Source organism: Setaria viridis, chromosome 5 (assembly GCF_005286985.2).
Source record: "Setaria viridis chromosome 5, Setaria_viridis_v4.0, whole genome shotgun sequence".
Classification (NCBI taxonomy): domain Eukaryota; kingdom Viridiplantae; phylum Streptophyta; class Magnoliopsida; order Poales; family Poaceae; genus Setaria; species Setaria viridis.
This window is the reverse complement of record NC_048267.2, coordinates 41,444,369-41,501,678: the sequence shown is the minus strand read 5'-3', so window position 1 is coordinate 41,501,678 and position 57,310 is coordinate 41,444,369. Positions and strand designations below refer to the sequence as shown.

The 57,310-nt window shown below is 48.5% G+C and overlaps 10 protein-coding genes across 15 annotated transcripts; 7 read left to right on the top strand and 3 right to left on the bottom strand.

Annotated features, from left to right (window-relative positions):
- Window positions 1–2,321: 2,321 nt before the first annotated feature.
- Window positions 2,322–6,651, top strand: LOC117858963 (uricase-2). Its single transcript, XM_034742124.2, has 8 exons — window positions 2,322–2,640; window positions 2,736–2,828; window positions 2,921–2,996; window positions 4,283–4,392; window positions 4,999–5,090; window positions 5,470–5,643; window positions 5,746–5,836; window positions 6,292–6,651. The coding sequence occupies exons 1-8, from the start codon at window positions 2,440–2,442 to the stop codon at window positions 6,373–6,375; spliced, it is 921 nt and encodes a 306-aa protein (XP_034598015.1). The 5' UTR covers window positions 2,322–2,439; the 3' UTR covers window positions 6,376–6,651.
- Window positions 6,652–20,011: 13,360 nt separating this feature from the next.
- LOC117856845 (serine/threonine-protein kinase Nek5) lies at window positions 20,012–26,162 on the top strand. 2 transcript variants are annotated; one of them, XM_034739272.2, is made up of 15 exons: window positions 20,012–20,254; window positions 20,594–20,843; window positions 20,931–20,997; window positions 21,092–21,157; window positions 21,241–21,287; window positions 21,371–21,416; window positions 21,505–21,585; window positions 21,664–21,706; window positions 21,808–21,857; window positions 22,047–22,128; window positions 22,209–22,258; window positions 23,355–23,428; window positions 23,632–23,683; window positions 23,780–24,397; window positions 24,480–26,162. In XM_034739272.2, exons 2-15 carry the CDS (start codon window positions 20,746–20,748, stop codon window positions 25,896–25,898), a joined length of 2,793 nt encoding a protein of 930 aa, XP_034595163.1. In that variant the 5' UTR covers window positions 20,012–20,254; window positions 20,594–20,745; the 3' UTR covers window positions 25,899–26,162. The 2 variants fall into 2 exon arrangements, with proteins under 2 accessions (XP_034595163.1, XP_034595164.1); XM_034739273.2 differs by lacking the exon at window positions 20,012–20,254 and adding an exon at window positions 20,274–20,460.
- Window positions 26,163–26,307: 145 nt separating this feature from the next.
- Window positions 26,308–28,854, top strand: LOC117856846 (NDR1/HIN1-like protein 10). The gene has a single exon (XM_034739274.2). It carries the CDS (start codon window positions 27,922–27,924, stop codon window positions 28,645–28,647), a length of 726 nt encoding a protein of 241 aa, XP_034595165.1. The 5' UTR covers window positions 26,308–27,921; the 3' UTR covers window positions 28,648–28,854.
- Window positions 26,578–27,042, top strand: LOC140222913 (NDR1/HIN1-like protein 3). Its single transcript, XM_072294033.1, has one exon. It carries the CDS (start codon window positions 26,578–26,580, stop codon window positions 27,040–27,042), a length of 465 nt encoding a protein of 154 aa, XP_072150134.1.
- A 963-nt stretch (window positions 28,855–29,817) lies between the features above and the next one.
- LOC117856547 (NDR1/HIN1-like protein 10) lies at window positions 29,818–30,507 on the top strand. The gene has a single exon (XM_034738888.1). The coding sequence runs from the start codon at window positions 29,818–29,820 to the stop codon at window positions 30,505–30,507; it is 690 nt and encodes a 229-aa protein (XP_034594779.1).
- Window positions 30,508–31,804: 1,297 nt separating this feature from the next.
- LOC117858866 (NDR1/HIN1-like protein 3) lies at window positions 31,805–33,090 on the top strand. The gene has a single exon (XM_072293833.1). It carries the CDS (start codon window positions 31,990–31,992, stop codon window positions 32,686–32,688), a length of 699 nt encoding a protein of 232 aa, XP_072149934.1. The 5' UTR covers window positions 31,805–31,989; the 3' UTR covers window positions 32,689–33,090.
- A 434-nt stretch (window positions 33,091–33,524) lies between these two features.
- Window positions 33,525–38,330, bottom strand: LOC117857963 (uncharacterized). Of its 5 annotated transcripts, none has more exons than XM_034740906.2 (10): window positions 38,164–38,329; window positions 37,930–38,056; window positions 37,153–37,343; window positions 36,520–36,715; window positions 35,888–36,058; window positions 35,687–35,803; window positions 35,167–35,364; window positions 34,696–34,755; window positions 34,513–34,611; window positions 33,525–33,909 (listed from the first exon to the last, which is right to left on the bottom strand). In XM_034740906.2, exons 3-10 carry the CDS (start codon window positions 37,293–37,295, stop codon window positions 33,751–33,753), a joined length of 1,143 nt encoding a protein of 380 aa, XP_034596797.1. In that variant the 5' UTR covers window positions 37,296–37,343; window positions 37,930–38,056; window positions 38,164–38,329; the 3' UTR covers window positions 33,525–33,750. The 5 variants fall into 5 exon arrangements, with proteins under 5 accessions (XP_034596797.1, XP_034596794.1, XP_034596796.1 ...); XM_034740903.2 differs by lacking the exon at window positions 37,930–38,056 and adding an exon at window positions 37,455–37,769; XM_034740905.2 differs by lacking the exon at window positions 37,930–38,056 and adding an exon at window positions 37,688–37,769.
- Window positions 38,331–39,914: 1,584 nt separating this feature from the next.
- LOC117858348 (uncharacterized) lies at window positions 39,915–41,362 on the bottom strand. Its single transcript, XM_034741404.2, has one exon. The coding sequence runs from the start codon at window positions 40,684–40,686 to the stop codon at window positions 40,165–40,167; it is 522 nt and encodes a 173-aa protein (XP_034597295.1). The 5' UTR covers window positions 40,687–41,362; the 3' UTR covers window positions 39,915–40,164.
- A 4,234-nt stretch (window positions 41,363–45,596) lies between these two features.
- On the top strand, window positions 45,597–46,990 carry LOC117855363 (transcription repressor OFP8). The gene has a single exon (XM_034737698.2). The coding sequence runs from the start codon at window positions 45,932–45,934 to the stop codon at window positions 46,619–46,621; it is 690 nt and encodes a 229-aa protein (XP_034593589.1). The 5' UTR covers window positions 45,597–45,931; the 3' UTR covers window positions 46,622–46,990.
- A 7,932-nt stretch (window positions 46,991–54,922) lies between these two features.
- On the bottom strand, window positions 54,923–56,418 carry LOC117855668 (transcription repressor OFP15). Its single transcript, XM_034738048.2, has one exon. The coding sequence runs from the start codon at window positions 55,873–55,875 to the stop codon at window positions 55,138–55,140; it is 738 nt and encodes a 245-aa protein (XP_034593939.1). The 5' UTR covers window positions 55,876–56,418; the 3' UTR covers window positions 54,923–55,137.
- Window positions 56,419–57,310: the final 892 nt, after the last annotated feature.

Genomic DNA, 57,310 nt, shown 5'->3' with positions numbered 1-57,310 from the left:
TTGTTTGTGGTCTACTTTGTCGGTCTGCATGTCTGCGTTTCCGTGCATAAACATTAGCTACCTGTGAGGTCAAATGTTCCTTTTTTTTTTCATTGACGTTCTTGTCAAGAGAAGGACATAATGATACGTACGGAGAAATTGGCTGGTTTAGTTTGGCAAAGATTTCATTCAGGACGAGGGCGTCGGCAGTGTCATGTAGCTGCCGGCGAGACTGGGCCCGGGCGTGAGGAAGCACGGCAGGACTACACAGAGAAAGAGAAGATCTCGACAGTGAGGAGGACTACAGGAGAACGAACGCCGCCCTGACCTCAAGTTCAGAGTTCTGGATTGGATTGAAGATAGTTGTCTGAATCGATACCAAAGACACGCAGCCACGCAGGGCCCACTTGTCATACACACAGAAAGCACACCTACTACTTCTTGTGTTCAGTAAGCGCTGGCGTATTCCCTGTAGCCGCATTCTCAGCATCTTCATGACCATCACCAGTGGTGACATGGAGAACTGGCCCAAACCTTTCTTGCCAGCTCTCATGCGCGTGCGTGTCGATTGACGGGCAATGCTGTTCTCGAAGCTCAAACAGCAGTAGCCAGCAGCCATGTGCTTCCGATTCAGACACTCGGTGGAGTAATTTTAAATATATAGATCCTTCTACGCCCTTCATTCTAAAATATAGATTATTTTGATTTTTTCAAGATACATTGATTTCGTTATACACCTAAATATATGATTATATGATTATGTCTAGATATATAACAAAGTTTATGTATCTATAAAAGTTAAAACAATCTACATTTTGGAGAGGAACGAGTAGTTGAGATGCTATTTTCTGCACCTGTGTTGTCAAAATCCTACTAAGCTTGTAGAAATGTACAATCATGCATGTGTCGTCGAAGTTCTTTTAAAACCAATGCGACAACTGGCAAGATTTTAAGAAGCCCAGAGAATTTACCGAGAAGCGATCAGTATCGACAAGAATGGGAAAAAGAAAACACTTGCGTCGTCATCAGCATTCTCCTTCCAAATTCTGGGTGGGTTTCTACCTCGGTTTTCAAGCGGCAAGAGTTTGGAATTTTATAGCCGCTGCTCACATCAGCATGGGTGATGGTCGATAATCACTAGATGATTCAGCAGTCAGCATGCGTTGGCCTCTAGTGCTATTCATGGGTAAATTAACCTGTCAGCATTCTACTGCCTGTTCGAACCTCGAAGCAGCACTCGTCAGCATTCTAACGCGTTGGACACAAGCAAGCACAAACAGTGGGATGTCACTGGAAACTGCGGGCAGGGGGATCGAAAACTGTGTGCGATAGTGCGAGCAGTGGGTTTTCTGCTGGGTATAGGAGTTATCCGGGTATAGGACACGATCACACAGTTCGGCGCTGTGATCGTTATCCAGTGTTCGTGATTCAGCCTTGAGCCCTTGACGCAGCAGCGCCTTGCCAGGGACAAAAGACAAAAGGGGTGGTCTGATTGGTTACCGGATGGGCGCAGCCTGGCTCGGACGCCAGGTGCAAGCTCCAGCTGGCCTGGCTCGCCGGCTGCAGCAGCCTTTTGTTTGCTTTGCTCCTGTGTTCAGCTAGGTCGGTCGGAGATCACGTTTGGTTGCCTGTTCTGCGCTGAGTCAATTTACTTTCCCTCTCACAGCAAGCTCTTCCACGAGCTCATCCAAACTGTCAAATATGAAATATCGCGCCTAAAATGGTTGAGTGTCCTTAAAATTCTAGATTTTATCTGAACACGGAGCAGAGCAGAACTTAAGGTGTTTGATACAAGGTACTAAATTTTAGCAATATCATGCAATGTCATATCGGATGTTAATTAGGAGAATTAAACATGAGCTAATTATAAAACTAATTGCACGGATGGAGTCTAATTCGTGAGAAGAATCTATTAAGGCTAATTAATTCATCATTAGCAAATGGTTACTGTAGCACCACATTATTAAATCATGGACTAATTAGTTTTAATAGATTCGTCTCGCGAATTAGACTCCATCTGTGCAATTAATTTTATAATTAAACTATATTTAATAGTATCAAATATCGACAGGTGCTAGCGTTTTTGAAATAGACAGCGTGTGCGTCCGCAGCTGCCACAATGCCACACCGGTAAGCCGGAGTTGCCCGACCGACGTGTGGCCCATATCTGTCATCGAGTCAACTACCCATCCAGATTTCTCTCCGAGGCTCCGAGCCTGCGGATACACACGACTCCAGAGCAAGCGAGCAGAGCACGAGCGTCCGTGGAGTACGTCACTTTCCACCGCCGCAGCTGGTTCCCACCACACACGCCTACAAAAAGGCACCCCCGTACCGCACGGCTTCCACCACTCCGGCACAACGCACGAGTACAGGACACCACCAGCGCCAGCGATCGCATCGCATCGCACCGCACCCGCACGCCCTCGCGGCATAGCAGATCAGATCCCCGCGGCGGCCATGGCCGGGAACTTCGAGCTCCAGGGCCGGCACGGCAAGTCCCGCGTCCGCGTCTCCCGCGTCTGGCGCCGCCCCGCCGCGGCGGGGGGCGACATCATCGTCGAGTGGAACGTCGCCGTCAGCGTCGTCTCCGACTGCCTCCCCTCCTACACCTCCAGCGACAACTCCGCCATCGTTGCCACCGATTCCATCAAGAACACCGTGCGTTCCCCCGACTCGTTCTTTACTTCCTTCTCTCTCGCGCCGCCGCCGAATCGGCTCTGCCGGCTCGTTTGCTGATGATTTCGTTCCGCCAGGTGTATGTCAAGGCGAAGGAGTGCACGGAAGTGGTGTCCATGGAGGAATTCGCCGTGATTCTTGGAAGGCATTTCACCTCGCTGTACCCTCAGGTATAGAATCTCGGAACCTGTTGTATCCGGATTTGCTGCTGAAGGGGGGAATTTTACGGGTCTTCTAATTTCGTGCTGTCGTGTTCGGGCAGGTCTCGGAGGCTACGGTGACCATCGTGGAGCGCCCATGGGAGCGTGTGGTTGTCGACGGAAAGCCTCATTCGCATGGTGAGCAAGATTCTCGGGGTTATCCCTACTGTTTGACTGAGGAAGAGCGGCGAACTTTTGGATAATGAATAGTATGGTGTTTTTCCGATAGTAGGATACTTAGGACCTGCCCAAATTGCAGTTTTGGCTACAAATTCAATTTCAAGCAATTGCTGTAGAACACGATTGATCGTGACAAAACAAGCAAATATGGCCAACCTCTTAGGAATCTTCCTTGGCTCCCATCACAGTTTGATTGACAACCCTATCGATTAGGAAGAGCCGTGAACATTTGGATAATGAATTGTATGGCGTTTTTCCAATAGTAGGATGGATACTTAGGACCTGCCCAACTTGCATTTTTGGTTACAAATTCAATTTCACGCAATTGCTGTACAACACGATCATGACGGAACAAGCAAATATGTCCAACCTTCTAGAAATCTTCCTTGGCTCCCCATCCTCATGCCTCTTGTTGAAATCTTCAATTGCCATTTGGCATCTTTGGGTGTGAGTCACCGATCACTTCCGTCTTCTGTAATAACTCTTGTTGCAAGGACCAGCCTAGTACTGGCCCCATGTGCAAGTGAGATGAATTGCAGCAGTGGAGTCAACGGTCAGTAGGCAATTTATGCTGAAAATGCAGTCTCTCTTTTCCATAACTTCCATCTATGTGTCACTCTCACTATCAACAACTTTGTAGTTTTTTCTGATTGTGACGCCCCGTCTTAATCCCTGAAATATGTTGGAATCTCAAAGGAGCAGAACTTAACACACTGGCTCACATCTTAGGGTGCTCTAGATTTTTCTAGTAGATATCTGAAAGAACTAATGTTGAATGGGCGCTAATCACACACATAAATTGCAAAGTTTGTTCCATCTCCAATTCTTTTAGACAATTTTCTTTGTTAATAATACCGATCATTAATACTAACTATGAGAGCATTTAGATTTTTGAAGTAATTTTCAGTTTCCAAATGTGTTCCAAATTAGGTAAAACTGACCTGTTACTATTAGCCTGTGGTCCATACCAGGAATCCAGGATCCCACCTATACCTGGATTCTTCCCAAGCTGTATCCATTAGTATATGTGCAAGGGGTAAAATGTGATGCAGACAGTTCTGTTTCATCTACTCCAAGAATCAATTATTTTACTATATAGTTGAATGACATTTATTGTCCTATCTAACATCTCATATTTATTTAACTTTCAAATGTCGAATTTCATATAAGGTTTGAGAGAACACTTATGCATGAATCTTTCCATAGTTACCTGATAATGCTACATTATGCACCACTGTTTATAGGGTTCAAAGTTGGTGTTGAGAAGCACAGCACAGAAGTCATTGTGAAAAAATCTGGAAGCTTGCTTATAAATTCCGGAATCCAAGGGTACTCTCTGCTAAAGACAACTCAGGTATCTCTTCAAATTCTTTTTTTGTGGTACTAGGGCCATCATTCACATATAAATCTACACCATATTTATCTTCAGCTCCTCTTTTCTGGTTGAGCTTGACTAGCCAGTGTGGTACTGCATCCTAGCCTGCTTAAGTTATGAATTGTGTTTTGAACTTGTGATATAGATTTGATAACAGATGGTGTTCCCATAGGCGCTAGGCGCTAGTCAAGCAGGTAGCACCTAATTGGCATTAGGTGGGCCTAGGGGAGAATAAATTGGTTTGGCAGGATGTTGTCGCATAGAGGAACATGCATTAGTGCAATTCACTCTCAAACTGGATTTATACAAGAACAAATATGCTACGTCTTACGCTTCCCTGATAATAGTTTCTTCATGTTCTGCTTTCCCTTGTGGCTTTTGTTGGTTGAGTTGTGAAAGAGTCCTACAGAAGATGGAGGTTGTAAGCTATGTGATGATTGCAGGGATTTAATACATTTCTCATGGGCTGGCACTTCGATGGCTTGAGTTTCACTAGATAAAAGTCTTAGATGAACTAGAGTTCTTCTCCAGTATCGAGAACTATGTTGCAAGCGTTATATGCTAAAATTGACTATCTTTTCTCAGTCTGGTTTTGAAGGGTTTGTGACGGATCGCTATAGACTTCTTCCTGATACAAGAGAAAGGATAGTAGCAACAGAAGTAACTGCTTGGTGGAGGTGACTCTCTTCCTGTCTACTGAGAAATTCTATTGCCAACTGTATCAAATATGAATAGATATACTGTTGGTTTACTTAACCTTCATTAATAATAGTGAATATTCAAAAACAAAAAATAGTCAGTTTCTCGGACCATCTTTAAATTTATAAATTGTTGGATCTACATACAGTTGACAAACAATGCTCTTCGGATGTCCTGGTCAAGCAATTATTGTAGTTCAGATTGTTGCCATTACCTTCTACTTTCGGAAATTCAAGCTGATAGGATCTCATGATACAATTCATAACTTTCTGCTTTGTAAAATAGCAAGAATGAGGCAGGGCCTATCCAGTTATATGTTATGGTGTTCTCCGTTCACCTTTTATTTTCTGTATCCAGGTATCCTTTTGAACATGTTTCGCAGCTCCCGTCAAAGCCGTTCTGCTTTACGCAAAGATACCAGGATGTAAAGAAAGTTCTGTCTGATACGTTCTTTGGCCCCCCTGATGTTGGTGTGTATAGTCCTTCTGTACAGAATACACTATACCTCATGGCCAAAGAAGTTCTTACGAGGTATATAACTCAAATTTTGATATCTCCTGTTTTCAGCCCCGTAAAATATGCACACAATTTTCTTTTGATGGGTGACACTGAATATTCATGCGTATTTCAAAGGTTCCCAGACATATCATCAATTCAGCTTAGAATGCCGAATCTTCACTTTCTGCCTGTCAACTTGGGGAGCAAAGAAAATCCATTGGTGAAGGTAAGACATCATTGTTTCCTCCCTGCCTATTGAATTACTCTCCAGAATAAAATGCGTCATCTCAGCTGTAGTTCACATAAATTCTTGCGCTCTATTTCTATTGGTTAGTGTTGGAACCCATCTAAACCCAATTTGGGGCTAAACAGAGGGGGAAAACGAGATTCAGCACTGAAAATGACGCTTCAGTTCGATTAAGAAAACAACCATTTCCAACAATAATATTAATAATATTTTTTGTTACCAAATAGGATTTTTTTTCCTAATAACTTTTTGCTGCTGCAGTCCATATAACCATTGTTAGATTCTTGCGTCAAATTAATACCTTGCCGCCATAATACCACGAGCCAAAATAGTTCAATTTTTTAATGGTACATGTTTCGGCAAGCTGTTTATGTTGGGCATTCTTCAATTTCATATCTGCTTAAACTGAAATATATATCTGTTTATTTTTACAGTTTGCTGATGATGTGTACTTGCCGACGGATGAACCGCACGGAACTATTGAAGCAACTTTGAGCCGTCCCATGTCAAAACTGTAACAATCTAGTGGTCAGGCTGGTGCGAAACTCCTGTTGCGTTTACCCAGCATTCCCAGGCCAAAATAAACAAGAACCTGTAAGGGGGGGTGGGGGGGGGGGGGGGTGACTATCATAACCCTTATGCAAAAGGGGTAATAAGTGAATAATCTTGTGTTGCATGTCAGCTGTAGACGTCCAGCTCGTGAAGTCCTTACCGTTGTAAATTTGTACATTATTTCTTACTTTCTTTGTATGAAATCTGTTTAACATCTTCAAAAAGCTTTGCCCTTTTTTTTCTTTTCCTTCTTTTAGATGATCATTTTTGTTTTCCTATTCATTCCTAAAATTATAAGTGCTCCCTCCATTCTTAAGATCCATCGAAATTAAATGCACTAACAAGATACATGGGCCATATGTACATTGGGTTCTTGAGCATTGGGCCTTTTTTTTTTCCTTTTGTGAAACCACTTCTTCACGGTCTCGAAGGGAGACAAGTAGGAAAGAATTCAGAATTTCAGACCGACTAGGTCGAGATCGACTGACCTTGCCCATTCGTTCTCTCACACCGTCACATCACACGGTTGGTCGCTTTGGTGGTCGTGTTGGGCTCGAAATGGAAACCATCTGCCTGCGACCTGCGGAGCGCAGCCGCCCGCCGCACATTCTGCGACCTGCTGCGTGACCGAGAGCACGTGTCCACAAGGACGCAGAACGTGGCCGCGCGGCGTGCGGTTTCCTCACATGCCGCAGCGCTAACAAAATGGGCAGCCGATACGCGCCCAACGGCCCAAGTGCGCCGAGAGCCTCCACTTGATCACTCCTCCGTTTCCTACTCAAACACCAGATTCCCAGACTCCCAGAGCCGTGGACCACAGAGCCCGCGCGCGCACGTTCCCTGCCGCTCCTCGAGTCCACGCCAATAATCGGTGGCGGCTCCTGATGAACTGGCCCCGATCATGAGCGCGACGAGACGGCAGCGGGCACCGGACGGGCGCTGGCCGCTAGCCGCTAGCCGCTAGCTGCTTCGTCGTCTCGCGGCATCAATGCCTCGCTCGCTTCTCCCCGTCCGCCATCCGCTTCACTCCCAGGAGGAAGGCCGGCCAATTTGACAATTTCCTCGACGAGAACTCACGATATCATCTGCAGTGTGCGGAGTATCAGACGACAAATGGGACAAGACAAGGCGCTGTTGCTGCAGATCCAGCGGGCAGGGGGCGTCCATCCTGGCGCCGGCCGTGGCACATGGCGCCCACGCGACGCGCAGCCTGGCGCCCATGAATTTCTGCTAGCTGCGCCGTATGTTGGCTCCAAGTTGGCACGCTAGATGCTGGCAGCACTCGTCTCGGCCTCTCGGGGCAGCACATGAGGCAGGTGCTCCTCTGCGGCTCTGCCCAGCTCAGCTAGGTAGCTGGAGTTCTGGACCAACAAGGTTTGACCAGGCGCCCATGCCTTCCCCCCTGCCTAGTACTTGTGCTCCACGCGACACCATCCTGTATGGCTGTATTCCCGTGCCAGCGTGCCTCCTCACTCCACCTTGCTAAACTTTAATTGCTAAAGTTTAGTAACTTTTAACTGCTAAACTACCAAACACCTTTGCTAAAACTTGCTAAAGTTTAGCACTTTAGCAAGTTTTTTGTTGCTAAAACTTACTAAAAGGTGGGCTGGACAACTATACCTCTTGTTTATTGCTTGTCTTCCCCCTCCTGCGCACCTTCAATAAGGGTAGATAGGTCTTTTTACAGCTCATTAAATGCCTTTTAGCAAAACTATCCAAACAGCTTTTGCTAAAGTTTAGCAACTAAAATTTCGCAAATTTTAGTTGCTAAACTTTAGCAAGAGTTGCCAAACAGGACCTAGGTCTTGCCTGTGCCACTAGTGGCCAACTTGATCCATGCACTTGGCACACACAACCAGTACTCCAAGAGGGCACGAACTCAAAGGAAGCTACGGGCTTGTTTGGTTTCTCCTGCTTATGCATAAGCAACTTAAAAATAAGCAAATAAGTTGCTTATGAACCAATCAGTCTTGCTTATAGAGTTGCTTATGGGGTTGCTTCTTATAAGCAAATAAGCAACACAGGAGCTGCTTATTTTGCTTATGAGGTGCTCTTTACCCCCCTACCCTCATTTACTCCCCTTTCTCTCTCCCCCCGTCCACACTCTCTCCCCAGATCCGCGCGCTGCTCCCACACCGGACCGCCGCTCATGCCCCGCGGCTGCCGCCGGCCTCGGCGCGCCGCTCCCGCCCGCCTCCGCGCCGCCCGGCCTTCGCCCCACCCGCCGCCGCCGGCCTCCGCCCGCCTCCACGCCGCCCGCTACCGCTGCATCGCCCGCCTCTGCTGCCGCCCGCCCGCCTCCCCGCCTCCGTGCCGCCCGCCCGCCTCCCGGCCTTCGCGCCACCCGCTGCCGCTGTGCCGCCCACCTCCGCTGCCGCCCCGCCACCCGCTCGCCTCCCGGCCTTCGCGCCACCCGCCGTCGCCAGCCTCCGCGCTGCCCGCTGCCGCGCCGCCGCCCGCTGGCGCTGCGCCGCCTGCCCGCCCGCCTCCCCGCCTCCGCGCCGCCCGCCCGCCTCCGCGCCATCCGCCGCCGGGATCGGGTAGCGCATGAAGAAGAAGAAGGGTGGGGAGGCAAATTGGAAGGTATCAACACAAGGGGCAAATATGACAATGTCCATCTCATAAGCAAGGGTATCCAAACAGCTTAGACTAAAAATAAGCAACTCCAAATAAGCAACTTTAAGTTGCTTATAATAAGCAACTCAAACCAAACAGGCCCTATATGAGCTGCCGCTTCTGAGTTAACAGTTTTCAACAAAGCGACAACAAATGCATTTCCCACGTACTCCGTAGGTATGTATTCTGCACGTGGGGATTTCTGGACCCGAGGTTTCACTATAGGTTTTTTTTTGGCTTTCCTTATCAACTTAGGTCTTTGGGTCAACTAACGGATGCTTGCTGATATGGCTATATTGATGACTATGATGACAGATAGCAATCAATGGAGGCTCTGAGATTTGCCAATTACTTTATGCTTGATTACAATTGAGCCGCCGGACTCATATATATAGGGCCGGCCAAACAACTAATAGACTCCAAACCGAATACTAACAGACTCCAAACCGAATACTAACAGACTCCAAACCAATCTAAGATATACTTATCCAACTATAATTTAACTACTAACTCTTGCTATGGCCGGACTCTTCTTTTTGCGATGGAATTTTTGGCCAAAGAAGTTGTCCATGACATTTTCGCCATCCTAGGAAAACAACTTGTCCTCAAGCTGGAACGTCAGATATCGCTCCTTGAAGTCCCCGGTAATTCCCATGTAGTTTCAGCTGGGTCGCGGCCAACCCATTGGACAAGAAGGTCCCAAGAGTTACGCAGAGGACGAGCACGAACAACCGCCAAAGGAGTAGGCAAAGCACGACCATGGGCAATTGTTGGTAAAGGAACAACATCCACAGGAGGCTCCCCATGGTGTTTCTTGAGGAAGGCGACATGGAAACTATCATGAATCCAAGCCCAGCCACTGAACCAATCTGTTCCAGCACCTAAAATGGACCATAATATCATGGTGCTAATTTCTGGTTTGACCCAGTAGTGATTCCAACAGCAGAAGGTTGATGAAGGCGAAGCCACACCCAATCACCCACAGCTAATTCAATAGCCGAATGATCCTTGTCATATGTAGCTTTCATGCGATCCTAAGCTTGAAGGAGGCGTTCCTTGATTTCAGCTAAGAATTCATCCCGCTGCTACAACTGTTTGTCCAGTGAAACCACCCGAGCCAAGCGTGGCTCATAGGACAGAAGTGAAGGGGGATCGCGTCCATATACCACGCGAAACGGGGTAGTCTGCAAGGAGGTCTGATAGGATGTATTATAGCAGTACTCCACCCAAGGCAACCACCGAAGCCAATTACAGGGACGGTCGCTAGCCAAACAACGCAAATAGACCCCAAGAATCCGACTAGTAACTTCAGATTGTCCATCTGTCTGAGAGCGGCAGGCAGAACTGAGGTGAAGTTTCACACCAGCAAGGGAAAAGAGCTCGGTCCATAAGGAGTTGGTAAACACAGGATCACGATCACTCACAATAGAGCATGGCAGCCCATGTAGACGGATAATTGCATCAAAGAAAGCCTGAGCCACAGGCAAAGCCGTGTAAGGATGCCCCAAAGGAATAAAATGCGCCATTTTGGAGGAACAGTCGACAACTGTGAGAACCACAGACTTGCCTCCTACCCAAGGAAAACCTTCCACAAAGTCTATTGCAATGTCACTCCAGACGAAAGAGGGAACTTCAAGGGGTTGTAGCAAATCGGCATGGTGGAGGTGCTCCGTTTTGTTGCACTGACAGTGGCAGACAAGCTTTGAAGCACTCGGTGTGTAGAATGACGCCCGTAATCGCTGTAAGGTCTTCTGAACTCCCTCATGTTCGGTGCCATGTGCTGTTTCCAAAATCCGTGGCCATAGACTAGACGAAGAAGGCACAAAGACACAGCCATGGTTCATAACAAAGCCGTCCACCACTGTCCGGGTAGCACCAGTAGTACCCTCATTGATTTCTTTGCGCTTGGCGATGATCTCCGGCAAGGTGTTAACTTCCGTCTTGAAATCATTGAAGAGTTCGAAATCAGGCCGTGACATGGTCAGAGCCTGTAGTGTCTCACCGCTTGAACAAGCTTGATGAGTTCCCACTCATTGGCAGCTAATTTTTGATGTTGTGGCGCCACTATTCTGCTAAAGAATGCAACTAGACCAGCGTTTTGGTGGAACTCTTGTGCAAAATCTGGCAACTACAGCACAGGGGCGGTAGTGAGGGCAGACTTAAGGGCATTGAATGCATCAGTAGCGTCCTGAGACCAGCAGAAAGCGTCCTTCTTCATCAAGGCAGTAAGATTTCTAGCGATGACGCCATAATTTGCAATGAACTTCCAGCAATAGCTCATGAGGCCAAGGAAACCGCGTAGCACCCGAAGAGTCTTAGGCGTCGGCCATGCTTGCATTGCCTCTATCTTGGATGAATCTATGGCCACTCCTTCCGCACCAATGACATGGCCCAAGTAGGCCACACTGCCTTCAGCGAAAACACACTTGGATTTCTTGAGGAAAAGAGCATTAGCGCACAGAACATCTAGAACAGCCCGAACATGATGGAGATGCTCAGCCCAAGTCTTGCTATAGATGAGAATATCATAAAAAAATGAGAACAGAGTGACAAAGGAAAGGACGCAGAACCTCGTTCATCAGGGATTGGAATGTAGATGGAGCATTTGTGAGGCCAAACGGCATTACCACAAATTCAAAGTGGCCGTGATGTGTACGGAACGCCATCTTGGCAATGTCATCTGCGTGCATACGCACCTGATGGTAACCACTCCGTAGGTCAAGCTTGGTAAAGAATCGGGTGCCCTTGAGCTCATCCAACAGTTCATCCACCACTGGAATTGGAAATATGTTGCGCGCTGTCTTGGCATTGAGAGCTCTATAATCGACACAAAACCTCCAATATCCATCCTTCTTGCGGACCAGCAACACCGGGAAAGAGAAGGGCGACGTACTAGCATGGATAACACCCAAGCGAAGCATCTCAGTGCATTGACGTTCAATTTCACAGCTGAGGATAACGATATGGGCGAACCACCACCGATGCTATCTTAGGGAGCAAGTGAATACGGTGGTCACAGAAGCGTTGGTGCGGCAGGGCGACTGGTTCCTCAAATATGTCGCTGAATTCAGCTAACAATAGCGAAAGGAGGTCACGAGCGGCCAAGGCACACAAGGTGAGTGCAGATGTGGCGTCAATACTGTACCATTTGACACGATGATCAGTGTGCCAGAAAGACATTGATTTGGCATTGAAATCCTACAATATTGGCCCAAGTGTGCGCAACCATTGGTAGCCCGAACAAACTCATAACCTTGCAATGGAATTATGTAGATGTCCACCGCGAAGAGATCATTGCCGATCCTGATTGGTGTAGCAGGGCAGACTCCAGATGTTGGAACGCGCTCGCCCCCACGGTCATGCCTGGCCGTGGTGATAGGATCAATCCCAGGCAGTCCACTGTCGCTGTGGCCATGAAGCAATGTGTGGATCCTGAATCCACCAGAGCAGACATGGTGGCATTAGCAATTGTAGTAGCCACTGGATGGTACCACCGGATTTGATGCCTGTCATGGCAAGTAGAGAGATCTACGGGTCGTCTTCACCATCTTCTACTGTTGTCTCCTCATCGATTTCCAAGAAATAGATGCCCTTCATTGAGCACTCCTTATGATGGCCAGGGGTAAACTTTTCTAGGCAATTGAAGCATCTCCCCTCCACTTGACGCTGCGCCATCTCCTCAGGCGACAGGCGCATGAACCGAGCGCCACGGGGCAACGCTTAGACAGGTGCGCCCGATGTCGCTGTTAATGCGTTGGTACTTAAGGACGTGGCAGGTGGTGTCCTAGGCGATGACGACGTGCAGCGTTCCACCGCGCTAGATGGGGTGCGGGCCGGGACCAAGGCGCGGGAGCTCTCGTTGTCAATGGCGAGCTGTCGCTCGTACGCACGTGCTAGGGCCATGGCGTCCTCAAACGACTCCAGCTTTTGCAACTCCACATCAGTGCGCATGGGATTGCCGAGCCCTGTCGTGAATATGTCAATCTGCCACGGTTTCGTGAGTTCGACGCATCTGGCGAGTAACTGATCCTGATATTCATCCACTGAACCCGTGTGCCGGAGGTGAGTCAATTCGCCGAGAGGGGTGCTACGGACTGGAGGCCCAAAATGCCTGTTGACGCCCTCAATAAATTTGTCCCATGTCGGAACACCGCCGCTGTTGTTCTCGAGCCGGTAATACCACTGCTGCGCAGCCCCCTCCATGTAGAAGGACGCTGTCCAGACTTTTTGATCCTCTGGAGTGCCCTGGGAGCGGAAGAATTGCTCCACCTTATGCAGCCAACCCAGCGGATCTCCAGCGCCGTCATACTTGGGAAATTTGAGCTTGTGGACAGCGACAGGACGCTCGGAATCGGAGCCGGATGATCCGTTGGAGGAGAAAGCGCCTTTGCGCTCTAGAACCTACGTCTGGATATTGTTGATGAAGGACTGCAGGCGACCCTGTTCCTGATGGATGGAGGTCACCTCTGTGTCGATCTTCTTCCTGATGTCGTTCATCTTGGCGATCATCCCGTCGATTGCCTCCTGAAACTTGTCCTCGGTGATGAAGTTTTTGTCGCCCATGGCGGCGGGGAAGCGATGGGTTTAGCTGCGTGCAGTGGAAATTGGGGCGAGGTGGAGCGGTGATTGGTGGTAGGCAGGAACCGAGGATTGTGTCGTCTGATACTAGAGATGATATGGCTATATTGATGACTATGATGGCAGATAGCAGATTGGTTCTCAGCCTCACACGGGAGGCTCTGAGATTTGCCAACTACTTTCTGCTTGATTACAATTGAGCCGCCGGACATATATATATGGCCGGCCAAATAACTAACAGACTCAAAACCGAATACTAACAAACTCCAAACCAATCTAAGTATACTTATCCAACTAGAATTTAACTATTAAGTCTTGCCGTGGCTGGACTCTTCCTTTTGCGATGGAATTTCTAGCCAAAGAAGTTGTCCATGACACATGCTTAGTAGTCAGATGGAAAACTATGCTGTCACTTGGGAGTTTTGCAAGGGCGTAGCTAGGAATTCATTTTTTTTTTCATTGTTAGGGAGGCTAACAGTGCTAATTTTTTTAAAAATCATCAAATTCAAAAAATTTAAGGCAAAATTGCAGGTCATAGAGGGTCCGCCACTGGAGTTTTGTTCCTCTCCACTCTCCTGCATTCGATTTTACTGCATCCCGATCTTTATCCTCATGCCTTTGAGTGTCTTCTCTAACTCCAGCAGGGTTAAGATTTGGGGGGGTTAGAGTTTTGAGTTCATGTTGGAAGTTCATTAGAGGGAAGGCGGCGGCAATGGTTGGTGGGTACAGCGGCTATAGGAAGCAGCTGATTGGGGTGCCGGAGGTAGCTCGATCTGGGTGGGGTCGGGACATGGACGATAATGGGTGACAGATGAGGTACTACTGTGGGCGAGGTAGAGTCTTATCGGAACACCCTATTAGCCAAAAGTTGGATTAGAACTCAAGATAATGATGCTACATGGAGGAGGGGGAGTTGATCCTGATGGACCATCTAAATAGGTCGCCACTCGCTTTTGCAAAGAATTTAGTGATTATTGCTTTATCGGTTCTTTTTCTTTTTAGTAGTTAGGACGTATATTGTCAGCTCCTAGTTCATACCTTTGCAAACTTTTATAATACCTGGCGTGGTTCACGGCGAAAACTCCATATTCGTGGCCGTATATATATGTGCCTATATATACTTCTTTTATGACGAACGACATAATATTCCTATGTTGTGCAACTCCCCCGGCGGTTGCACCATCCTTCTCCAACCTCGTGTTTTTTAAGGAAAAAAAAGGTGGGTTAAGCATTTCATAAACACCAAAATAGCAACCTACAAAAGATTGCGCATCTCCTTTAGTTCGGCCAAGAATAAAAAGGAAGTGGGAAAGAGAACACTTCAGCATCTTGCTTTTTCTGTTGACGCCAATGGTGCACCTAACCTCTCCACAGCGCTTGTTCGATCGTGCGAGTATTCAATTCTATAGTACCAAACCGATTCTCGCAAAAACAAAAAAGAAGCAAGTAATAAGAATCAATGATGATGCGGGAAAGCTAAAAGCTTAGTGTTAGTTTTTTCTGTTGGTACTAGAGTAGTCTCTTACGTCCACCAGGTAATCTTGTACGATAAGCGATGGATCCATGGCCAGATCAGAGGTTCCTCCTGAATCCTAAATTCCTGATCACTGCAAATCTGCAATGGCATGCATGCAGCATGATGGATGGCATGGATCGAGTACAAACTATGATCATATCATAGGCCTAAGTACAGCACGCGTTGCGATTGAATATACAGCTTTTGGGTTTGCATTGGGGCAAAAAGGAACGCAACTAAACTCATGGTGTCCGGAGGGCGCCGGCCGGCCGGCCGGCCTTTGGATGGCCACCAGGCCATGATCGACGATGACCCTGAGGAGAGTTCAAACTCCGCTGGATTCTTCATGTAACTGTCCTCTTCGTTGATCGATCCTTGCCGAAACTTGGCACAATAAGGTCAGAGGGTTTTCACAAGAGTTTCGTGACCATTAAGTAACATGCCACATCAACAATTTTTCTGACGTGGCAAGGCCATTATGAAGAGAGGGAGTTTCATTATATGTGAGAGGAATTTCATCACCATGAAACCCAGCTGACATAGTTATCAAGTTTTCAGCCTTGGTAACTGTATCATGAAACTGTGCACTGAGACTAAGGGTCTGGAAAGGGCACTTTTAGCAACCTTTTAGCACTTGAGCTCCCAAACAGGGGTGCTAAAAGGTGTGTGCTAAAGTTTAGCACTCATGTTTTCTTTAGCACACCTAAGGGGTGCTAAAAGGTGCTAATGGGTGCTAAAAGTGGTCCCAAGCTCACTTTTTCCCCTGCTGCCCCTCCCGCATCCCCCTCTCTCCCTCAACCACAACGCGTGTCTCCCGCATCGCATCCGCCCCTCCCGCCGCCATCTCCTCCCGCCGGTCCTCCCCTCCCGCAGGTTCTCCCCTCCCCGCCGCCGTCCTCCTCCGCCAGGCCCCGCCGCCTCCGTCGGCCACGCCTCCTCCACCCGGCCCTCCGCCGCCGCAGCCACGGGCGGCCGCGAGGTGACCCGACCCGCACCGCCGGTGCCAGCCGTAGGTGGCCGCGTGCCGGGGAGACCCGCATCGCCACCACCTCACGGGCAGCCGCCAGCCCGGGATCCGACCGACGCCGCCGCGGTCAACCGCCTGCCAGGGAGCCGTAACCGGCGGCAGCACCGCGGAGAACCCCATCCTGGCGGCGCTGTTCAAGGAGATGGTCCGCGCGATGCTGAGCATCGGCGGCGGCGCGGCGCCAATGGGGCTGGAGCCGCCGCTGGCTATCACGGGCCTGCCGATGGAAGGGGAGAAGTGGCGGCAGCAGCGGATCCGGGAACTAGAGGTGTACCTCCGATGCGGGCGTCGGGGATGGAGCTCACCGCCGCGGGGGCCAGGCGGAGCCCAGCCATGCCTCCTCCGTCGGGGCGCAAGGGAGGAGCGGGGAGGGAGGCGGCGGCGGCGGTGGCGGGAAGGAGAAGGTGAGGAGGTGGCGGCAGGTGGAGCGCGCGGGTGGCGAGCGGGGGAAAGGGAGCACGGGGAGGAGCGCGGCGAGGCGGGGCAGACCAGCTCGTGGTGGAGGGGGCAGTGCGCCAACAAGGGAAGAGGGAAAAGGAGGGGCACTTGGGTCATCTCCCACCAAAGGTGATAAACTTTAGCGCCAAACAGCCCCAAGTGCTAGAGTTTAGCACTCCATTTGAGAGAGCTAAAGTTTAGCACTGTGTATCCAAACAGGGTCTAACCTAATCATGCGCGAAACTGTTTGGTTAGTTGCAGCTTATATATTGTCCGTGGTACGTTCCTCACCTAGTTGGCTTTAGTGTGGGCGCCGGTAGTTAGTTACGTAGTCGAGGGCTTGATGCTACGACGTAGCAGATGGAGGCTTGTCTCGCTACAGATTAGCTAGCTAGGTTAGTGCCATTATTCCTAATCAACCATGCATGGTTCACATCATGAGATTAAAGTTGTGGCTTTCGGAGTCTTCAGATCAGCAATCGATCGGAGTAGTACACGGCAGCGTTTTTGCATATGCCTTGACAAGTGTAGCTAATTAACCCTTTATTCTCAATTTGATGAACGACAAGTGAAAGTAAACAAGCCAGGAGAGATCAAATCTGCGAATGCACAATTTAATTTTCACTAACATGGACGACATGCGTCTCTGCAGCACCGTACGAGAATCTCCTTACGATATGCTTGCTTGCTGGTAATTGGTATCGAACTTAATCCCATCGACAGACTGTCAGAGTTGGACCGTATGACTCTTTATGATACACCCTGCAGATCAGCGCTGCATCTGGGCCCCTCGGGCAATTACGAGGTCGGATACTGTCTCACTGCGTGAAGGAACTGATCCTCCTGTCTCACGTGTGAGCGTGCGTGTGCCGCTGCTCAGTCAGCTGACTCAGGATGCCCCGTGCTAAATTTTAGCACCTGTTACATTGGATGTTTGATAGTAGTATTAAACATAGTCTAATTACAAAACTAATTGCACAGATGGAGTCTAATTCGCGAGACGAATCTATTAAGCCTAATTAGTCCATGATTTGACAGTGTGGTGCTACAGTAACCATTTGCTAATAATAGATTAATTAGCCTTAATAGATTCGTCTCGCGAATTAGACTCCATCTGTGCAATTAGTTTTGTAGTTAGCTCATATTTAATTTTTCTAATTAGCATCCGAACATTCGATACATCTTTCTCAAGTATAGCACCTCGTATCAAACACCTCCTCAAAAGCTCACACCGAAAAAGATGGCGAGACAGTTCTCCTGACCTTGGCACAGCACAGTTCTGGCATCTTGATCGCCATCACTTCGCTGCAGTGTTCAGTTCACCGGAGCCCTACTGGATCTTTGCATCCTGTGCTCAAGAACAGTGTCAAGAAAGACTCATGGCACACGCTCGCACAGTGTTCCTCCTGCACTTTCTGCAAGGTGCGTTTTTCTCAAGCTGATCCTGCTCTGCAGCGTCAGTCAGTTTGTGGCTCCGGTGAGTGGTCACCGTTGAGGAGGGCGGACAGCAGTTGCCATCAAGAGGAACGGTCCCTCTCTATCTAACCATTTAATCAATTCCTCTGAAAAAGATGGCGAGACCTAAAAAAAGCAGGATTATTTCAAGGCTTTGGTGCTGCAATTTAATAAACCAACCGTGCCTTGTGAAAGGCAGGCAGTACACAAAAGCTGAGCAGCAGATGATAATCTAGACTTCACGCTAATTTTCTTCTCTTATTTTTTCAGACAGGACAGGGTGTAAGTGTGAGCTCAAGTTCTTGGTTTGAGATGCTGCGTGTGGTTGCTGCGCCTTGCTCGGCAGCCATCACATTGCGTGGTCGGGCTGCCGCTGCAAATGGACAGCTCATGATTGGCGCGCGTGTTTAATTTGTCGCTGGACAGCTCAAGAAGACGGGTAGTTGTTCGGTTAATCGACATGGAGAGAAATAGCAGAGCCTGTGACTGGATTATCGTCAGATTTTCTTAACGGAACGGTTAACTGTGTAACGGTCAGAGTCACAGTCAGTGCCTATCTTGTAGACCTCACTTGAGCTGAATCCCTCTAATGAAGACATGAGGATCTGGCTTTGCCGACAAACTAGAAACTAGTACCACTAGCTCTTTTCACGGGCATCTGATTTGACTTCCTCCAACCAAAAATTCAGGATCGCGTGTAACTGCTGCGTGCTGTCGGTAAAGCAGCCAGAACTCGGTGTAGGCAAAGTATTTACGCTGGTATCATTTCGATGCGTATTCATGAAAGTTTTTCAAAAGCCAACACCATAACAATAGAAAAATGCGCATTCGTGCTTATCCCCTGGAATTGAAGGGCGTTAGGAAAAGAGGGCGGACCCCAATGCGAGCATTCGTCGTTGGCACCAAGGGGCGTTGATCCATCACCTCACCAACTTACAACCTTTACCAATATTAGGCTTTCTTTTTGTTGCATTAGAATAAGATTAGCCCCACTGATTTTCATTAGCACTAAAGTACTGTACCTCATCTTGGCTCGCTGGGGGTTGAACCGCTCCAGTAGTACCAAAAAGTTGAGATTTGGTTTACTGGCTCACTGCTGCAGTGCTGCTACTTAACTTCACGAGGGGTTGAAACCAGTAGCCCCACGAGGCCATGAGGCAAATAAAATCATAAGTAATCTCTCCATCCCAAATTACTATTGATTTTAACTTTTCTAGTATATAGTTTTTCTACGTATCTAGACATAGCATATGTATAGATGCATAGAAAAATCTAGGGGTAGATCTAGGGCCCGGGCTGCAGTCCGGGACGAGCCCATATAGCCCTTTTAACATATGTGGTGTTTAGTTAAAAAATTATGATCTCAATTAGAGAAAAGTAGGCTCAGAGGTGTGAAGCCCGGGACGCAGCCCCGTTCTGAATTCGCTCCTGAAAAAAATCTATGTATCAAGTCAAAACGAATAGTAATTTGCGATGGAGGAGTACGAAGCAACTATTACCACAAAACAACAATAAATAAATAACGTGGGAAAACAAAATATGCTTGGCTCAACGTAGCACGCAAGACGAAGGAGACTACCCGGAAGGCACACGGGGCATCGCGACGGGGACGTCCCATCTACTATATAAACAGCACGCTAAAATTTATTCAGATTCCATGCTGCATGCTCGTGGGTTACCGGATCACAAGATCGAATAAATGAATTCACGCCGAATTCGCGCGGCAGCAGCAACTGTTTCTTCTCCAAGAGAACAAAATTCCCTCCCATTCCCATCAGGCATCGAATCCGGATCAGTGAGCACCACTGGCCCTCCCTCTCCTAATTATTAATCGCGAGACGCGAAATGATCGCTCCGCACATCGCTGTCAAGCAGTACTAGCGATTAGTGACCTCACCATCATTAACCCCAGCGGTCATGGCGGAAGGGAAGGCGTATATAAGCGCCTCCTCCCTCTCCATATGCGGGTTTTTAAATAACCAACCAACAGCAAACGAGACGCCAGATCAATAAGCCACACCAAATCCCCAGTGCAGCCGCGGAGGCCGCGGCGCCGCACCAACGGAGCGCAGCGGCTGCTCGGGCGCGGAGACCGGAGGCGCGCGGCCCCACACCGTCGCCGGCGGCGGGCGACGGGGAGGCTGGAGCGGGGGAGCCCACGGCCGTGGAGCGGCGGCCGGAGGCCAATGTCGGTGGAGAGAGAGGCCCGCCAGCGGTAAGGTCCCTGTCCCCGAGCGGTGGCGGTTGGTGGGAACTGTGCGCGGTACAGCTGATGAACTTCTAGCTTTCCTGTGAGGGATGGGTACGCTTTTTCCCGTTCGTGCGTGGTACGGTGGCTGAACTCCAGCCATGGGTTTTTGTGGCCGAATGTTTCCGATGGATTTCTTCGTTTCGATTGTCTTATGCGGCTGGGTTTAGTAGGTGTGTTTAGGATTATGGTTGCTGGTTGGATTGGAATTTAGATGGAACAGGAATAGGTTCGGTTCAAATTTGAATTGCGGAGCCTGCACTGAAGCTGCTTGATTCACGCCTGTTTCGATAATGTTTTTGGCAGAAATCGCCGAGGGTACGGGGCTGATTGGAGGTGTGACGCGTAGGGGAGATGCCACGTGCCAGAGATTCTGATATTAGAGACTGAAGTTCTGCAAGTCCGTGTTTCTGCTCTTAAGCGTTAGCAGTCGTGTTACTGTTGAGGGGTTGGGAGCCATGGAATCACGGATGGATCAGTACGAGGTTATGGAGCAGATTGGCCGTGGCGCCTTTGGTGCTGCTATCCTCGTCAACCACAAGACAGAGAAGAAGAAGTATGATGCAAGTTGCTTCAATTCAGTTACAGATTCTGTTTCCCCATGAATTTGCCTAGTTGACAGCTGCTTGTATTGCAACTGCAGGTATGTGTTGAAGAAAATTCGCCTTGCTAGGCAGACAGAGCGATGCCGCAAGTCTGCCCATCAAGAGGTAAGCCAAAAGGGATAATACCTGTGCCTTTATATTTGTTTGTCATCAATTCGCACCGTCTTCAGTGAACTGATAGGGGAAATGTGAACTGTAGATGGCTCTTATCGCTCGCTTGCAACATCCTTACATTGTTGAGTTCAAGGAGGCATGGGTTGAGAAGGTTTGTTGTCTAGGAACATGCACCCATGTTTATTTTTCGTTTGGTTTCATCTTATTTTAGCTCAACATGTGAGTTTTTGATAGGGCTGCTATGTTTGCATAGTGACGGGATACTGTGAAGGTGGCGATATGTGAGTGTTGCATTCTGGTTTAAGCTAGCTTTTCTACTGGGAATTTGGTGACTCTTTTATCTCACTATGTTCCTCTTTGACAGGGCTGAATTGATGAAGAAAGCAAATGGGACATACTTCCCAGAGGAGGTTGTTATGATTTTTTTAGTCCCCTTTTTTTAATGCATCAAGAACATTATTCTTGAAATTTGTGCTAACTGTTGTGAATATCGTACAGAAACTGCTGAAATGGTTCGCTCAATTGGCATTAGCTGTTGACTACTTACATTCAAACTTTGTTTTACATCGAGATCTCAAGGTAAGCAACGAATAATAGTGATGCTATCAGTTTATCAACAGATTTTGATGTTGTACAACCTCTTTTTTTTCCTTGCAGTGCTCAAACATATTTCTCACCAAAGAACAAGACATTCGCCTTGGTTAGCTTCCCATGCCAATTCAAATATTGTAACTGTGCTTCACCATATATATTGTGTAATGCTTTATTTCTGTGATTTTAATATCTCTATTTTACTTGCAGGAGATTTTGGCCTGGCAAAGACTTTAAAGGCAGATGATTTAACCTCTTCGGTAATATTTCTCTTATTTCTTTTTTTTAATTGGTACGAAATATTTCATTCATCTTCTGTTTGTTTCTGTTCTGAAATTCCTCACGAAAAATAGAACCGCATATTTGACTAATCCTTGTATGTTCTACTTTTATTATGTTAGTTGCCTTTCTGTTCTCAGAATCTTATGTTCTAGAATGATGTTTCTCAGGTTGTAGGAACACCAAATTACATGTGTCCGGAGTTGCTTGCAGACATCCCTTATGGATTCAAGTCAGATATATGGTCTCTTGGTACTGTCTTCTTACTTATATAGATATATATTTATGAATTGATGTTAGATGTCTATTTTAACTGATATATGTCTGTACAGGATGTTGCATGTATGAGATGGCTGCTCATCGGCCTGCTTTCAAAGCTTTTGTGAGTTTTAATTTGGCTTATACTCCTTGCATCACTAGCATATTTAACACTAGTTTGTATTTTGAGATGATTTGGTATTTGTCTTCCAGTGGATGCCTCCATTGTCAACTTGGGCAATGCTTTGTGGTTTGCTCCATCCTATGTAGAGAGCAAATAATAAATTAACTTTGAAACACATCCGTCTATGACGTATAAACCAATCAACTAGGAAAATGACCATACTTCAGTACAGATTGATAGGAGATAAGAATTGCTAGTTGATGCAGAAACCCCTAAGCTGCCTACCGGAAGGAACTGACCAGAGCCTTTGAAATAAATTGTGCTATTAGCTGTGTGTGTTGCTACTGAAAATGGAAGATCAACTAGAACACTGGTTACACTTTTCTGTGTCTGTTCTAATTGTCACAATATGTGAAGTATTTGGTTTTCAGAATTCAGACTCTAGCCTTAGTAGGGAAGAGTGACTGGCCATCTTACATGGAGAGGTTCTGGCATTAGCATTTATCTCAAACAATTAAATTCAATTCTGTCACTTTCATTTAATTAATCACAAAAAAAATCCAGACAGCAGAGAAACATTGACCTCTTAAGTCTTAGTTTGGTTCTGACTCTTGGTAGATGTTTGTCATTATCATGGAAATAATGACTTTCAAAGACCTTCCTCTCCCTCCCTACTTCTATCCCCTCTTTATGAGAGTTCACATTTCATGAGCATGTTATCTCAAGCATTATATAAGAGAAGGGTAGGTTTATTTTTCAGGTTCACTAACATATTGGGTCAAAGTTTTTCATGATCCATCCAGGAAATTCGTTCCTGGAGTTCTGTGAATGATATAGATCTTATGCCTCATGGACTTTCAGAATGATTTTGGAAGAGGTCAGAGTTTGAATGCTTCGCATTTAAACCAACACATATTGGAGCATGTAATTAGATAAAAGTTTTGAATGATGTAAACATCAGTTCTCTGCAACTGAACATTATCAAATTGCTACTGTGCTTCAACTTCATATCTCCCAGCTTTACTTATGATGGTGTTATTGATTTTGGAGCTGTAGAAGTTAGGGTGAGCTTAAATTTCCTCTATATTTCTTTCAGGATATGGCTGGACTGATAAGTAAGATAAATCGCTCCTCCATTGGCCCTTTGCCTACTTGCTATTCTTCATCTATGTAAGTACACCTGAACAGCTATTCACTTATTCTTCACAACATATTTGGTAATAAAAATATTCATATATAGAAATTTTCCATGCAGCTTTGTTGTTTGAAAATGATTTCAAGGTTGTATATAGTTCTCTAAAGTTTTGAAAATATTATCATGAGTTTACTGGTGAATAGCTAGCTAAATGTCCCCATTTTGCTGTTACGTGCAGGAAAACACTTATCAAAAGCATGTTGAGGAAGAGTCCTGAACATCGGCCTACTGTAAGCTACTATATACACAGAGATACCTCTCCTGCAGCTGCAATACTTATTTACTATCTTTATAAGATTCTGAGTATTTGTCACACTTGTTAACAGGCATCCGAGATTCTAAAAAGTCCATACCTTCAACCTTATGTAAATCAATATCGTCCATTTGCTGATATATTGCATCCCGGTCGATCGCCAGAGAAACCTGTCACCAGTTCACGGAGTAGTCAGAGAAGTATGTCTGGGAGTCAGTGTAGTAGCATTTCTGGCAGTGATATGGACAGTATTAGTATACAATCAAGTGAAAGAAACACATCAGGACCAGCTTCAAGTTCCAACAACACCATTGATACTGAAGGTGCTGAAAATACAGATCTTCAGAGCCATAACGATACTGCTCATCCTGAACTGGAGAGACAAGACTCATCTAAATCTGTACATAATAATCAGCATCCCAGGCATGAGCATAAGCAACCAAAAATCATTAAGAAGATACTGACAACTCTAAGAGAGGAGAGCAAGTTCAGGGAAAGCAGTTCACCAGTGAGAGCTAGTCGTGTAAAGCTAAATTCACCCAGCAATAGGGAGCGCTCATCTGACGACTCAAAGCATAGTGATGTTTCCTCCAGTTCAAGGTCTAGTGAAGTTGTCACACATGAACCAGTAAGGTTAAGCTGTGAAGAACCTGTGAAACGAGGACAAGCTTCTCCTCTCTTGAAACACTTGGTAAGGATTTTTTTTTCGTTCTTTCTTTTATGCTAAATCCACTTTCCCGTGTTGCTAACTTTTTTCTGGTTCTATCTTGTAGTCACCAATTGTTGAGCATTCTCCGACGGTTAAAAATAAATTAGATGAGAGGCTACATCCAGACCCTGCCAAGCAGTTTGGGGAAGATGCTGATGCAACTGCTGGGAAGGCTAAGAACAAAACACCACCAAGTTTTATTAGATGCACAAGTATTCCTGCTCGGAGGCAAGGGGCAGCGAGTCCAAGCCGTCAACACACTGGTATCAAACGAGCTCACAACAAGGTCGTGGCAGAGCATGCAAAAAGCCCTAGCCGACCTCCCCACAGTCCAAACAATGCTTTCGTGGAACTTCCAGCTTTTCCAATGATTCCTCCAGGTCATCTGGATGGTATTCAGAGAAAACCAGCCAGTTCACGGGCGAAATCTGCACCACCTAGGGCTGTAACAACCAAGGAAGAAAGCAGCGCTTGCTCCAGTTCTACAGTAGGTTATGCTGAGAACAGCAATCAGTCTGAACCATCTGAACCTGACTCACCAACCTACTTGCCCCCATCCTGCAAATGTTCAATCCCTGACACTACTATACAAGCGCATGGCGTAACAATTAAACCAAGTTCAGAGGTCAAAACAACAAATTTTCAGAAGAAAATGACTAGTAATGGTGATATTAGTCCAATCTCATACATGCAGCCATCTTCTGATATTACTGAAGAAGAGTTTGTTTGCAAGGATGACATGCCATCCAGTAAGGTGGGCCTGGACAGTGACACAGTTACTGTACAAGGTGATGAAGACAAGTTTACAGTGCAGGAGCTGCTTTCATCAGTACCAGATGCTGCTTTCTTTGCTCCAACAACAAGCATTGCTCCAGACAGAGGATCTTTTCCTCTCCAGTCTTCAGAGAAATCAACAGCGACCCGTTTAATTCCTCCAGTTGAGGACGTCATACATGTCATAAGCCATAGCAGCTCCCATGTCAATGGTGAGCAGGCAGAAAAAGAAACGGAAGCACAGAGCACTGACGTTGGCAAACTCCTTAACGTGGTAAGAGAAGAGAGAGATGTGAGAAGCATGCAGCCAAGCCTGATACCTTCTGGACCCATTGATTATGCTACACAGAAGCTGAGTGTCGTAGATGCTAATACCACAATTCACAAACCGGCTGGTACAGATGTGTTAAAATTGCCCACCATACCGGAAGGAAATTTTAGTACTCCAGAGACCAACAATGGTTATAAGGAGGAAGCAGCTCCAGCTAAGGAAATACTAGATGTTACATCCTTCAGGCAGCGAGCTGAGGCTCTAGAAGGGCTCTTAGAGCTTTCTGCGGATTTACTGGAAAGCAGTAGGCTCGAGGAGCTTGCAATTGTCCTGAAGCCATTTGGGAAGGCCAAGGTGTCCCCTCGAGAAACGGCTATATGGTTGGCTAAAAGTTTCAAAGGCATGATGAATGACGAAGCAAGCCGCAGTTCAACGTGAGTGCACATAGCCTTCGCCCTTTGCTTTTCTTCTTCTTTGGTTCCTTTCTGTTTGTGCCCTACTGCCCTGAATCTTCAATGGTTTTCTTGTTCATACCCCGCTTCTTGACATCGTGTGAGTCCCCACGGTTTCATTTGGATAGTTCTCCATTCTTTACAGAACATTTTGTAAATAGCGCAGACTTGTGAACAGAAAATAAGACATGCCAGAGATGATGTTAAATTTACACGATCAAGGTAATGGAAAGACTACTTTGATCAAGTATATTGCTTTGCCTAGTTCTCTTCCGCCTGAATTGCACACAAAAAGTACTTAAGCTTCAACATTTGTTATCAGTGTGATTACTCTTAGAGCATCCCACTATAAGCATTTTGATTACAATATGTACCTGTTTAATGAGCTGGTTTTAGCACCAGGCAGGCACTTTATACAAGCAAAGGTATATTGCAGTAATGCAGTAGCTGTACTCTTTCATTTCCTACTACTTAAACCTCTGGCTCCAAGCAGAGGTCACAGCTGCAGCCTTATTACCTTGCTGCAGTTGTTCCCGAACAGCTTCGCACAGCTTTGCTATTTCAGCTGGCCGGCGCGGCCCCTGGCTTTGCAAAGAACTGCCTGCTGTTGCATCGCTGGTTGCCGCCGCCAGCCCGTTCCGCATCGGCGCCCTCGCGCTCCTCATATGGCTCATCTACCGGCCCCGGACGATCCAGGTCGCCGCCGCCTCGTTCACCCCGGTGCTGCCCTACAACCTCACCGCTGTGCTGTGGAAGTCTCGAACCCCAACCGGCGCGTGTCCGTCTACTACGACAGGATCCAGGCGGCGGGGCTGTACCAGGGCGAGCGCTTCGGCCGCGCCGAGGTGCCGGTGTCGTTCCAGGGCACGAGGCGCACGGACGCGGTGCCGGCCGTGCGCGTGGGCAGCTCGCCCGTGGACTTGAACGTCAGCGAGTTCGGTGAGGACAACGGCACGAGGGTGTTCCCCGTGGACCTGTGGGTGGACGGGGTCGTCCGGTACAAGTTCGGCGAGCTGGCGGCGGCGGCGAGCACGCTGGCGGTCAACTGCCGTCTGGCGCTGAAGCTGATGGTGGTGTCGGGTTGGGTCGATTGTACTGTCATCGACGTCTCTGATGGATTGGGTGGTTAGGGAAGAAAAGGGGAAGTTTGTGGGCCGGATAAGGATGTGCATGCATGTAAGGCTTGGTGGGCTGGCCCAAACAAAAAAGAGCATGTGTACGGGCCCAAACAAGAAGCATTAACGGCTATTCAGCGGGGTGACCGTAAGCATCATTTGATTTTCTAATTACGTGTCAAGTTATGGTAGTAGTCCATGGACGAAGATGGCAAGATCGCAGTCAGGTGGGAATCGGGCATCTGCTACGCGTAAGGGTCGGGAAGGAGGAACGGAGAACCCTGTGGAATCGGAAGAAGATGCTGAACAGGAAGAAGAAAGCAGTGCGAACGCACAGAATTTTCCTGGGTCCCTTTTCGCGATCAAGTGATCAGCTCCCTCTGGCCGGTTTTGCACAATCTGCTGCTTAACCCCCTATGTTGCGTGTACGCGGGACAGGTTTCTTATGGTGTGCCGGAGAAGAATATTCAAGTCCAGGTTCCAGGCGAACTCCCAAGTCCCAACCAACCTAGGTCCGCGAAATTTCGGCCAAAACACGGCCGGAAGACGAACTTTCGCCGAAGTTTACATCTCTGGCCGCCTTTCGTAGTTCCTTAGCCCCGATCTTTCCACAAGGATACGTAAGCAGCAGCTACAAGTTCCCCGCGCAAACCTATGCATAGCTATAAACAAAAAGCAGCGAGTCGCACCAACGGAAAAGCTAGACGCGTCTCGAACTCTGAAAAAAAAACGAGACGCGCTTCCAAGTCTCTCGTTTCACCGTGTCTGCCGTCTCAATCGCGCGTATAAATACACCTGATAGATTGTGTATCCATCACCAAGTACGTGCTCCGTAGCAATCAATCGCAGTCTCAAGCAAATTCTGCACTGCACGCACTTGCATTCGCGAGCGAAATGGCGGCCTACGAGAAGCAGCAGCCACCGCCGCAGCAGCCTCACCTGAACGCCGGGTACTACGGCCCGGCGATCCCTCCGCCGCAGCCGGCGTACTACCCGCAGCCGCCACCACTACGCCGCGGTGGCGGGCCGGGCTGCCTGCTCTGCTTCCTCTTCAAGGTCGTGGCCCTGGTTGTCATCGCGCTGGGCGCGGCCACCCTGGTCCTCTGGCTCATTTTCCGCCCGGACGCCCCCAAGGCGTATGCCGACTCCGCCGCGCTCTCCCGCTTCGACCTCGGCGCCGGTAACGGCAACGGCGGCGACCTCCTCCAGTACAACCTCACCGTGGCCATCCGCCTGCGGAACCCCAACCGGTTCGGGATCCGCTACGACTACGCCGAGGCGCAGGCGCTCTACGACGGCGACCGGTTCGGGTTCGACCCGCTCCCGCCGTTTTACCTGGGCAGCAAGAGTGACGCCCGGATCACCGCCACGTTCACCGGCTCGGCAGTAATGGACGACGACGACGTGCGGCGGACATACCGGAGGGAGAGCGGGGAGGGGTTCTACTACATCAAAGTGAGGGTGCGCTCGGACCTCAGCTTCAAGGTCAGGTTCTTCCGCCTGCGCGATTACAGGAGCAGGATCAGCTGCGTGCTGCGGCTGCCGGCGCCCCCCGCCGGCGGCAACGCGAACGCCACCGCGATGACGACGCTGGGGACGAGGTGCGACGTCGACTTCTGATGATCCTTGCCGATTGTCCAAAGGGTGTACATCTATCCTTTGACCTTTGGCATGGCAGTTTGTCTTTGTTGGCCGGCCGGTGATTCTAGTGCTGTTGACAATGTATATGTTTGACCGCTAGTCGCTTGTAAGTTTCGTTTGATTCGCGTGTTCATTCTTTTGTTTCTTATATGCACAATAAATTAATAATAAACCTGAGTTTTGCTACGCGCTCTTCGGCCGGACGTTCCGCGTGCTCATGCCCCGTGTTTTTTTTCGAGAATACGTAAAAAAGTTGCGTATCTTTGTATTAAAAAGATGAAAAGAGTTACATATTATAACACGGGCATGCTCATGCCGTGCTTTTTTTTCGAGAATACGCAAAAGAGTTGCGTATCTTTATATTAAAAAGATGAAAAGAGTTACATATTATAACACGGGCATGTTGAGGATATGCACACGGGTTCAAGACCACTTGGTACTTATACAAGTAACTAACACAACCAAAGAAATAGAGCTTAGACAGCTAAAATCCCTGCTAAACCCTCTACCTCTACCGGCCATCCTAGGTCTGCAGCCGCTGATTGCCCTCCTGCCTGAATCGTCGCTGTCATCAGATCCACGTCAGATAAGGCCTGGGCCGCTAGGAAGATATCTAGGATCACCGTGAAGTATTGAGCATCGAGAGATCCTCTGAACACGGACGCGAGTTGAACACGGGTCCATCGTGCAGTCGTGCTCATCGCTCCTCGGCGTCATGGCGCTGGTCCTCTGCCTCGTCTACCTTCCCAACGTCGACTTCGCATCCTTGTGACAACCATAGATGAACCCAGATAATTGACTGCCAAATGGCGGTTCATTATGATTACTTATCACATCGAGCCATCTACAGCTTTAGTAACTCTGCTGAGTGCTCCAATATTACCTTCCTAAAATGCATTTAAATTACAGCACACAAGCAGCCAGGTTCCAACACGCGGTATTGATTGATATTTGCAACAGAGCAGAATTGATGCTGCGTCGTGATTAAAAGAAATTGCTACTTGCATAACTACAATCCATATATTAGATCAACCGAATTGACGGTCATCAAGGCGCGCCATGTTTCTCGTACTATATATCATCAGTCTCTACAACGCCGCCTCCCCATTCCCTAGCGTTATCTCATAATCACGACATCAACCTTCAGCCATGAACCATCCACATGAAGGAGGAGTAGGCTACAACGAGGTCCCCAACATGCACACCGGCGGCGTTGTCCCGAACCCTCCGCCACCGCTACCGCCTCCGCCTCCCCCGCGGCGCCGCCTGATCCCGTTCCGCATCGTCGTCAGATCCCTCGTCGCGGTCAGCGCCTCCATCGGCGTCCTCGCGCTCCTCATCCTATTCATCTACTGGCCACGAGCGGTCCGGGTAGCCGTGGCCACCGCGACGCTCGCCGTCTTCGAGGTCGACCGCTTCGACATCACCCCAACGACGATCACCCCGGTGCTGTCCTACAACCTCACCGCGATCCTAGCCGTCTCGAACCCCAACAGGCGCGTGTCCGTCTACTACGACCGGCTCCAGGCGGTGGGGTTCTACGAGTTCCAGCGCTTCGGCCGCGCCGCGCTGCCGGTGGCGTTCCAGGGCGCGAGGCGCACCGACGCGGTGCGGGCCGTGCTCGCCGGCAGCTTGCCCATGAACTTCACCTTCGACGCTTACCCTGGTCATCGCAGGAATGGGGTGTTCCCTGTGGATCTCTGGGTGGATGGGGTCGTGCGGTACAGGTTCGGCAAGCTGACGAACACTATGGTAGCGAGCACGCTGAAGGTCAGGTGCAGCCTGGAGCTGAAGCTGACGGTGGCTTCCGGTTGGGTGGATTGCGCCACCTGGAGCTGAAGGTGATGGTGGCTTCCGGTCGGGTCGATTGTTTTCTAGGGCAAATGGCAGGTGCTCTGCCTTCTCATTGAAGAAGAAATAGAAGCTTTTACAGATATGGAGCAACGTATGCCTCTGCCTTCTCATTGAAGAAGAAATAGAAGCTTTTACAGATATGGAGCAACGTATGCCTGAAACAACAAAAAGGAAAGGGAACCTAATCAAAGAGCGACGAAATGTACCTAGGTGGTGTTTGGATACGAGGCGCTAAACTTTAACAGTGTCACATCGGATGTTCGGATACTAATTAGAAGAACTAAACATGAGCTAATTATAAAACTAACTGCAAAACCTTGTGCTAATTCACGAGATGAATGTATTAAGCCTAATTAATCCATCATTAGCAAATAGTTACTGTAGCACCACATTGTCAAATCATGGACTAATTAGGCTTAATAGATTCGTCTCGCGAATTACACTCCATCTGTACAATTAGTTTTATAATTAGTATATATTTAATACAATTAGTTTTATATTTAATTACACTCCATCTCTTAATTCATCCAAACATCCGATGTGACGGGTGTTAAAATACCTGAAGCCAAACAGAACCATAGCTGTCCAGCGCCTAGGTGAAGAAGAACAAAAATTATACTATTCTAGCTGATGGATGCCTTCCATGGCAATTCAGGCCATTGCCGCTTCTTGCTTGATTTCTCGACTGACAGAATCAGCATCCTAGAATTGGTCGGTTGTATTTTTTTGATCAACTTCTGATTGAATCCAGTTCAGTTCGTCTTATTCGGGGAAGGAGGGAACAGATCTTTTAGGTTGTGGGCCGAGGCTGCTTTTTAGCCATTAATTTGGGCTCCCTGAGAATCCATGGGGCCATAGGGGCATGTATGGGCCCAAATAGGATTGAAATCCGACTATTCAGCGACACCGCAGCAGACTGTCAGCAACTCAGCATCCCTTTGATTTGTCTCCCTTGCAGACTGTACATATGACAAGCTTGTGTAAGCCCTCGTCTGATCTCTTCCCCTCGGACCTCGGGCAAAGCTACGCGTGCTTACATTTTCAGCCTTCCACTGTCAACGTATGATTTGGCACGCTCTGCTGCTTAAATTCTCACTGTTGTTAGGTTTCCCTACAGGATTCATAGCCCTCTCTTTGCTACCAAATTTGGTCCAAATCCAAACTTGGCACTCCTAGAAAGGCACACAGTCAACGCCTGCTCGCTAAATGCCAATTCTTGAAGGACTGAAAATTTCAATGGCAGACGCCATAATTCACCTCCGTGTTCGTTGCCCGCCATCTCCCCTTGAACGGATCCATGAACGGTTCGGTACCCTTTTTCCAGTCCAAGAACGCCTGCGCCACTTGCACGAACACCCACAACGGCCTCAATTTCCCGTAAGATCCTTACCATTCACCGCATCCGTATCCATTTCATGTGCTGATCACCTCAACTTCAGGAACTACTTGTTCGTCAGTCAGGTGTAGATGGCCATGGCCAGCAACGAGCACAAGATCGACCACCTGGACCAGCCCATCCCCCCTCCCGCGGCACCCGACGCCGGCAGCGGCGGCGTCGTTCCCCCTGCGCGGCGCCGCGACACGTACGCGCTCGCCTGCCGCGCGCTCACGCTCCTGCTCATCGCTCTCGGCGTCGTGGCGCTGTTGCTCTGGCTCGTCTACCAGCCCAGCAGCCTCAAGGCCTACGCCGACTCCGCGCAGCTCACCCGCTTCGACCTCGCCGGCGACAACAACGGCGCCCGGCTGCGGTTCGACCTCACCGTCGGCGTGAGCATCCGCAACCCGAACCGGAGGCAGGCCGTGCTGTACCGGCGGCTGGAGGCAGTCGCGCTCTACGGCGGCGAGCGGCTCGGGCGCGCGGCGGACCTCCCGCGGATGCGGCAGCCGCGCAAGAGCACGGTGGAGGTGCGGACCGGATTCCGCGGCGAGGGGGCCGCCGCCGTCTCCCCCGCCGCCGCGGCGCTGTTCCGCAGGGAGAAGGAGGAGGGGTTCTTCGGCATCGGCGTGAAGCTCCACGCGAGGGTGCGGCTGAAGGTGGCCGTCGTGGACAGCGTCGAGTACAGGCCCGACGTGGACTGCTACATCAGGGTCCCCGACCCGAGCAACACGACGGCGGTGGCGCAGGGGTTCACGCCGACGCAGTGCCATGTCGACGACTTCTCGTGACGTACACAGCGCCGAAGCTGGGAGCGATAAGTTTCAGACGTTATGCCGATGATGAGCTGATCAATTCGTTTAATCCCTTTTTGCTTTTAATCCGAGGCTAGCTAGACGACATTTCGTCGACGTTCCAACATCGCCGTAGATGAACTAATGTAGATGAATATATCCATTGGAGCACCGGTGTGTTTGTCTGTATGTGAACTAATGCAGATGAATATATAATACATACTTCCTCCATCTATATTTATGGTATAGTTTTCCAAATAACACTTTGATCATTTATTTATCTTATATTATATTTTTTATTGTTATAAATTTATAGTTATTGTAGAGTATATTTGATTACGAATCCAACCATATAAAGTTTACATTATAAAAATAAAAAATTAATAGTCAAATTATTGGTCAAAGATTATAAAATTCGAATCTTGATATGCATATACGCCTTATAAATAAAAACAGAGGAAATATATCTATAAAATGTCATATGGTTGAAGATATTCTTCCCTTTCAACTTATTACTGCAATGCAATTGTGCTAACAAGAATGCCACAACCACCAGAGTCCAGAACAAAAATGCTCAAATGGTAAATTTATACCAAAAAAATCAAAAGCGCTAGTTTGGGAAATGATAATGACCACCAGAAACATACCAATTGCAGATTTTGAGTAAAAATGGACCACCTTGACATTTAAAAATAAATAGTAAGATACCCCGTGCTATTTAGCACGGCTAGTATGGTTTCAAGTGTCGTGGTAGTTTTACCTCTAGGTATTTTTCTGTTTTTCTCACTGGCAGCATGCATTGACAAATCCCATATTATCAAAAAGAAAGCATCGAAACAACACTCCACTGTATCCATCCACATGTATACGCACCTGTCCAGCAATGACAGCTGGATCAGGAGCCTCCCTGCCCTCCATAGTTTGAGAAGCAGTTATACCTCTTCCGTTCATGAAAGCATTGTAATAGTAACAAATAAACACAACAACAAAAGGATGAATGAATGAAGACCACTGTTTCTGTACAATGTACATACAAGTTACAACAAGAGATCATGTCTGTCATTTTTTGTCAGCGGTTAAGTTAGATATGACACGGCTACCGACCCTGCTCATCGTCTTCGATATGAGAGGCTGATGCCGCTTGCTACTTGAAGTTTCACTGGTGCCCTCCAGTCGCTTCTGATATTCTTTTTTAAGATCTTCAAGACGACTGGACACCTGAAAAAATAACAGGGTGGTGATTTCCATAACTGGAAAAATGAAACAATTCATTCTAAATTTGTTAATTCACTCTTCCAGATAAATTGGATGGAGCTTGCTAGATTTTCTTTCACATCTGAATGTAAAAAGGTGAGAATGAACAACTGGCCAAGTTAGCTAAGTTTGGAAGTTCCGTGCTCTATCGGAAGTCGGAACAGAACTGAAACAAGAAATAAAAAGTAACAGTGGCAGCATGGGCATGTTATAGTGCAAAATAATCAAGTGCCACAGTACTGGAAAACATAGCTAGCAATAAAGCATCAACATAAGATTATTGAAAGTTTGAAACTAACAGGTTAAATGAACAATCTATAACACAGAAATTATTTAGTACCTGTTCTATTACTATAGAAACGAGTCAGATCATTTGAACAGCCAAAATCAACAAATGGGACATAATTTCAGGAAATAGCACAGAACAGCTTTTAGTTTTTTCCATGACGAGAAAATTAAAAGGAAAAAATAAAATAATGTACAAATAAGAGCAAATTTGTTCCCAAGCAACTCACATAAAAACTGAAGTCACGAACTATATGATTTGCACAATAAGAAGTTTATTACCTTAAATGTGAAGGCAATTGGCAATAACACATCTGGATCAGTTGCCTCCTCAGGGAAATTTCTCAAGGCATGTAGGAGCTTCTCGAAAGGTAATTTGACCTGACAGTAGGATAGCAATTCAATATTTTTTATATTTGTTTTAAATATGGCTTCAAGCAAAAGCAACAAAAAAAAACAACTCACCAAATCATCATGACAGAATCTCAGCAGAGCCAATCCAACTTGGAAAACAACCTTAATACCCTGTAAGTATCAACCAGCAATCAGAAATAGCAAATCAAAAGGTGTCAGTCACAACATAATCAGTATTTTCAGTCCTACTTGCCCTACATATTGGTAGCTTTGTAATTAAAAATTAAATGAATAGTAGTATAACGCAACAAACAGTAATCTGATCTTATGAAAGAAATAGAAATGCATGTAAAAAAAGGAACCATGAGCACTGGCGTTATTACAAGACCATTTATGGGGGGGGGGGGGGGGGGGGGGGTATCATTCAATTACATCTTAAGTCAAAATGTGTTATGTAAACTAATGGGGTTTCCCAAGATATACAAACTTAATAATTATGAAGCAATACTGCTGAAAAATAGTCAACTAACTTTAAATACACTCTAGACATGAAATACATATACAGCAGAATTTGATTCTAACCTCATAAAGAAAGACATCCCAAACTCTAAGAGTTAGATGAAACGGGAAGGAATATGAGAAAACTGTGATAAACCATTGGCTTGCATACATGCTTGGGTTTATCATTTCTTCAACAAAGTGTTGTCCCAATTTTGGCATGTGCTCCATAACTAATTTCTCAAACTGAGACAGGTATTGTTGCACAAGTGGCAAACCAGCCTGTTGCAAGGGTATAAACACTATCAGTAGAAGATTACAGTATGCAGGTTTATTCAAGAAACAAAAATGTTGGAAATTTTTTCAACCCCTGCATTATTAATCACTCAAACTGAAGTTGGGCGCTGCTGGCAGAAGAACATGTAGCCATGAACGGAAGAGTACATTTTACTTAGTAATTATCATTTCTGATGCGTCAAATAAGATAGACAATTCGTACTCAAGAAGATAAGATAGACAATTAAGGCATCCATGAAACATGCATTGCGAATCCCTAAAATTGTATAAACTGGAACCCAAATCTAATTTAGTTCATTTCAATTACCTGATACAAACCTTCCATTGGCGCATGGACAGCTCCCTTTAGTAAGGCAACTAATAACCAGAATGCATCCTCCTCACTCATGTAAAGAAGAAGCAGCCCAGCTAAAAATCCCATTCCCTGCGAAATAATTAAGTAAATAACAGATATTATTCCACAGAGATCTTTGTATACAAAAATTAGGCATGCGGAGTAAACACAAACCTGCACGTATCCAACATCTCTATCATATACGGAATACGCTTTCAAAATGTTATACAAGGATCTTTGACCTGGACCATGTCTTTGTTGAAAGAAAATATGAGATGGAAATGTACGTGATATGTCCCGAATAATTTCCAATTCAGAGGCCGATGTCTCATATATCACCAGTGTCTGTCCAAAAGATAGAACAATGATACAAGTAAGAATAAGAATAATACTCTACACGGTACTCTGATCATTAAGAAATAAAATTGCAAACTATAAATCTATAATAGAAACCAAATAATGAAAATTCAGCCAGTAATTCCTTCAGAACTGTCACGCCTTAAAAGGCTAGCCACAAACTTCAGTAAAGTCAGGATTGACTATGATGGAGTTAAATGTACAAATTGCACATTAAAATGGACTTCAACAGGATCCAATGTTCATGTGACTAATGGTCTTATTAAATATAATATCCATAAAGCACAGATATTTTATTTCCTAATCAGTGGTAGAATTTACAAGAGCTAGAACCTAACGCATAAACGCATACTGTGGAGTTTCCATGCTTCTCAACCTAGCATAACTAAGCGAATCACAATCATTTAAAAATGCCAAAAGATACAAAAATAAATGATCAAAATGAGTACCTCATAAACCCCAGGGTTCATTAGCAAGAGGTCTCGGCTGCCTGAAATCAACTGCCAAACAAGTCCTCTGAGACAATCAGGAATTCCTTTCCTTATTCGTCTTTTAACCACATGAGGGTTCCTTCTAACATAATGCTTCCAGTCACTACCACCAACACCTATCATCTTCCTCCATTTTCTTATCCTTTTTTCCTCCCTATGGTAACAGCAAAAGAAAAATAAAATAAAAGCACCTATGTAAGGTAGCTTGTTCTAGAGAATAAAAAAATAAGGTGCAGTAACTGATCTTCGCAAGTAAATTCGTCTGGGAAAGAATTGATAATATAGTGTTGGTGGCATGAATGAAAAAGATAGAAGTGTGCTTTATCAGTGAAGCAGTAGATATATTAGAACCATTCTCTTGTTATGTGCTGAAGCAGCTAAGACCTAAGCTTAAGTACAGAAATGTAAGTAACAGCCACTAGAAAGTAAAAACTAATATCCAGAATGATTAATTATTTCCATAACACACAGGAAATGGTTAACATATGGAATTGGCAGAAAGTAATTAAACAAGAAAGATACGATGACCCTAGTATATCATGTTGTCCAATGTGTCGATAATAACAGTTAAGACTTTATGACATTTCATACCTTTCACGTTCATGTATGGATTTGCCTTTTGGAATACCATCAGGAGAGTTACTTTGTTCTGACTTTATAAAACCAAATCTGTCCACGGCACGAGAAGGAGCTACTCCTGGTTCAGTTTCATCAATTGCTTTCTTCTTATCCATTTCAATGAGTATGTTCAAACAACTTCTCCATATGTCGAAAATGATATCCTGCCAATTTCAAGAAAACCGTCCATTAACGTAAAGCTATCATCACACCAAGCAAAGCAGAATCTGCATACTAGAAAACAAAGCAAGTGAAAATAGATAGAAGGTGGTTACATGATTTCATGTGGCTAATATCATGATAGCCCAACATCAAATAGTCTTTTTTGTGTCATTAGTAGATATACAAAGCACGAATTGAGGTAAAATGAACATTGGTGTCTACAGCAAAACGAGGCCCGGTTGATAAAGTCAAAAAGGAACAGCTAAACTAGCATGGAACGCCCAAAACATTGAAATCTTGGTCTCTCTGCACTGCATAATCCTAGGCCCAATAGTGGCAAGCTCACAATCTAGAAATATTGAATTCTCTCCAGCCATAGTCCTCCTCCCCTTGCTTCATCAATTCCACCATGCAGGTGACGGGCCCCCCTGTTGTAGGTAGCAACGGACTGAATAAGAGCAAACCAAATCAAGCATATATACATCATGATGCGCTATTGTGGGCTACTTGCACTTAGCAGATCGCATTGTAACAGCTACCAACTCATTTTTTCAACAAATATCAGCAGGACACGTCAATGACTATGACCTTGATCCCTCCCCACAACCTCCAGGAAAACGCAAGAACTGGCGGTCAGACGTCGAAAGAAATCACCGAGATGCTAAGGTCGGGGGATCTGCGACATGGAGCACGAGGAAGAAACCGGCTCCACGATCTGCTCGGCGATTTGGGAGAAAAGGAAAATGAATCCCAAACCCTTGAAAAAGAAACAAGAGGAGGGTGGGCAAGGAGCGGAGGATATGGGGAAAGGTAGAGGCTCACCGGGAGGCGCTGCTAGTGCCGGATCTCCGAGGCGAGATGCCGGCGGCCGTCGGAGTCCACGGCACGGCGCACGGACGCGACTCACGCGAGGGCGAGGAGAACGACGCGTGCGCCGTTTCCACGCCTCGCTCGACGATTTTTTCTCTCCCCCGTGGGTCGACGCGGTTTGGGCCCCCCCGATACACCTCAACACACCACCTGCCCAAATGCCAGCCCGAGAATGCAAGCTGTCCTCGGCGTGGGCTTCCACGGGAGGCGGGGTTTGGGCTTGCGATCCAACGCCTAGTCAAACGAGGCTCCTCAACTGTTGACATCGTCCCATTTGTCCCCCCTCAACTGAAGAACCACCTGTATGTGCCAAAGCATGTATGTAGTAGCATGACAAATGAGCGGTTTATGAAACACCTCTGCCAATACGTAGATGTCTGGATATGTATTGTAATCATTTTATCTAATTAATGAAGCTCCTTCATTTGAAAATTATTGAAATCGTCCGATTTACCCTCTTCGGTGGTGGAGTTTGACAGAGAGTCAACGATGAGGAGGTAAACTGGACCATACGGGGTGTTTGGATTTTTAGTCCGGACTAAAATTTATGTCACATCAAATATTTGGAGGCTAATTAGGAGGATTAAATATGAGCTAATTATAAAACTAATTATACAGACGGAAGCTAATTCGCGAGACGAATCTATTAAACCTAATTAATCCATCATTAGCACATGTTTACTGTAGCATCACATTATCAAATCATGGACTAATTAGGCTTAATAGATTTGTCTCGCAAATTAGCCTCCATGTGTGCAATTAGTTTTATAATTAATCTTTATTTAATACTCCTAATTAGTATCTAAACATTCTATAACAGGAATTTTAGGAACAACCAAACATCCCACTAGTTTGAAAGACTCACATGAAGACTCAAATTAAGATAGAAAACCTGAGCGTGCTTTTAGAAAGGGAAAACAAAGGCAACGTATTTCATCATTCCGGAAGCGTCGGTTGATTAATTCTCAGCAGCTATAATTTCCAAGACTTTTGTCTGCGCAACTTTGAACTGGATTGTGTGCGCGCGCGCGCGTGCGTGTGTGAAACTCTGTAGTCTGTACTAGTACTACTTTCCTACGGCTCCACGCTGTCGTTGCCAAGGTTGGATGGCTGGCGCACTGAATTTTTCAGCCTCTTCACTTCAGCTTATTCAGCCGGCTTATCAGCCACCAAACAGTATTTTCCTCTCACAACAAATCAGCTGTTTCAGCTTTTCAGCCGGCTTATAAGCTAAAGCAAACAGGCTGAAAAATTCATGCACCTACCATTTTAGTGCAATAGTCAAAGCATGAATGCAGAACGGATAATAGTTTAGAGAAAAAATACCGTAACAATCCCGGATTCTCGGTACGATTATTTGACCCCCCACCACAATGGTTGGTGGAAATGCCGATAAAATTTTGGTAGACTATAGCAACACTAATCTCCAACAGTGTCTAGTAAGCAGCATGAACCAGCCGGCAAGACACACCCCTGCCACAGCATGGCAAGCATGCCTGGCATTCGTCAAAGGAAGAGGTGGCCACTGGCCAGTGGCCACAGGCTCACAGCGGGGAGAGTTGGGGCAACCGGGCAAGGACGGGAGGACTCGATCGGGAGGGCGTTGCTGCGTTGATCCGCGAGTCCGCGTTCAAAGTTGGGTCGCTGAGCACCGTCCGTTCTACGGTTTCAGGTCAAACGACCGATCTTCTTTTAGCCCGATGAACCAAACTGACAGGGTAATTACGATCATCGACCAGTGTACCAAGGCATAAACTGCAGCCTGCAGGTAACTGCAGTAGTGCTAGAACGCTCTGTTAGACATTCATCCATCTACAGATATTTTACCGCTATGTTGTTCATGATTCTTCTACAAGAATGATATAGTAATTGACAATAGATTGATCAGCTAATTGTTACTACTGCTCAAGAATCGTAGCAAGCAACCAGCAACGCAACAAAGTACGAACTAGTCTAAGAACCATGGTGTTGGGCCTGAACTTGCGCCGCGACGGAGGCCATGTCGAGAGCCCGGGCCTCCGCGCGACGACGGTCGGGCGACGCCGGCGGCGTGCAGAACGCGGGCGTCGTGGCCGCCGTAGTGCTGCCCTTCTCCGTCCCCTCATCTATCGTCGACAGGCACCTGGTGGGGCCCCCGAAGATCTTCTTCCACCGCGCGATCTCCCACTCGTCGGGCTCCTGCTCGTCCGCCGCCGCCGCCGCGGCCTCGCCGTCCCCGTTGATCTCCCGCGGCACCCGCCGCCGGCTCCGCTCCATGGACGGTGGCGGCCTCGCGGCGCGGCGCGGCCTGTCTTCGGTGAAGCAGACGTCGAACAGGACGAAGCCGCCGCGGGTGGACGCGGGGACGGCGCCGTTGCGCCGCCACCAGCAGTGCCGGAGGATAACGGCGCCGAGCAGGAGGAAGAACAGGGACGCCAGGGCGGCCGTGAACGCGACGGCGAGCGCGAAGCCGCCACCACCACCAGCGTCCCCCATCTTGCCGGGGACTGTTCCAAGTAAGCGGAGGCCGCGGCATGCGATGCGAGGCAATGTACTCCGACCAGCGGCGACAAGTATTCGGAACGCCTGGACGAGGCAAGTCTTCGCCGGTCGTTCCACTCCAAAACCTGGTAGCGACGGCGAAAACGCCAGGCTATGAACCTATTTGCATCTCCGGAGACCAGACCGAGAGTGATGTTGCCCCGGCCGCTTATTCGTCGGGTACTCGACATCTCTGCCAGGGAATTTTATCGGCGCTTCGTCGATCTCGACGTTTAAGGGTGTTTTTCAGAGAGGTCCATACGTTTCTGCTTGTTGGTTTGAGCTCATACTTCTCCCCTGAGAACGCTGTTGCCGTCAAGCGGCGGCAGGTTCCGGGAGGCGAGCTCGGCTTGTTCCAGCTCCAGTACACCTCAACCAAACAATCCGTGGACTCTGGACGGGGTACGGTTGAATTTCTGAGCAACTTCGAGAGCACAGACTGCGAGATAGCGCACGGCAACAGCGAAGCGCCGGGGGCTCTTTTTTGTTCTCTTGCATTGCAAGATGGCAATGACAAATAAAAAATCGGTGACAATAAGCTCACCCGGATCATTGATCTAGTGCAAGAGTATGTGACGCTGTTGGCGCTCACAACGCCCACATTTTACTGCTCGTTTTTACAGGAAAACCCATGCATATGCAAACGTGCAACTTGGAGCCTAACATTAACCCCACATTCCGTTTGTCATGTATTTTGGAGTATACAGTAATTACGGCAAAACATACGGGATAAATAGACCAATCTCGGATGAGCGAAGTAGGAATGGATTGCATGCACGCAAAAGACAGGCTTCAAATTTGGGCAAATGGGTGTTGTGGGCCGACCGGCTTAGAAAGGTTTGTGGCCCGAACGAGCCCATGGAGATGCCATCTTTCTTCAGCAGAATGAAGTCACCAAACATTCATCTAGCCGTACAATTAAAGATGAAAGGAAATATTGGAAAGAGGAAGCCGGGAATGCTTGAACAGGATTTGCTTGGTTCGACATTTCTGAACAATTTCGAAGCAATCTGTGTGAATGGACCCCATGGGCAGTCGTAGAATCGTGGAATACCTTCTAGAAGACAATGCAACCGCAACATCCCTGCATTTGAAGGATTTTTTTTTCAAACATATGGGGGGATATTATCCCCCACCTACATCTTCATTGATCGAAGGAATTAGTTACAGCATTTGAAGGATTACTCAAGTCCAGTCCCTATCATATCGAATGTTTTTACTAACTAGAAGTATTAAATATAGGTTAATTACAAAACCAATTGCATAAATAAAGGCTAATTGGCGAGATAAATTTAGTAAACCTAATTAATCCAGATTAGTACATATTTACTGTAGCATCACATGGTCAAATCCATGGATTAATTAGGCTTAATAGATTCATCTCGCGAATTAGCCTTCATTTATGCAATTGGTTTTATAATTAATCTATATTTAATACTTATAATTAGTATCTAAACATTCAATATGACAAGTAGTCATTGGAACCAAACACCCCCTTGGTCCGAACCGATCCGGTTGGCCTCGTTTAAGCTATGATTCACCTCTTGTGTGTGTGTGTGTGTCGCCGTCATGTGTTGGTGGTGACAGGAACAGGTACGAACACACCTCCATCCACCTAAGGCTGCACTCTTAAGAGGAAATTAAGCCACTAGATCTATGTAGCCTGCATCGAAAATATAAGTATATTAGCTAAATTTGGCTCTCGAAAGGCGAATATTGTACGTGTCCGAGCCAAAGTTAGACTGGTTAGATCGATTATAGTTTTTTTTACCAGCTTGCTATTAGCTCTTATTTGATCCAAACTGGGCTTCATATTTGTGATAGAGTGTCCATTTGTGGACTTCTCTCATGGCAAAGTCACGGCGAGGAATTCTGGAAATGCAAGTGGTATTTGTGGTATTACTACTGGTTGTTTGAGCTTCCCCTCACCTCACATTATAGTCATGTGAATTTGAGTTGTACTAGGATCACATTTGAGTTGTACTAGGACAGCAGTAGTCCAAGGAAGTACTTTTGTGACGTCGTTTGCGCTTAACAGATCGTCTACCAACTGACACTTTTCAGGCCTAGCGCGGTAAGAGAGGAGGATAGTAATTACTGCCGCTCTTAATTGTGATTTCCCGCTGATTTGCAATGTACAAAATAGCGGGCTACGAGATTTAGCGTAGAGCTGTGCTCAACCGCTATAGCGCCGCTATAGCCCGCTAATTAGTACAACACTGTTGTAGCAGCAGTTAGCATCAAACGCTATAGCGTCGCTATAACCCGCTATTTCGTACATTGCTGATTTGACTTGCCCACCGATTGGAAACAGGCTTGCTAGCTACAGGGTCCTGCCTGCAGATTCCTACAAAACCACTTGTATAGAGAGCCAGTCCACACACACATGTGAGATAGACCCAAACCTTGATTGCGATCACGTTGCAGTGCATGGCCAAGCCGACACCGAGAGCTTATAGGTAGCTGCTGCATTCATCTTGAAAGGATTAGTCACTCCCTCGGATATATACTAGTGCTACTCCCACACTGCACGGATTAACTAATTCCCGAGTAATCAAATCAAATAATCACTCGGCAGGATTGGTTTTTAAAATCGCGGGTGGCAGCAAGGGAGTAATTGAACTCTGCGCTGGCCCTGGCAGAAGAGCATTGGGATCGATTAGACCGGCCTTAAAACCCTGAGGAGCGCAGAGCCGCAGGGCCGGATTCGCATGGACGCATGGGCGGAACCAGCCGTGCTCCCCGGCCGCGCGGCCGGCCTTGATGAAGAGCGACGACGACGACGAAGACGCGGAGAGGCATCGAGCTCCGCAACCGACACCGCCATAAAACAACCACTTGCTCGAGATCAGCAGATCGATCCATCGGTGTGTGGCGCCGTACGATGCAGTGGCGCAGATGGAGGCTTCTATTCTATCCTCCTCCCATCGAATCCCTTCTGTGAACCTTCCCAAGCATGCGCATTGCCCTCTGACAGTCTGACTAGAGCCTTGGGAGGATCCTCTTTGACTTCTCTGAAACGGCGCAACTGGTTATATTATCAGTGCTAATCCACGCCTAACTAGCTGCTTAGCTGTTGTCCTGACTCGGCTATGATACTGCCAGTACCAGTCGTACTGGTGATACTGGCACTTGGATTAAAAATAACTGGGTTTTGCAGCTGGCAAATTCTTCTGGATCTGGGAATGATTAGCGAGTCTTCAGCATCGGCTGCAGCCTGCAGCTGCGGCCGAATCTCAGCGCATGTGATCATGATTAGCTTATTGATACGCGCGTGTGCTGTGTGCAACACATTTTTTCAGTGACCAAACCAAACCAAATCTCACACGAAAAAGGAAAAGGAAGTAGAGCTGCACAGTGAAAGCGCCTCATGAGTGTGAACAGCCCAAGATGGATCTGCATGCGGCTGCGCCAGACCGCCAGTGTGAGACTTACGAGCCGTATCAAAGATCCCGTCCAGGCTTTCATGGCAGGAGCCAGGCGCCCATAGAAAGAAGCAAAGAAAAGGTGACCTCAACGTTAGCACTTAGCAGCAGGTGCAGCGCACGGCGCGCGCTTACGTTTTTCAGGCAAGGCAAACTGGCAAAGGTAGGCAATGCCAACGCAAAGCCTAGGCGGCTAGAGAGGCAGCGCGCGCGCACTCCCGCAGAGGCTATAGCGGGAGCGTGCGGTTCGAAGGCACATTATTGTTTTCCCTCGAAGTGCACACGCGCGTGAGACGTGCATCCCATCAATGTCGTCATAGATCGTGCCGGAGATCTCCTTCCTTTCTCTCATTTACACACCGTGCTCGTTCAGTCGTTCGTAACCTGCCTGCCTGCCGACGTCGCTCGGTACATGGATGCATGATGCAACAGGTTTCCATGTCGTCGATCGTAGTGTACTCCATGGATGGCACTCGATCGAGCACTGTTTCAGCTTTCTCTGAAGAACAGGGGAGGGAAAGCGAGAGCGAGCGGAGCAGGTGCAGGAAAGCTACAGAACCACGAACAGGGCAAAGTACTGAAAGCATGCGGTGGCTGCATGAGGGGCCATGAGCCCATGAGTGCAGCACTGCTGCAGCAGCAGCCCGAGCCCGGGATGGTGTTTGCTGCAGCCTGCGGCGGCCTGCGCATGCATCAAACGCGTGGATTATCTGGCCGGAAACGCGCATAGCAGTAGTAGAGTATCCGCCGGAGGCCGGAGGAGGATCTTTGGGCGCAGCTTGCTTCCTCGTTTCATTCGTCCATGTTTCTGCACGATCTCTGGGTTTTCGCTCTGGTATGTATTTACTGATCGTACTGCGTATCTGTAAGAATCTAGTAGAGGTGCTGCTGAATGCTGCTTTCGTTTTTGTCAGGTACTGGTGTGATAAATAAAACCAACTGCATGCACAACATAACACAAAAAATTTAGTGATGATGGCCTGTATCAGTATAAGAGGCACTGTTCTTTTAAGAGAAGAAATGGTACACCTGGCATGGCAACATGCAATGCAATTAGGGGTGCAAGCAAGTAGCAAGTCACTTCAACAGAGGAGACGGGAGCTGGGCCAGCTTGTCCTCACATGAACAGATGGTCAACTCTTGCGTCCAGGAAAAATAGTTACTCCCCCTACCATCCTCTTTCGGTCTTTCCCATACGCCCCTGCCCAGGATTTACTGCGCCAAGGTTTTAACCCCCTCTGACTAGTCACACCACCCATATATGCATGCTTACATCTGCAGAGGCCTCCTCTGACATGATCCTCCAGGACCCAATCTGGACATGTTGCACACATCATCACATACAGACACATGCATCATGCATGTGCTGACGTGCACCTCTCCCTCACTCTCCTCCTTTTACACTGCCTCTTGTCTGTGTCCCAGCTCGTTTTACCAGCTGCACACTTGCCGCTCTAATTATCCCCTTCACATGCTCTCCTCTTCCCAGCTCTCACTTTCTCACCTGGCTGTTCACGTTGCTCTCTTTACTCCGGCCATTCAATCGTTCCCCCACGGTGTCACATGGCGCTCCATTAATATATAGCACCACACCACCAAGCTCCCTCCCGCTCCAAGCTCCGAGAACGCAACCGCCCACTGTACCCGAGAGCTCGTCGTAGCCTCGGCTAGCCAGCAGCGCGCTTCTCTCTTTGTGTGTGCGCGCGTGTCCAAGCGCGGGCACGTACACGCAGACTCCACTTCCAGGCTTCCAGCCAGCGACGGCAACGGCCAGCATGTCGAGCAGGTCGTCCAGGAGGGGCAGGAGCGGCAGCTTCACGCTGCGGCAGCCGCCGGTGGTGGACATCGGCTGCAACTGCCGCCGCCCGAAGCTGTTCTCCGTCCTCTCCTCCTCGACGTCGTCCCTGTTCCGCGGCGGGGGCAAGCCCAAGTCCCCGAACGCCTCCTCCACCTCCACCACCACGGCGTTCACGGCCACCACCGCGGGCGGGCGCAGCGGCACCACGGCCACCTCCACCGACTCCTCGTCCTGGGGCCCCGCGTCGTTCGTCGCCACCAACTCGCTCTACGAGGACCCGGTGGCGGCAGCGGCGGCGGTGGCGCCGCAGGAGCGGGAGCAGCAGGAGGCTCGGCGGCGGCGGAGGCAGCAGCGCCGGCGCCGCAGGCGCGCGGCCGCCGCCCCCGCGCGCCACGGCGTCGGGGAGGAGGTGGACGACGGGCGGCGGGTGGCCCGCGAGAGCGTGGCGGTGGCGGTGGAGTCGGCGGAGCCGTACGAGGACTTCCGCGAGTCGATGGTGCAGATGGTGGTGGAGAAGGAGATCTACGCGTGGGACGACCTCAACGACCTCCTCCACCAGTTCCTCTCCCTCAACTCGCCGCGCCACCACCCGCTCATCCTCCATGCCTTCGCCGACCTCTGGACACGCAACGGCCTCTTCTGCCCGCCGTCCCCCTGCCAGTTCTAGCCAAACACAGCTAGCCGTCCATGCACGTACTACGCTTGCATAGTGTATTAACCACTACTCTAGCTAGCTAGTCTCTCTGTCTTACTGTTACTACCGTTATGTTCTGCCATTAACGGAGCTCGCAGTCGCAGCTCGCGCGTGACCGGGGCTCTATTAACCGAGGTCCCGGCCGGCGAGCTGCATCTTGCATAGTTGCATGGACATGGTGCCAAGGTCTTGAGCTTAAACTGATTGTGAGCAAGAAAGAAGGCTATGCACGATTAACTGTCGATGCTTGCTGTAGTTTTCAGTACAAACCAGTGTAATGTGGTCATTTCATTTCGTACATGTCATGTAATGCTGTACTTTGCACGTACTGATGCGTGCTAATGATGTGTGCGTGTGGCGCCAAGTTTTTTTTTTTTGTGTGTGTGTGTGGGGGGGGGGGGGGGGGGGGTGCAATGATACGCCGCTGTCGCTCGAGTGTGATCCTACTGTGCCGTATACTGAGGGCACTGACACTGGATCGAGCTTTTGTTGCGATTCGTGTGCCCACTCTGCAGTTTGCACCGTCCCTGCGATCCTGTCCCTCCGTCCCCCCGTTGCTCTGAAGCTCTTGCATGGCACGCACACCCTACTCCGTCTCTCCGTTTCGTCTCGTGTGGAACAAAGCGGCAGCGTACGTACGTTCGTAACGTGTGGGCTGTGGCCGGGCCGTGCTGCGCCCGCTGCTCCACTGTGCGGCTCAGCAGAGCTCGCTTGGCGATCTGACGCACCAGCTGTACTGGCACTGTTCCGGCGGGCGATCGAGATGGATTCGTTCGAGGATGAGGGGCGCTCGCTCCTGCGGTCCAACGTTGCTCGTGGCCATTCAACGGCTGGATCTGGGCACTGTGCGGGCTTGATTGCCTTAGCCTTTAGGCCCGCCCAAAAGTCACCGAAACTACAGTTTAGGCCCTGCTTACGTCGCGCGTACAGCTAATCGGCATAAATTTCCCCTGGTCATGTCTTAAACGTCCCACGTACTGCGAGGGCTATTCAGCGCCGGCCGCCGGTGCTGTTTCTGTTGCATCCTCCTTAGGACAGGCTTGCTCGCATTGCACGAGCAGCGGAGCCATCATCGTCTTCATCGATGGTTTGGTTCGGTGGAGCCGGCCGGGTTTAAAGTTTGCTTCGGGCCGGCCGGGCTCCGGTTTGATTTATGGCGGGACAGTAGAACACTTGAAGTTGCACTGACAAGCCCTCCCGCTGCCGCGCACGCTTCGAATTCAAGCAAGCCGGGGGCAATCGATGGATCGGTTGGTGAAACAGTGGATCTTGAAAAACTTTGCAGCAGCAGCAGCTGCACTAGCACCGGATTTACTGCTACTGTTGTACTGTCTACGTACGAGCGGCATCGCTTCTCTATGGGGCGAAACCAACGGCATTACTCGCCGGCATGTAAAGCTTGTCCAAATGCGGCACTCGACCGCCAAATTTCAGTGTCGAGATCCGCCATGGCGAAACGAAACAACCGCGGAGAATTTTGGAAGCCCCCAGGCAGCGTCGTCGGCTTCGTCCCCACGAGGATTTCCCGGTCGGCCCGATCGGCACGGTAAAACCAGCTTGTGAGCGGGTGAAAAGGGGGACGGGACCAGCGATCCTCGTCGCCGTCTATACCCCGAGAGAGAGGCCGAGACGAGCAGGCGGCGACCAGGCTGCCGCGAATGAATGCCAAGTTTCTCCGCATTAGCGCAGCTAAGCGCAGCCTGCTTTCGGCAGGCTGGGCTCGCTCAGGAGTTCGTGACCCTGACACGGTCAGTGCTTTGGACGCTAGCTAGCTGCGAATCCTGTGGCCGCCGGAGCCACCAGCAGCCACGGCAGAGCTGCTAGCTGCATGCGCCGGAGCCCGGACGGCCACTCCGCTCCGGGCATCTTTTGTCCGGGCAGGCGCTCGGCGGAGTCGCGACTCGCGAGCCCGCGCGGCGACGGCACAAGACGAGGCGGCACCCACGTCCATTAATGCCGACGCGGTCATAAAAAGGCGCTCACGAGGCGGCGCCTATGGCCGCCGGAGCCCGGCCGGCCACACGCTCCAGATCGCGTGCGAAACTCCAAAGCGAACCGCCACGGGGCCAATGCGAGCGCGAGCGGCGGGGCGGCGAGCCGCCCACACGCGCGCCGGCCGGCGGGGTCATTATGGGGTAGTAGCCCGGCCGTGCCGGCGAGGCGGCGCGGCTACGTGCAAGGGATCGAGGGGTGCTTTGGATTTACTTACATTTATTATCGGAGGGGTCACTAATCCCGATCTGGCCTATCCTGTGACTCCCGCCGCACGCGTCCAAAACACCATCAATGACGCGCCGTTGTTTTGTTCATCGCCGCTCTTGTTTTTTTGTTTGCAAGTGGTGCGGTGTGCAGGTACTCGAGTGAGCTTCTGATCCAACCGCGCCAAATTTTCCTGAGCAATCTGATTTTAATTATTTGAGAGAAATGCACCGGAGATACTAAATGAGTGTGCTTTTCAAGAGAATTCACTCCGGGCGGGAATTTAGAACATGTTTGGTTTCTTTGCTCAGCACTGTGCGGCCTTGTCGATCCATGAAAGCGAGCAAGATTTCTTCAAGGCATGTGTCGGTAGGGAACTATAGGGATTGCCTTAATAGTGCAAGAGAGCCGAATCAGCTCGCCCGGACGGTAGGGCGAATCTGAAAAAGTCTAATGAGTAATGGTTCTTAGTGCATTTCACTCTAATTGTCGTGATGCAACTAATTTTATTTGAATAAGTAGAACTATTTGATGGTTAGTATGCACAGCAGCTCATGGTAGTATGACAGAATTCTAAAAAAATTTGTTGTTCCCGGCTTCTCAAAGTTCCCTGAGGACCGAACTACAAGATTTTCGTTTGCATGTTACGTGGGTCGCCGCTGATGGAACTTCAAAGTAATTGGGTTCCCAACGAGGCCCCCCAAGCATAGACAGCGCACAAGATAGCAATGGGCCAACGAGAGACGATGGGCCTGGTTGCCTTTGGCAGACAGCTAGCAAACGAAAGGCTAGCCCACTTACCAACCTTGCCAGTCCGGCCTCACTTCGATTCATACGCGAAACACACACCAATTCAGCACTCATGAAGAGAGGGCAGGCAGGCGAAGGCGCAAACGCCGCGGCGGTGCTCGGCTGCTCGGCGCGCCGGCAAGGGGCCAGCCCGCCGCACACGGCGATACCAGCCACCAGATCGGTGGGTAAGAAGGGCCCCAGAAGGAGAATGCGGAGACCTAGATTTCTCCTTGGGTCTGGCGACTTAGGCGGCGATCGTCGCCAACGAAAGTTCTAGTCCCTGTACCCTGCACCGCGTCTCTTGCTTATCTTCCTGCTCAGGCTGAACAAGGGGCTGACTGGCTCAGCTACCCAACCTTGGCAGGACAGCAGTTCTCGAAGTTCGTGGGTATGTGCAGATTGGTTTTCTTCCCCAGACTCAAGCTGTTTGCGATGACGACAGCAGCAAGGGCCAAGCAGGGTGTTTTTATTGTGAATGAACTCCAGTGAGGAGCGCTGCCAGTCCCAATGAGTTACCTCGGTTGGAATTGTCACGGACTTGGCAACGCCACGACAATTAAGGAACTTCGCGAGCTGGCGAAGGATGTTGCCCCATCGATGGTCTGTGTTCTTGAGACTCAGGTGCACAAGACACGGGTGGAAGGACAGAAGCGGACTTTTGGTTTTGATAATTCCTTTGCTGTCAGTACTTCGGGCCACAGTGGCGAATTAGGTATTTTTTGAATAATAATATAAGTGCGACTTTGCTGCCTTACTCTCAGTACCACATTGATGCATTAGTCCAGCAAGGGGATGGTGACCCGTGACGCTTGACTTGTGTTTATGGGGAGACACAAACAAACGAGAGGCACAAGACGTGGGATATGTTGAAACATATCAAGTCATCATCGCACCTCCTATGATTGTGTATTGGTGATTTCAATGAAGTGTTACATCAAACGGAACACGTGGGCGTACAGGAGAGAAGCCATGCTCAAATTGTCGGATTTCGTGAGATGGTGGAAGTATGTGGCCTAAATTACTTAGGTTATGAAGATCATAGTTGGACGTATGAAAAGAAGGTAGCTGGGGGCTCCTATTGCCGGGTTCGCCTGGATCGCGCTCTAGCAACCCCGGACTGGAGCGTGCGTTTCCCTTTGGCAAAGTGCAAGCATCTGTCGACGGTCACCTCGGATCATGTGCTGATCTTGCTAAGCTGGAGGTCGGAGGAGCCATGGCCTTGCGGAAAGAAACGATTCAGGTATGAAGTTATGTGGGAATCAAATGCTGAGTTCTCTAACTCTCTGCTTGAGTCATGGCGGAGGGAGAATGAGGCAACGACCCTGCGGGAATTACAAAGCAAACTGAAGAAAATTTTTGACCACCTTGTGAGGTGGGATAGGAACACATTTGAGCATGTATGTGGGGAGTTGCGCAGGCTGAAACAAGAGATAGAGCGGCTACAGTCTGACCCGCAGAGAACGGGTCCAGCTCATGTGGAGCTTAAGATCAGGAGAAAATTTTAGAACTGAAACCATAGAGAAGAAATAATGTGGAGGCAATGTTCCAGAATTATGTGGCTTTTTGCCGGTGACAAAAATTCTAGGTTTTTTTTCATATCTGAGCTAGCAGAAGGAGGAGGAGAAACAGGATCGCAAGGTTGAAAAAAACGGATGGACATGTGACAGAAAATATCCAGGAGATGAGCGATCTAACAACTAGCTTCTATAAGGAGTTGTATACTTCTAAGGGGACCAATAGCATGGAAGCAATGTTGAGTACAGTCCCAACGAAGGTTACTGCAGCAATGAACAATAGCTTACTTGCAGCCTTTTCAGAGAAGAAAGTCAAAGAAGCTTTGTTTCAGATGTTTCTGACAAAATCCCCGGGACCTGACGGTTTTCCGGCACACTTCTTCCAGCGGTATTGGGACTTATGTGGAATTGAAGTTACCTCAATAGTGTTGATGATTTTGAGAGGGGAGGAGGACGCTACATCAATAAATGATACTTTTATTATTCTAATCCCCAAGGTGGCAGATCCGGAGGAGTTAGGCCAATTTAGGCCTATAAGCCTTTGTAACGTTCTGTATAAGATCGTCTTGAAAGTTGTTGCAAACAGGCTGAAACAAATATTGCCTGAGGTTATATCAGAAGAGCAGTCTGCATTTGTACCTGGACATCTTATTACAGACAACATAATCTCAGCATATGAATGTCTGCATTTAATGAAGCGGAAAATGCCTCCTGAATCGAGATGTGCTATGAAGTTGGACATGAGGAAAGCTTATGACTGAGTTGAGAGGGACTATTTGCGAGCGATCATGCTCAGATTGGGCTTCCACCAATTTTGGGTTGAGACAGTGATGTGCCTGGTAACTACTGTCTCCTTTTCAGTTCTTTTTAACGGTGATAGACTTGAAAATTCTAAACCATCAAGGGGTATCCGATAAGGAGATCCTATCTCTCCCTATCTATTTCTGTTGGCAGCAGAGGGCCTTTTGAGCTTGCTAAAAGCTAGGAATCAGTCGTCCGTACTCAATGGGATTAAAGTGGCGCCGTCGGCTCCGGTGGTGTCTCACTTACTCTTCGCAGATGACAGTCTACTATTTTCCAGAGCTAATAGGGAAAGTGCAGAGGAGATCAAGGAGGTACTCAACATTTACTGTCAAGCTTCTGGACAGAGGATTAATATGGACAAGTCCTCAATTCATTTTGCGAAGGGCTGCAGATAGTTTCTTCGTGAGGTGATCAAGGGAGTACTTGATGTCCATAATGAATCTCTGAGTGAAAAATACCTAGGCATGTTGACAAACGTGGGTGTTTCCACTAACGGGGCTTTCAAATACATTAAAGATTGTGTGTGGAAAAAGGTCCAAGGCTGGCTGGAGCAATGCTTGTCGTCGGGTGGCAAGGAAGTACCGATTAAATCAGCTGCGCAGGCTATACCTACTTATTCGATGTGCTGCTTTAACTTCCGTAGAGATTTATGCCATCACATCAATGGTTTATTGAGAAACTCCTGGTGTGGTAGCAAGGATGGAAAAAGGAGAACATGTTGGGTTGCTTGGGATGAGATGATCAAACCAAAGTGTATGGGTGGCCTGGGCTTTAGAAACAAGCATGGCGCATCCTCATGGATGAGAGCTTGTTAAGTGCGCGAATTTTAAAAGCACTGTACTTCCCAAATGTGGATTTCTTATATGCTAATTTGGGGTCTTCTCCCTCTCGGATATAGCGATGCATACTTGATGGCAGGGTAGTTCTAGAGCGAGGATTAATTAGGAGGATCGGAACTAGAGAATCAACACATATATGGAATATGAATTGGATTCCGGGAGCAAATTATCTTTGCCCCATTAGGATGGACTTGACAGATCCTCCGCGGATGGTTAGCGAGGTGATAGGTCACACGATGGCCTCATGGGACATCCAAAAGCTTCATGCTATTTTCGATCCGTCTGATGTTGACGCGATTCTGAATATACCCCTTTGCACTCGGAAACATGGGGATTTTTGGGCATGGCACCGAAAAAAGAGGGGTATTTTCTCGATTCGTTCACTTTACAGGATGTTGGTTGTAAACAAAGAACGAGCTACAACGTATCTAGAGAATATTGCTGGGAGATCAGGTTTGAGGTTTGAGGAAAATGAACGGAAGTCGCTAGGCAGGTTAAGGTACCATGAAAGATACTTGTGTTCTTGTGGAGGCTTGCTCATCACTCCTTGCCGTCAGGTGATGTACTACACCATAGGAACATGGCTACTCGAAGCACTTGTTCGATCTGTGGTATGCCTAATTCTTGGAAGCACTCATTGATAGAGTACAATATGGCAAAATGCGTGTGGGCTCTGGAACGTGAGGAAATTACCCAGCTGATGAGTGAAACTCAGGAGACTGAGCCTAGGGGATGATTAGAGGTTGTTATCAGCTCCCTAAAGCATGAGGATCTGACGAGGATGGTGGTCACTCTTTGGGCCATTGGGTATGCTCGTAGGAAGACGATCCACAAGAGCTCTTTTTAGAGTCCTTTATCTACTCACTGTTTTGTGAACAATTTTATATCTGACCTGGAGATGATCAAGACGGCGCAAGCGGCGTCGGTGAAATGTACCCAAGGTTGTCCCACCTCGGTGGATCCTTCTACCACCGGGTCTTGTTAAAATCAATGTTGATGCAGCCACTTCGAAGAATTCAAGCAAGGCAGTGGCGGCTGCCATTGCTAGGGACGCTGCAGGAAACTTTCTGGGAGCGTCTGCGCTGGTGATTCGTAGACTCTTAGATGTAGAGATCATCGAGACTATTGTGTGCAGGGAAGGTCTGGCGTTGGCGAGTGACCTCATGATTCAACACTTCAGGCTAGCCTCAGACAATGTTAATGTGATCAGAGGAATCAAGGAGGGAGAAATGGCCGCTCATGGCCATATCATCAGGGAGATAAAGACTACAACAGCGTAGTTTGGCACTGCTGATTTTGTTCATGAAAACAGGCGCTCCAATGTGGATGCTCACACCATCGCAAGTAGTGCGATTTATGCTGAGTTTGGTAGACAAGTTTGGCTGTTAAATCCGCCTCAAGGTGTTTATAACTCTTATAACTCTGTTGATGAATAAAGAGTTATGCCCTCCTAAAAAAACCAATTCAGCACTCATTGTGAAAATGAAACCCACCATAACTTGGATGAGACTCGTATGCAAAAGTGGCATGTGACATCGAGTCACTGACAAATGGGCCTAGACTCATGTTTTAGTGATCCAATGTCACATGGCATGGTGGTAGAGGAACTCTCTCCTCCTAACCTAGCCATGTTTTGAGAAGAAAATAGAGAAGATGGCTAGTATTCCCTCCATCCCAAATTACTATTCCTTTTGAAAAGTCAAAATGAATAGTAATTACAGCTAATCAAATTGAAAGATACGAGAAACTCAGATGAAAAAAATCTTTAAAAAATATCCGCGAATGCTACACAGCATATCCATCGCCACAAAACAAGTTTGCTGACATTTGTGTATGATTAGCGCATTATTGAAGTATTCAGTGGTGCTACGGTGGTCCGAAGAGCGCGTTGGACGTCACTATATATGAATGCAAGTGTGTATAGTACAGCACCACTGCTAGTTGACATGCTTAGTGTATGGTACCACTATCCCTAGTGCATCGTAATCATAGGCACCATGTACGGCCAGCAGTCCAGCACTACTACCGGTCGTCGTATGCGTCTGGCTCGTTGTCTTTACCTTTATACTCGATCGCCATGAACTCTGATCACGCATCTATGCTTCTCAAAATTCATGCATACAGTATGCATTGAGCCCTTCGCAGATTTTAGGTTACGCAAAGTGTTAATCTGAGTAGCACATCAGTCAACATAGGTTGACCATCGACTAGCTAGTAACCTAATACTCTCCCTATAGAACATCAGAACTCTACCATCTTAGCTCGATGAGATCACATACACATCAGCCAAATAAACCACGAAGGTTACTTCAGATAAAGATAATCCAAGGGCGAGAGCTCATCACACGGTGAGTACCCCAGCAGCTGGTTTACCCTTGTCCGCGACGACCTCCAACTCTCCCGCCGCGAACGTGCAAGAGGAGCTCCGGGAAGAGCACGCCTCGCGAGCCGGGTCGGCGATGGCGACGACGACGTCGATGAACGCCGACACGATGGCGCAGTGCGTGTCCTGGTCGTTGGCGCGCAGGTACCACCCCAGCATCTCCTCGAGCCAGCCCCAGTCGCCGACGCCGTGCGCGGCCACCATCTCCTCCATGGACGCCCGGAAGTCCGCGTACGGGTCCGCCGACTCGAAAGCGACCGCCACGCCGCCGCCGAACGCCTCGTCGCCGCCGCAAGCGCACGCCGACTTCTCCTCGAGGATGGAACTCGTGGACGACGCGCCTGGGTCGAAGAGGAGCCGGTCTGAGCGGATCCCCCGCACGATGGCGTCGTCCGCCGCGTCGTCGCCCGCTACCACCGGCGCCGACGCCTCGGACGCCGTGGAAAGGCTGTCGGAGCATTCCTGCCGCGCGGAGGAGGCTGTGAAGGAGGACTCGGCGGAGTCGAGGACGACTGAGGCGACGGTCCTGGAGCCAGCTGCCGGCTGCGCGGCGCGGGCGGGCTTCGTGCTCGTGTTCTTGCTGGATGGCCACGACCATGCTGCCGCGATGGCGGTAGCGGGAGGAGGCGGTGGCGGCGAGGTGTCCCTTGCCTTGCCATGGAAGAGGGAGGTCAGGGCCAGCCTCCTGGTCACCATTGCCGTAGTCGCGCTCGAAGTGGGCCGGAGTTCGGAGCAGGCTGGAGGAAAGGTTGGTGCGTGCCTTTAAAACTTGGTGCGGCACGGCGGAGGCTTTGCAGCTTGGTTTTAAAGGAGTTTGGGAGGGAAAAGGCGAGCAGCAAAACACAGGCTGCACGCACGGCGTAGAACAGTTGTGACTTCACGTCACAGCGTAGCGTACCACCCATCCTGTTCGCAGACGATCCGGGCTACATGAGGCCAGAAGAGCCACGCATGTGCATGCAAGTTGGAACAGAGGCAGGACGGACGCAGGGACAGGAGGACAGCGTCTGGTACGCAGGGGGTACCCTGTGTCGTAAGCAGATAGAAATTGTTTTTTTAACCATGAAGCACGTAAAAAGGGTCTGGTCTTTTCAGCGAATGTTTGTCACCGATTCATTTCCGTCTTACGAAAAAGCTCATCGCTGTTTCATTGATTGGCGCTGTTAGCGTGATCTGCAGCGCCTGGCTAACGGCCTCGCGCAACAGCCGCACGCGGCGCGCGCCCACCACACTCGTCACGATCACGCTCGCTCTTGCCATACCGTTCGCTCGCTGCCTTCCGTAGGACTCGCTTCGCTCTAGTTGTCAGAAATCCTATACTTGTATAAATGTAAGTTGAGATGATCAATATAAGCTGCGGGTTCTTGTTCTACCTCAAATTCTCACTCTCTACTTGTATAAATGTATGATGAGATGATTAATACCAGCTGCGGTTCTTATTCTATCTCGAGTTCTTACTCTCTTCATGGTATCATTAACTGAAGGTTCTGATCTCGTGAATCCCTTCGCGTCCACCTCTGCTTCCGCTACCATGGCCTCCCTAGCCACCTCCTCCGACTCATTTGCTTCCACCATCCCCGCTGCGCCTCAACCCATGCCAGCGTACGTGGTCTAGACCGTGAATACCCAGTCACATGTTCCAGTGCTCCTCGACATGGTGGAATCGAACTACACCCAGTGGTGGTGCTTCTTCAACTCCGTGATTGGCAAGTTTGGCCTCGACAACCACGTCCACTCGCCGTCGGCGCTCACCTAGCGTGACGGCGACTGGGTGATGAACCACCATAGCGTTGTGAATTTGCTTTACACCACCATGAACAAGGCGATCTTCGACACCGTCTAAAAGCCGCGCGCGTCGGCCTTCACCATCTAGACCAACGTCGAGGGCCTCTTCCGCGACAACGAGATGCAGCGCGCCATCTACCTCGAGGCTGAATTTCGTAGCATTCGCCAAGGTGACATGTCCATCACTCAATAATGCACAAGGCTCAAGACTCTCGCTGATGCACTGCGCGACGTCGACCAACCCGTGTCGGAGCCCAGCCAGGTGCTGAATCTCCTTCGCGGCCTCAAACCCAAGTACCGCCACCTGAAGCCCATCGTCACCGACAAATTTCTACCACATAGATTT

What these genes read in the sequence shown, in the direction of transcription:
- LOC117858963 (XM_034742124.2), top strand. Translation starts at nt 2,440, where the DNA reads ATGGCCGGGAACTTCGAGCTCCAGGGCCGGCACGGCAAGTCCCGCGTC. An exon ending in GAAGTAACTGCTTGGTGGAG is followed by an intron (nt 5,091 to 5,469) that starts GTGACTCTCTTC and finishes TTCTGTATCCAG; the next exon opens with GTATCCTTTTGAACATGTTT. An exon ending in GCCAAAGAAGTTCTTACGAG is followed by an intron (nt 5,644 to 5,745) that starts GTATATAACTCA and finishes CGTATTTCAAAG; the next exon opens with GTTCCCAGACATATCATCAA.
- LOC117856845 (XM_034739272.2), top strand. Translation starts at nt 20,746, where the DNA reads ATGGAATCACGGATGGATCAGTACGAGGTTATGGAGCAGATTGGCCGT. An exon ending in TACTGTGAAGGTGGCGATAT is followed by an intron (nt 21,288 to 21,370) that starts GTGAGTGTTGCA and finishes CCTCTTTGACAG; the next exon opens with GGCTGAATTGATGAAGAAAG. An exon ending in CTCCTCTCTTGAAACACTTG is followed by an intron (nt 24,398 to 24,479) that starts GTAAGGATTTTT and finishes TCTATCTTGTAG; the next exon opens with TCACCAATTGTTGAGCATTC.
- LOC140222913 (XM_072294033.1), top strand. Translation starts at nt 26,578, where the DNA reads ATGGCTCATCTACCGGCCCCGGACGATCCAGGTCGCCGCCGCCTCGTT.
- LOC117856846 (XM_034739274.2), top strand. Translation starts at nt 27,922, where the DNA reads ATGGCGGCCTACGAGAAGCAGCAGCCACCGCCGCAGCAGCCTCACCTG.
- LOC117856547 (XM_034738888.1), top strand. Translation starts at nt 29,818, where the DNA reads ATGAACCATCCACATGAAGGAGGAGTAGGCTACAACGAGGTCCCCAAC.
- LOC117858866 (XM_072293833.1), top strand. Translation starts at nt 31,990, where the DNA reads ATGGCCATGGCCAGCAACGAGCACAAGATCGACCACCTGGACCAGCCC.
- LOC117857963 (XM_034740906.2), bottom strand. Translation starts at nt 37,295, where the DNA reads ATGGATAAGAAGAAAGCAATTGATGAAACTGAACCAGGAGTAGCTCCT. An exon ending in TCCATACATGAACGTGAAAG is followed by an intron (nt 36,716 to 37,152) that starts GTATGAAATGTC and finishes CTGTTACCATAG; the next exon opens with GGAGGAAAAAAGGATAAGAA. An exon ending in GATTCTGTCATGATGATTTG is followed by an intron (nt 34,612 to 34,695) that starts GTGAGTTGTTTT and finishes TCCTACTGTCAG; the next exon opens with GTCAAATTACCTTTCGAGAA.
- LOC117858348 (XM_034741404.2), bottom strand. Translation starts at nt 40,686, where the DNA reads ATGGGGGACGCTGGTGGTGGTGGCGGCTTCGCGCTCGCCGTCGCGTTC.
- LOC117855363 (XM_034737698.2), top strand. Translation starts at nt 45,932, where the DNA reads ATGTCGAGCAGGTCGTCCAGGAGGGGCAGGAGCGGCAGCTTCACGCTG.
- LOC117855668 (XM_034738048.2), bottom strand. Translation starts at nt 55,875, where the DNA reads ATGGTGACCAGGAGGCTGGCCCTGACCTCCCTCTTCCATGGCAAGGCA.